This window comes from Archocentrus centrarchus, chromosome 15 (genome assembly GCF_007364275.1).
Source record: "Archocentrus centrarchus isolate MPI-CPG fArcCen1 chromosome 15, fArcCen1, whole genome shotgun sequence".
Taxonomy (NCBI): Eukaryota; Metazoa; Chordata; class Actinopteri; order Cichliformes; family Cichlidae; genus Archocentrus; species Archocentrus centrarchus.
In genome coordinates, this window is record NC_044360.1 from 2,487,039 (window position 1) to 2,540,018 (window position 52,980).

Below are 52,980 nucleotides of genomic sequence, written 5' to 3' on the forward strand. Positions count from 1 at the left end.
GGTGCATGCCCAGAGGTTGAAGGTTTATTTTTTTTTATTATTATTATTTCAGTAAGTAGTAAAGATTATTGCTTGTTAGCTTTATGAGTGGAAAAATAAATGTATACCAAACTGTCATAATATTACATATTCTGCATCAGTTCAGTTTAGCTCAGCATTGAAGTTTTTGATACTGGAACTCATAAAAGCCTCAGGTTTCATGGTTTTAATGGCTGTACTTTTCAGAGGCTTTTTATCTCATAATTATAATGCTGCTCTCTCCGATTCATCTTTTCTCACAAAGCCGAGGTTCATTACAGTGTTGGTGGGTCAGCAGCATCAATGTGAGTCATAAAAACCACAGGGCCCTCTGGCCTACATAACTCTGACCTGAAAAAACAACCGCAAGGGCAAAGAGAAACAGCTGAAAGACGTGTGTGTGCGTGAGGAAATGTTTCACTGTAGATGTGATCATGTGAGGGTGTGAGTGTATGTGCACATGAAAACTGCCCTGTTGATGTACACTATATTATATTCACTCACCCATCCAAATCATTGAATCCAGGTGTTCCAGTCACTTCCATGTCCACAGGTGTATAAACCAACCATCTCTGCATGCAGACTGCTTCTACAAACATCAGTGAAAGAATGGGTCGCTCTCAGGAGCTCAGTGAAGTCCAGCGTGGTACCGTGATAGGATGATACCTGTGCAACAAGTCCAGTCATAAAATTTCCTCACTAGTAAATATTCCACAGTCAGCTGTTAGTGGGATTATAAAAAAGTGGAAGCGACCGGGAACGACAGCAACTGTAGAGCAGTGAAGACGTGTTCTCCGGAGTGACCACTCCATCTGATATTCCACTGACCGAGTCTGGGTTTGCAGCTGCCAGGAGAATGGATGGATGAGTGGGTTTGATGTGGAAGAACTTGACCTGCCTGCACAAAGTCCTGACCTCAATCCGAATTAGAGCGGAGACTGCGAGCCAGGCCTTCTTGTCCAGCATCAGCATTGGACAACATATTATATGTTGTCCAATTATATCAACATTACTAATAGGTACAAATAATTCTAATATTTTTTTACTACTCAGCAGTGGGTTTTAAATAACTGTGGCACATTTTCATTACCTTAATACCATGTTTTTACTGCATTTATGAAATTATAGAACTAAAATTACAAAAACTCATCAAGATGAAAAAAAAAATATCCACCTGCATGTTTTTGGGCTCCCTTGAAAGAGATTGGCTGTACAGGACACTCTGACTCATACCTGTGTTCGTGCAAATGGACTGAACTAAAAGTGGCTTACTTTGATAACTATCAAAAATTCACAATATATTTATGATATAAAAATTCATATAATAAATTAGCAATAATAAATATTCAAAAGAGAAAAAACAGGTCTTTTAAAATGAACTGCTCATTGGTTTCCATTTTAGAAATTGTAATTGCAGTTTAACTGCATACATCTGTCAGAAAAATGAACCCTTTCATTGTATTTATGTGGCCTGTTTTCTTAAATGTAAAAATAAATGAATAATTTCAAGCACAGTAAAAGACACCGAGCTTTGATTCAACGTTTCCTGCTGCAGAAACCGATGTTCTGATGGTGTAGATGTTAAAAATTCATGTTAACAGTTAATGTTAATAATAATTTAGTGTCAAACCCACCAGCCCCAGGCCAGTGGCTCAGACTGGTTTGTGTATATTTTTCCTGGCCTACATAAAAAAACTTTTATTTTTATATTATTAATACAATTTGATTCAAATAATGTGTTTTATTTATTTTATATTAATCTAAATCTGCAAAATAATGTTTCTAAAGCCTTGAAATAAATGTAGTCTAGTACACCCCATGCCCCCCTTTAGGCTCCCCCCTGCTTGCTGAAGGTATCACTGCAGTGCGGCTGCTGACAGCCTTCAGTGAGCCGCTTAATTTAAACACTGTTTCAGACTAAGTTAAGAGTTCATCTGCATATTTGAACTTTTGTATCTTTACAGTAGATTTTTTCTCTGTGTAAAACAAACAGCAGTGGATGGAGCAGCTACAAAGTTCTCTTTTCTTCACGTTGGTCCTCGTTGATCAGGTGGATGATGAAGGACCTCCAGCTGTTTCCCAGTAAACGTTTTAATGGTGGTTACAGGAAAAAACGCTGCTGTTTCAGACACTAGAAAAAACATTTTCTTTCACTCCGCCTGAGCTCACCGCCTCGGTAATGGCTCCGCCTCTTTGCTCTTCGCCCTGTGTGTGTGTGTGTGTGTAGACAGACTCCGGCTCCACTTTAAACTGTGACAGCATCATCATCACTGCTGCTGCTGTGCGGCAAACTGATATACTTAATCACACTGAGGAAATGAGAAATGTTTATGCTAAAAATGGTTCATTTTGGCTTGTTGCTATGTGGTTGCTAGGCTTGTTTATAAAAAAAAAGGTCATTTTAGTTCATTGTTAGGCAGTTGCCAGGCAACCTGATAACATCATAATATATAATGCATTATTGGATGTAACTTAGGTGTAATTGTGGTGAAATAAAAATGATACAGTGCTTTTCTAAAGTGTTATAGATGCTAAAAACAGGTCATTTTCGCCTGTTGCTAGGTGATAGCTAGACAATATGATAACATCACAGTATCTGATACAGATAAGAACCTTCCAGGGCCAAAGATGCACCTGTGTGCCAAGTGTGCCTGATCACCTCCTGCCCATATAGGAGGAGTTTTTGTGTGTCACAGTAAGATAAAGAAAGCATATAGCAGCCTTATACAGCAGCTTTAAAAATAGTGATCGTAGTTTCAGTATGACTTAAATCCAACCGCAGATTAAGCATATCAATAAGCCAGCAATACTGAAGGCGAAAGCAAGCCAGCAATAAGTCCAGAAATGAGCTATGCAGATGCTTCTGTTCAAGCAGAGACCTTTTAGTGATACTCAGTATCAGATCCATATAAACCCCGCACACACACACACACACACACATGGCTGACTGTTCTTTAACCACAGGTTCAGATAGTGAGAGTGAACGTGAGCAAATCAAACCGCAGAGTCAGACAAACGCAGTCACCAACAGTAGAAAATCAACATTTAATCTACAGTTAGAGTTAGACAGGCAAAGAGGAGATATGGTCATACTTCATTTCTGATCCGAACAGCTCTTTTAGGCACAGGGACATACATTTAAAAATATCATATATTATAGCATATATTATTCTATGTAGCATAAAAGCTCTTTAACGTAACAACGTATTCACTTCATCATTGGCTGTACAAAAATACATTTAAATCTTTCTCTTTCTCTGCACATTGTTGACATATGTGTGTTGTGTCCAGTTTATTCTCAGAAATGCAGATGTTCTTAATATCTTGGTTACTATGTATGGATGAATTCATGTGTGTGTGTGTGTGTGTGTGTGTGTGTGTGTGTGTGTGTGTTTGTGGTCTTCTTCTTGCAGCCATGGTTCAGCCGAAGTCGATGCGCGGCCGGTACTCGAGAACCATGGGATATGTCTGAAGGAGACACAGAAACAAGAGAAAGTGTTTCAGAGAGACACGATCGATGGTTTGGTCTTTACACTGTAAACTTAAGCACACCTCAGAGGACACACCACACTGCTGCTGCCGCGGCGGGAACTCAGAGGAATGGAAGAAATGTAAAGTTTTTGTTCACACTTCTTAAAGCGATTAAATGGTGGTGTAGCCCCTTAACAGGCCAGGGCCCGGTGACGGGCCGTTTGTAGTCCCTTTTATATGGCAGGCTAAACCCTCCCATTTTTATTGACACGTCATTCAGCCAATCATGTAACTGGCTGCACCAAAGCACCTGACAAAGCTACGTGACGCCCTCTGAGTATTATTGGCTCTGGGAAACACATTTCTTTACACGATTGGCCGAAAATGGGCGGGTCTAGCCTGCCATATAAATGCACTTCATTTCATAGCTAATAGGCTATGAAATGGGTTGTTCAGAGTCAATAATAACCAGAGGGTGTTATGTAGTTGTTTCAGGTGATTTTTTTGCTGCCAGTTAAGGGGTTAAAGCACTCACACACAGAAATGCACATATGCACAGCCAAACTGTGGTGGTTTCTGCTGATCCAGAATCAGTTCTGTGACTCCCAGTTTAACTTAATTCAAACTGTATGTTGAATTAAACTGCTGGATCCACCTGGCTCTGCTCTGCAGGGATGGAGGCCAAATGTCTGATGCAGAAGAACCTGCTTACTCTGATGAACACCAGCAAAAATGCAGTGCGCGCCTTTGTATTGTTTCTCTCTTTCACAGAAAAATTAATGAATGTTGTTCAGGTTTCATAAAGAGTGAATTTAGTGTTCGTTCATTCTGACATTTTTCACATGCTTCACACTGATGATCAGATTTTTCTGTGATTTAAACTGTCCAAAGTTTTTCATTTCAAGGATGCCAATATGGCCTGTGGTCGAGCTGGTGAGCAAACACTAACTTTTCAAAGCTCTGTGAGCCAGAACACGATAGCACGCACTTCAAATCATCCCCTCTGAATCCCACCCTCGGGCACATCATGACGTCACAGCAGAACTCACACATTCACAGTCTAAAAAACTGATGGAAAACAATGGCAAGCGCAGCCACCTGATGTGTGGCCTTTAGGGATGCAAACTCTCGACTCTTCAGCTGAAAACTGTTAGGTCATCTCAGAGACCCAGCTTTCATCACCAGCCACGACCCTCCAATGGAAATTTGGGTCAGTCTGAAACAGAAGTTGATGTTTGCTTTCTGTAAAGAGACGTTCTTGCTGAAATCAGCAAGAGTTTTAAATTTAAGGATCTGTTCACAGAACCTTTCATCCCAAAGCTCCCAAACAGGACACTAACTGGCCGTGGCTTCGAAACAAACAAACTGCCCCCACTGCCCCCGCTTCCTTGTGTGACTACAACCAATCCAGCCACAACAAGGTGCAGCAAGGTGATGAGCCTAAAGGACAACTGGTGTGTAACTCTAACAGCTTCTGACAAACCTGCCACATTTGATATTCTCATAAAGAGAACAGTTCGGTCTGCTCAAAATGTCAACATTATACTAAAATACGCAACACTGCACTGAAGCACTGGAACCAGAAAAATACAACTTGTACCACCAGTGAAATATGGACATAAGATCCAAAGTGTTTGTGATGCTCCGGTTGTTTGGCCTGTTTTTTTTTTTGCTTTCTCTTTTTCAGGTGTTGGTTAAAGGTTAGCACTTCACTTTCTTTTGTTCTCTTTTTCTCAGTTGGATTAATACATGGGCTTGGTGAAAACTTGCTGTGTGACGCTCCCTTTTTTTTTGTCATGTCCTGAACAAGCCAGGCATGTTTTTTTCTTCTATGGGAAAAAATATCAAGAAGCAGCAGCTTTAATCACAGCTGCCTCTGGGAAGCTGGCCTCTCAGCCTCCTGCACGGGCTTGTGGCCCAGAGGCTCATTCAGTAATCCTTCCATCACTGAGGTTAAATAAGAGCGTTGTCACTGCTGACACATACATACATTCCTGCCTCTTTCAGATGATGTGAGCTGCCCTTTTCATAAAAAATTCACAAAGGAAAAAGTGTTTGTGTCTAAGCAGCTGAAAAGTGAAGAGGGCGCCTCCTGATTCTGGAGACTGTCTCCTATTTCTGGCAGCTCAAGGCTGCTGGTGAAGCAGAGTGCAGCTACTGTCATCTCCCTCTGCATTTTGCTGTATCATGCCTTGAAAAAAACACTGAATCCAATCTAACAGCTCTGTCAGTGGGCCTCTGTATCTGGATCTCTGACACTCTTTCACTCAGCAGTTCTGTCTCCATCCAATTTAATTACACTGTAGTAACATATACAATGTGCAGGCTGCTCCAGCCTGGTCTCAAGGCTAAATAATCAAAATGAATCCACAAATCTATAGATTGACTGCTGATAGATAATCTGCTGTCAGATGGTTCCTCCAGTGAAAAACTCCAGAGATTTGTGGGTTATAGGCTGCTCAAAGAAATTAAGAACACTTTGAAAACAGATCAGATCTCAATGGGGAAAAAAATAATGTGCTGATATCTATAACGACATGGACTGGGTAATGTGTTAGGAATGAAAGGACGCCACATTGACGGAAATGAAAATCGTCAACCTACAGAGGGTTGAATTCAAGGACACTGTCAGGGGATGGATGGTGTCCTAGGGGATCTCCCAGATCTGGACCAGGGTATCACTGAGCTCCTGGACAGTCTGAGGTGCAACATGGCAGGATCAGACAGACCAAAATATAATGTCCCAGAGGTGTATTCTATTGGATTTAGGTCAGGCAAATGTGGGGGCCATCCATCCATCCATTCATCCAGCCATCCATCCATCCATCCACTTCCACTTATCCTTTTCATGGTCGCGGGGGGCTGCAGTCTATCCCAGCTGCCATAGGGTGAGAGGCAGGGTCCACCCTGGACAGGTCATCAGACTGTTGCAGAGCTATGGGGGCCAGTCAATAGTACCAATTCCTTCATCCTCCAGGAACTGCCTGCATGCTCTCACCACATCACCGACCCACTAACAAACCGGTCATGCTAAACGATGTTACAGACAGCATAATGTTCTCCACGGCCTCTCCAAACTCTTCCACATATGTCACACTCTTATCTGTGATAAGCACAGGGCACCAGTGGTGGACCTGCCAGTTCTGGTATTCTGTGGTAAACACCAATCAGGCTCCACGGTGCCGGGCAGTGAGCACAGGACCCACTAGAGGACGTCGGGCCCTCGGGCCACCCTCATGAAGTCTGTTTCTGATTGTGTGGTCAGAGACATTCACACCAGCAGCTGCTGGAGGTCATGTTGTAGCTCTGCAGAGCTCATCCTGTTTCTCCTGCACAAAGGAGCAGATCCTGGTCCTGCTGATGGGTTAAGGACCTTTTACGGCCCTGTCCAGCTCTCCTAGAGTTCCTGTCTGTCTCCTGGAGTCTCCTCCATGCTCTGAGACTGTGCTGGGAGACACAGCAAACCTTCTGCCAATGGCACATATTGATGTTCCATCCTGGAGGATTTGGACTACCTGTGCAGCCTCTGTAGGGTCCAGGTATGACCTCATGCTACCAGCAGTGACTCGGACCCTAACCAAATGCAGAACTAGTGAAAACCAGTCAGAAAAGATGAGGAGGGAAAACTGTGAGTGTCCTCCACCTGTGAAACCATTCCTGTTTGGGGGGGGGGGGGTCTCATTGTTGCTCCTCTAGTGCACCTGTTGGTAATTTCATTACACCCAAAGCACCCAAACACCCCCCTCTGCTCCTTACCTGACCACATCAATATCACAGAAGGTTGACTGACTTGATGCTAAACTCTGATTAAAAAGTGTTCCTATAATTTTTTTTAACAATGCTTGATTCTAATATAGTGTATTTGAAGCTGATGGCATGTGTCTGAAGATTCTTAAAAGTTACAACACATTTTATCCAGATTCATCTAATCTGTGGACCAACGATAAGACTCTTTTACCCTAAAAATAGATGTTTTGAGACATTTTGTGTGATTGACTCTGACATTTACTGATGGTAAAGACTATAAATATAAAAACTGACACTCAGACCCAGGGTCAGTCAATGCCGAGTTCCACTGTACCATCCTGAAGCGTATGAAGGTCATTCAGTGGAAACAACTCAGCTTGCTAATCACCTGCCCTGCTGTTGTCACCTGCCCTCCTCATCAGATTTGCCCCCCGAGACTGAAATTCAAGCTAAAGGGCTGCGCTCTGACACACTGGAGGAGATATCATATCACAGCTCACAGAGGAAGGTGCTCAGAGGTGAAGTTCCAGGAAACAAAGGAAAAAATGCAGATGACCTTCAAATGAAGGTCAGTGGAATATATAACAATAATCATAATCATTCTTTTTCTCAGGTGGTCACAGGGCTTGTGTGGTAGGGAGCTGTAGTTATCAGCTGGAGCTGAACTAAACAGAGTTTTAGGACCGTGGGTGGAAAGTCTTTTATGGAGATGTGTGCACCGCTGTAAAAGAAAGGCTGGTTTATATGACAAGAAAAAAAAAGAGAACTGAATGCAAAAAAAGTAACTGTTTTATTGTATTTTCCTTTCCTTTCATAATCTTTGGTTTTTGTTTTTGGCTGGACTTCCTGAACTTCCTGATTGCATCTTATATGGATCCATTTGGGGCACAATAACAATTTTGTTTTCATTGTTTAAAAAACTCTCAAACTTAAAATCTGTCAGTCAGCCACGGCACTTATTTCCATTTCAGATTAGAATACGTTGCATTCAAAGGAACGGATACATTAAGTTCTATTTGCTGCTACAATCTAACAAAAATACACTGATACACTGAAATACACTATACTTTTTTCAATCAACAGTTTTTTCTCTTTATTTCTCCTTACTTTACTGTATGGACAGTATATTATAAAAACAACAAAGCTCTGTTTTTTTTTGTTTTTGTTTTTTTTTAGGAAAATTTAATGCCTTCTTGTAACTGAATATACCAGGAGATTTATTTCTGCACTACAGCCCTATCCAGTGAGGAGTCTTTGCTGGTTTATTTTAGGTCTAACAGACTTTTAAAGAGAGAAAATAACTTCTTCTCTTTGCTATTTCAGTATAGATGCCTTCTCTGAAGTTGAAATCAATGGGATTTTTTATGTGAAGTTTTTAATGTGTGACAGAATGATTATCTTCTTTGTTTCCTGATTGCCAGAGAACAATTTAATAATCCATCAATCCATCCATCCATCCATCCATCCTCTTCCACTTCTCCTGTTCAAGGTCGCGGGAGGCTGGAGTCTATCCCAGCTGTTATAGGGTGAGAGGCAGGGTACACCCTGAAAAGGTCGCCAGCCTGTCGCAGGGCCAACAACAACTTAATAAAACAGCAAAATTACATATTCTGGTTGCCTAGAGTCAGAGTTAGGGTAGGGTTGGGGTCATCACACCAACACAATGTCAAGGCAGTGAGATTTTGCTTTTACTGCAAACTTTCTTTAGCGTGTGAAGGGATGGACGTGCTGAATAAGTTCAGCTTTTGCTGACTGTGGGAAACACACATACAGATGTTTAGGGGAAAGTTTTGGATTTCACAGTTGAGTCCTGTTCCATCATTCAGGCCAAACACTTCTCTGCTTCTGTGCACGCCGTGCCAACACAGGAAACTGATATGCGCTGTAACAAAGGTGAACCAATCTCAGGAGAGATGGAACGACTGTGTCACGGCTGCAATTTGTGACTCGCGCTGACCCCAGAAACACATTTTGTGATTAAAAAAAAAAAAAAGCTTTCACTTTTCTAAATATGAGGGTTGAACTTTGAACAGAATAAACACGAACCAAAAATCAGATCTGGAGCAGCTCGGTTAGTCATCATGACTCAGAGATGGAGGTCTGTTGTTTGGATACTTTATCTGGACAATTCTTCTTTAGCACCATCTGCCTCTCCCTCTTAAGACTCTGATCATATGATACAACACATTGATTTTTTTGGCCATTTTCACACCACAGATGAGAATCTTGGCTGAATTCTAAGATTCTTAAAAAGGTTAAATACTTCAGATTAGTATGCTACTTCTCATAAATGTAAAATCATTTTTAACAGCCACTCTAATTCCTTGTAATGCATTGTGGATAAAGACTAGGGTGTGACTTCATATATTCTAATCTGATTAATCGAAGCAGAAATGAACCAAAGTAAGCAGACATTTTAGTGCTCAGCAATATAATTCATTAGCATTAATTAATAACAGATATCAGTGTGTGTGAGAACAGAGAAGAGTATTTCCCAGATACATTTTCAGTCCTGTGTTTATAAAAGTCACTATGGTGGCAGTCAGAAAGCAGTTTCCTGCTCTGACTTAATGACATCCCGGGAGGTTACAGATTGATTTTCTTTTGCTCCCGTACGAGCGGAGCCGTCCTGACCGGCCTCTGTGCGCCTCTAAATCGGAGGGAGAAAATGAAGCCGAGCTGTGGACGAGACTGATGAATGACTCGTATCTTTTTTCCCAAGTCCGACTTCTGTCTTCATTCCCGTATCTATCTTTCTCGCCCCCTCTGTCATCCCGCTCCTTAACCAGGCAGCGTTCAAGCAGGATTCAAAAATAATTTCTGGCTGTTTATCCTGGTGACTCACCACTGAGGGCATAAATAATTCTGATGGACAGACTTCTGTCTCTGGTTGTGGAGCATCAGGGTGGTGGGCAGAGAGGAGATTAAATTAAAGATTAAAGAAAATTTGAAATCATGATGTCATCTATGAGTTTTTCGCTCAACATGCATTTTCTTCAAATTTGGCTCGAATGTGTTCAAATCTGGAGTCAGTGTGACTTTGATTTGGACTTTGGGGATATTACAAAATAAGAAGTCTTATTTCATTATAGAATATTTTGAGCTTCTCATCTAATTTCTTCTCATCTCAGCCATTAATGAAAATATGAAATAAATGTAGAGGCCAGGATAACATTACAGCCCCGTTTCATATCAGTAACCCTATAGCAGACGCCTGAATACCTTCTAAACTGTTTTGCCCTCATTTGGAGGCCACGCCTTAAACTTTGATCCAAATACTTTCAGTCACCTGTGGATTAGTACACATACAATGCAGCTTCCAGCAAAAATATGTTTTCAATATTAATAAGATTCACTAAATCAAAACTATTTTAATCATGCTGTCAGAGATATTCTGTGATTAACATTTCAACAAATACTTTCTGGTAACCATCCCAGAACAGACACAAAAAAATTAAACGGTAAACAAATTAGAGAAAGTACTGCATATTGTTACTACATATTGTACCCATACTACACAATCTGCTGATGTCAAAGCATTATGTATAACATCACTATGATCATAAGGCAACCACGTTGTTTCCATGTGAGCAATATTGCTGAGCAGTAGGTATGGCTTTAATATTGCTCAGTGATGTGTCTATACTATTTATGGCCACGAGTCATCCCTGACCAACATGTTACACAATGCTCAGCCAATCAGAAGTCGGAATCACAGTCTAACCAATCAGGCTGCAGCCTGGAACTGATGCTCCTATAAACAGACTGGATCTTTACCTGGAAGGTTCTCACTATCAGCTGCTGCAGCTGTTCAGGGTCCGAGGTCAGCTGATAGATATGGGGAACCCCCACTTTCTCCATTTCAGTCAATAATGCTCAAGTAGGTATAGCCAATCACATAGCACAATACGATCACATGATTAGGTTGAGCCAATCAGGCATGAGAAAGAGGTTGCAGCTCATTAGCATATATAATCATAGCATCAGCAGCCTGAAATCCTCCATGTTGTTTACTTTCCACTTCAGCCAAAGTGCACAAAGGCTACTAACCATCAAGGAATATGAATATTGTGCTGCACATCTCTGAAGAGTAAAGAACACATACACATACTTGTGGTTTTGGAGTCAATAGACCAAAAAGATAAAACTCAAGGACAGACGTCCTGATGGACGGTATGATGACAACATCCTCCCGCGTGGGAGGATATTCCCAAAGGAAAACATTATTTCAGTTAAACTATGCTCAGTAACAACATCCTAACTAAGAACTGAAATGTAGCCTAGATGCTGAAATGTTGTTGTAAGACAACATTTCTGATTAGATGTATTTTCACAGTGCTTACTGGGATGGGATTCTGGGATAAACGCAACCCGTGCTATACTCTCCCTAGCTACTTCCCTCCAATATATATATATTTTTGTCCAATACATATATGTCCAATATATGATATTATAGACAGTAAGACTCTGGGAATCAGGACTGGCACAGTGTCCCCTTCCTTCCTCCCAGTTGCTGTGCCTTTCCTTGCTCTGTCTGTGTGTGCTGTTTTTACAGATCTTTAAAGCGTGGATCCCTTCTTCTTCTTTCTGGGCTGGCACACCTGGTTAGGCATCATCCAATCCCCACTGTGCAGTATATAAACTTCATCTGTACCCATTTAATCCATTTCTCTGTGTGCATTACTTCTGTCATGTGCCAACCAGCCTTTGTTCGACTCTGCCTCTCCTCTTGCGGTTCCTTCTGCCTGCCTGCTTGTCACTCTGGACCAGTTTTTCCAGCGTTTCTCTCCAGCTCTACAGATCCAGTGACCCTAGCAAATCCACAGTGTCCTTTATTCAGTACTCATGGGATGGGCTGCATTTATTTAGATCTTGACCCTCATTTCGATCTCACATACATACCTATAAGGTTTGATGACTGCATCTTGAACTGCTGAAATGCTCTGTGTTTAAAAAATTAACCTGTCACATGTCTGAAACTGTGGGCATTTGTGTGAGTGAGTGATTTACACCACCAGCAAACTCCTCCCGCCTCTACATCCAGACTTAATCACGCTTTAAAAGTGGAAAATCTGGACTTTGTGTATACAGACACACAGTAGCCATGAGACCAGCCTGTTCAGGTAAGTGACACCACAGAGCGGGAAATTTACGGCTGCTCCCTCTAAGTGTCACCAAACCAGGTTTGTCTATGTCATGAACTACCCTGAGAATGTAGTCCTGCCAAAGTACTTGAAACCACCTTTGTGTTTTGTATCACCAAGCCCAAATTTTACCACACACAGACTCACAAAGTGGAGACAGAGGGGAGAATACCAGTTGCTGTGTGATGACTGATAAATAAGCTCTTCAGTTCCAGGTACCTGAGCAGGACTGAGATGAATCGGACTGAACAGTCGCCGTGACAGAAATCTCTCTGGTACTACTTGCAGTCCTCTTTGAATGATCTGTTTTGTTATCTTAAATCCTGTAATAACATGTTCATAATCTGTGTCCACAGCTCGCCATATGGGAAAAAGGCCCAGATGGAAAAAGATGTGACCTACGAATCTGGCAATCTGTGCACAATAAAACAATCTGTATAGCATCACTGCAGAAGGAGGATGTAAAATCAAGCTGGATTAATTAAAAACAGCCTGTGATGCTGGGAAATAACGCAGCAGAGGTGGCACCTTATTCTGTGCTGTGCTGTTATGTCCTGAGTTTCAACTGTATCTGAATTCTACTGAGACTTTGGGCTGTGTAGATTTCAAGTCACAATGCAACATGATTATATAATAAGAAGGAAAAGTAATTATGCTTTATTTTCCATCCTCAGTGACTATATAATGACACAGATCCAAAACAGAGACTTTAGCTCAGTGAAAGATGGACTTTGTGGAGGACATGGCTCCACTGGAGCACAGCTGGAGCTGAAACGCTACAGACTTTAGAAGCTTGTCATTTTCATACTGACTTCCTTTCTACTGACCCACTGTCTGCAGCTGTGCCAGCTTCCTGCACTCCTCAGCCACCAACCACAAGTGGACGGGGTCTTTCAGTAGCTACCATGCAAATATAAACTTGTTATTAATCTCTGGCTCTCTTCCACAGTGTGTCTTTTGTCCTGTCTCTCTCCCCCCTCAGCAGATGACCCCCCCTCCCTGAGCCTGGTTCTGCTGCAGGTTTCTTCCTGTTAAAGGGAGTTTTTCCTTCCCACTGTCACCAAGTGCTGCTCATAGGGGGTCGTTTTGACTGTTGGGTTTTCTCTGTATTATTGTAGGGTCTTTACCTACAATACAAAGCGCCTTGAGGTGACTGTTGTTGTGAATTGGCGCTATATAAATAAGATGGAATTGAAATGAATTGAATTAAACTAATAGAAAAGTTGTCTACACAGCAGCATCTAGCAGAGCTTAGCACGTGTAATACGGTGTAAAGGGTTATACCATGTAAAGGGGTAGATGTGAACCAAACCCTGAGCCCTAACCGTAGAGAGGTCACTGGCATCCTGGTGGATGTTAAGACTGTGATCTAAAAAAAAAAAAAAATTAGTCTCCTCTTGTAGATAAAAAAGGTTTAAAATCTACTTTCTTATGCACAAAATAAATGTAGTAAACAAAAATGTATCAGCGCAAATGTGTCTTTGTTTTGTTTGACCAGCAGTCCAAAATCAGAAAGATTCACATTAATGTCACACGTGGCATTAAATACTGCGATAAAGGGATTCGTGCCCGCTGAACAGCTGAACACTCCTAACCTTAACCCTTGTTTATGAATACACAAATATATGTGTGACCTTATTATTATTTATTAGGTCTTATAAGCTTTCAAAGTTGTGCAGGAACACTTGTCAACTTTATCTTCTTTTATTATTGTCTTCTTTTTTCTCCTTTACCCTATTAGAGTTCGGTTTACAGTCTCATTCTCTGCACATGATTTCAAAACTGCTGCCTTTCTAAATCTCTTTAACATCAGCAATGCTTTTCCTGTTTTAACTCATTACTAAGCATCTGTTAAACAAGCGGATAAGGCTGACTTCACTTTGCAATGTGACCTTTGCAGAAACCAAACAGGATGTACAGTAAACCTCAGCCTCAAGAGGAAACGGACTTAGTTTAAACGAACGATTTCCTCCCTGAATGATTCTTAAACATTTCAACGTTTCCTCTTCACCTCAGTTCCTGAAACTTGAACTAAGTGGCTCTTGAGCATTTTGTACTAACACTGTAAAATTATGTTGTAAAAAGTCTATTGTCACCCCTCTGAAGTGTCCCTTTTCACAATCTGAGACATTCTTGGAATAGAAATGCTCCTCTAAAAAAGCATTTCACACTGAATAGAGAAGTCATTCAACCAGGACCACATGTACACACACACACACACACAAATCTTCATTCTTACCCTGACTTTGAGACTATCTTCATTTTTGCACACACACACACACACACACACACACACACACACACACACACACACACACACACACACATGCATGCATAAAAAAAAAAATTTTTAAAATCCTGCACCGATGCATCTACACACAAGCATGCAAAGACGCACACATAAACAGGAAGTGAACGTGCCAGCCTTACATTCTCTCCGTGTAGCCTCCATCGGGTCATATAGATGAACTCCAGGGTGTGATCTCTGCCCATGATTTCCCCATTACACAGAACATCCAGCTGCAAACAGAAGAATAAATATATAAGAAAAATACTTTCACAAGTTTAAATGAAACAAAAACAGTTTTTAATGAAGCGGTTTTGCCAGAGCCTGTCTCCCAGACAGAGAAGGTGACGAGTGAAAACAAAAGCTGAGCTAACACTTCTGAGAGAGCTGAGAGGAGAGGGGAAGTTCACTGTGATAGTGAGTAGGAGGCTGCTCTGAATATGTGAGTGTGTGAATGAGAGTGCTAAAACTGGCATCACTGTGTAATACCAGTTTTAGCACAGTCAGCCCCAAATGTAGAAGCTAACAGTTTTTTTAATCCTTTGACAAAGCTGGTGGCAATCACATGGACTATTAATGAGCATCTGGTACAAACTATTAACCTGCTCAGAGTTTGTCTTTTTTCTTTACACTGAATCACATGATTTTCTCTGTTTTTAATACATTATTCTGAGCCTGTTTTTACCAAGTCATTTATTGTACTTTTTTGCCATCTGTTCACGCTGACCAATGGACCGGACCTCCCCGTAAAATCCATTTAAACCTGGAAAATAATGAAAAATCTGACTGTATCTGTTCTGGTGAATTTTCATCATCTTACACTGAACTCACCAGCAATTTGCACTCAGTATGTATGTAAAAATGTACACTTATGCTACCATTTTTTAGACTAGTAATACCAACAACAGCTTTTATTACATTGTAGTAAACATGGTAAAATTGTGAAATGGGATTGTTGCTGAAAGCGGCCCCGAAGTGCACACGAAGATGACCTTGAAGGGGACATCAGTCAAACTGAAATCAGTTTTTGTCTCCTATGGGCAGAGCTGAGCACTCAGCATCCACCAATCAAACAACTGATCAGCATACATCAGAATAAGATGTGAATATGCCTTTAATTTGGGAAACACAGATTTTAATGAATGAAAAGTTGTTTCCTGTTAGGCAGGAGGACTGAGTACGTTCCATACCTCGTAGGAGCTCGGCAGCTTTAGTTTAAGACTCAGAAACTTCTTAATTGTTCCCACGGTGACTCTACTGGAGCAGCGGATGAACCTCTTCATCAAATCCTAATTGAATGAGAGACAAATTCTCTTACACACCGATTTAATGAGGCAGCTAAAGGATAACTGCAGGTTTTTAAAGGAAAAGACAAAGAAATTACATGTTTACAGGGGATTATACCCCCGCTCATCCATGAATTTTGGAAACAATTAACAACCCAAACAACAGCACAAAAAAAGAGAGAAAAAAACAAGGAAAAATTCATGTTTTAATGCTTGTAAAAGCATTTAATACCTCCTGATTAAAAAGTTATATGTAAAGCAACACACACCGTGACGGTGCTCTCCCCCGACTGTCCTGTGTTGCGTAAGCAGTCGAGGCAGATGGCGATCTGAGGGTCACTCCTGTGATAGTCATCCTCACCAGCACCGTCGGCCTCATTGCCTCCACAATCACCACCTTCGCCTCCAGCATCAGGCACGGCAAGCCTTGGACACCTCAGGCTTTCTACGAGTAAAACAAATGTTTGCACTCACAGTGTTACTGAGTCTGCTGTGGTTAAAGTGGACCTCTTTTGCTCACTTCCAGCTCCATATCTCTGTTTGTATTTCAGAGCTGCTTTGCATGATTTCACAGTTGAGAGGAATTACTCGTTCACTGACTTCACTGTTTGAAACTTCGGCTCTGTTTTCACCACAGAGGGTGATGAAGGGGGTTCAGTGTATGAGAAGAAAATTCCCCGCTGATGCATCAAAACTTAATAAAAAAAATCCCTCTTTTTTCATTGAGTTTCTTCTCTAATAATGAAAGCACGAGGACAGAAATTTTGAGTAAGAAGCAACAACCACGATCGCCCTCCTTCCTCCGCAGACAAGTCACGCTATTTTTCATTTGCCAGTTTAATAAAAAAAGGTGTCGGAGGCACCGAGGCAAAGCAGCCAGCGGTCCGTCCTACGTGGCATCGGCTCTACGCGGCATATCAGAGTCTTCCTTTCACTGATCCCCGTCCACTCGAACACATCAGGTGAAAAATCAACTATGTAAATATTTCACTTTAGGTTTGCTTGGATTTTTCTCCAAGATAAAGTTTGCTATTAAATATATAATTTTAGTCTTTACTTTATTTACCATATTCTTCAAGAAAAACGGGGGACAGTCATATTTCCTTTTAAATCGCAGCATGAGAGCGCCACCTGTGAGTCCCCATTTTCCTCACTGTGAAGAGATCGCCTTACATTACCAAGAGGTAATCATATATTTGCAGATCTTTTGGGTCAGCCTGTGTTTTTGGCCCTCTCTCTTCTCGAATGAATCCGCTGCCTCTGGTTTTAAACATGGTTTATTTACACGCGCAATCTCTGAACTTCAAGCGAGCTCCCAGAGCAAACACGCAAACTCCACAAAGAAGCTGGGGAGAGATTTCATGACATTAACAGCAGTCACGTTCAGTCACATCAACTCTGTATTTAACTGCCAGCTTACCTTGGCCATTTTCTTTGGGCTGGTTCTTCCTCCAGAACTCGAGTTCTTGCTGCTCTTCTTCTAATTCGCAGGGAAAAAAAGACCAAAGGAGAGGAAGTGTTGACGTGAAGCACACAGTGACACACGAGCATTCAGACCAAACCAGTCAGAGGAGGGTGGCTGATTCTCATACTGTGTTTGCTATTCCAGTTACTGAAATACGGCCCATTCTCAAGTATCTGTAATCAGAGAACTTCATTTCTCCTTTACTGCAGACTTTAAAACTAAACTGATTCATTCTACAAGCAGTCCTGAAGGAAGCACCATTGTGAGGAGTTTAACTAAGCTTAGCACAGTCTTCTTTATTCAGACAATAAAAGCTTTTCATAGCAGACAGTTTGGCCTTTAATAGCAGGAAATTCACGGGTATAATTAATAACATTCACAATGGCTTGGTCATTCCAGCTATTCCAGTGATACAAGGACCTCCTCCAAAAACAATGCGGCCTCTTTTCTTTGCATGCTTTGACATGTCAAAATGCCTGCTGTGAAAAAGGTCAATAACGCTGCTTTGCCATAACAGAAAATGAGCCACTTGGACCAATTTTACAGCTGCTAAAGAGAAGAAAGCAACTTTTTTTTTTTTTTTACTTGGACACATCAAACTGAGTCCTGCTGTGAGTCGCTCATAATGATGCTCATGAATAGGTTTACACGTCTCTAATTAAAATGAGTTTTTAGCCTCAAAGAGACATTTTATCAATGAATTAAAACCTAGCTTGACTTTAAAGTGCCAAACAACCCTTCCCAAAGGAGAGCTTAACTGATCCTGTATCAAGAACTAAACCCGGGACACCGGTGAAAACCAGGTACCTTAACCACGAGCCCATATGGGAACTACCAGAGGTAACGTTTAGTTCACTTTATTTCTACCAAATGCAGATTCATACCCAGATCATATTTCCTAGGCACACCAAAGGGGCAAGCGAAAATTTGAAGTCATCTCACATGCCCTAAGTCCTCCTCTAATTGCCTTTTTGACAGCCCATTAGTGGCATCTTGACCAAGCAGATCACCTTCATTTTTTTTATGCAAAAGTATTGGAACTAGTCTCCATCACCATATTAGACATTTTTTTAATAAAGCCCAACAAAGCAGTTTTGCTGCCTCTTGCTCAGATCCAGATCTGCTTTAAGTCTGTCATGTGTTCTCTCTGCAGGAACACGAGCCAGGTGATGCACTCGGGCCACCACGGTGAAAACCAGCTGCTGTAACTGGACCGCACCGGGCACCGGCAACCTTCACTTTTGTTTTACTTCCTATCACTTGTCTCTCCACTCTTTGACCCCGCTAGGATTTTTTCTTTTACTGGGTAGAGTTTCCACTGTGACTCTGGTTGCTCAGTATCCACGATTTAACCAGATAACTAGCAACACAAGTCCTGTCCTCTTCCTCTTCCTGTTGCGGTTGCATAACGGAGAGCTCATTGTGCCTGGAAAGTTCATACTCAGAATTTCCTAATGCCCCGACCACAGTTCACTATCCAGACAGAATTGCACTGTAAAAGTAAAGCTCATAAGTAACAAATCAATTTTTTTCTATTGCTATTTTCTACTGCTCATTAAATGTAGAATGCAACAAAATCATTTGCATGAATCTCTTCTCTCTGTACCGGAGAATTCACAGGAGGATGATTTTTACACCACTTGGCCGAGCGGCCCATGCGCCACAAAAATATATGACGTTTGTTCCATCTTTCTGCTGCCAAAGCGCCGCCGTCAGCTGAGGTGAAGTTATGGAGTAATAAAATTATAGTGCCATCACAGCTTTAGTTAGACATGTTGACTTGGCTTCCCGGTGGCCTCGCTGCAGAGAGAAGGCTGTACATCTTCATCTAGTTTTAAACACTTGAGCTTCCACCTCTCTAAACATAATGTGACACTGACAAATGAATCCTTCACTGATGTCAGCAGCAACATGCTCCAACCTGAAACAAAGGTTGGCTGAACCGCAGAGCAGTAATCAGGACACTCTTCTCTTCGTTAAGGTGTAAACTGATTGATTGTAAATCTCTTGAGTCTTAATGTGAATAAGAAGCAGGGTGTTGCTTGGCACACGCAGCACACCTTAGTGGAGTCCAGTGTGGGTCCTGGCTTTTATGGAAGGGCCCCAGCAACCATAAAGAAAGAATTTACATGGACGTGGTGACTGGATGCTTTTTTCACTTTTTTCATTTTTAGACTGTTATTGATTGGTTACTAAGTGTTCTGGAGCATTGATAGAGCATTGCTGGGGTTGCCGGCTAGGGTCTTGCAAACTGGCTGAGACATCACTGAGGACGGTATTGCCAACATGCGGCAACTTCCAAAAACTGCAGTTCTTTCAATGTCCACTTGCAAACACAACCAGAGAGATATGATCTGCCTAAGCAAGAACAGTGATAATTTACTGAAGAAATCTGCAACTTAAATGCTGAAATTTCATTTGTTTCATCATTTGTTCATGAAATTTCATTTGTTTTATTCATCCTTTTATTTTTCTCTGCACTGAGCTGCTGCAATGTGCAAATTTCCCTGTCGTGGGATCATTAAAGTTTTATCTTATCTTATCTTAAATGCTGTGGTTTTTATTCTTTCAGAGACCTTCTGATTAGGTCCTGTAATTCTTTTCTTTCTTTGTCCTGGTTAAACTGTATTTAATCCACCGAGAAGCAGCAACATGTTTTCTAGCGTGCATGCTGAAGGCACTGCGTGCATTTAAATAAGCAAGTCTTAGGCTTCCAATGAATTATGTGATTGGAGTGCTGTAAATTCTTTTCCCGACCTCCCATGAATAGTCACATAATTTAACACAGACTGAAAACTGAGGCGACAGATTGATGAAACCATCTGGCAAACTCACTTTCTCTGAGTCCGGGCACCAGCTTGAAAATGATCTCCTCCAGGGTGTTGTCTAACCTGAGAATATGACAGTGAGAAGGAGATGGAGGGGATGATGCATTGAGGGAAGAGAAGAAATTAAAGTGGGTAACAGTGATGGTGGTGTTGGTGTGGAGGTAGTGGGGGGGCAAGCAGGAATAAAAGTGGCCAAAAGGGAGAACGGAGGAGAGAAAATCAGTAGCTCAAGGTGTTGAAATAAACACAAAGACAAACAGAAGAAAAGGACAATCAAATAATGGAAACAACAACAACAACTTTGGAGACAAATGGAACTCTTAAAAATTTAATTTAGGAAACTTCTTTCAAGCTCAAATAAGGAGAAAAAAATACAGAGATATTCAAAAAGTGTCCAACACACCATTGATCAGGAACAATAACAGATCACGTGAGAGAAGAAAAACATGTTACACCACCAAAGTTACCTGAGCATCTCCAGTGGGTTGGTCTCGTGGACCTGAATGCCACATTTAGGACAGTCATTGCTCTCCTCGAAGTGCTGCACAATACAGCTCTTACAGACTGCAAAAGAAATATATTTGAAATAAGTTTCTCCACTATGTTACGGCAGTCAAACTCATCTTAAGTCATTTAGAATTAAAGAGTAAGTAGCTGTTCATCTGTGAAAAGATCAGTTTGCCCTTGATTTCGTTTTTTTCTTTGGCAGCATGAGTAGCTTGCTTTGTTTTGAGCTGGCAGATTAACTTGCTCAGCCACTGATGATTTCCAGGTTGCCAACACCTGCTGCACACTTACACACTGCCCAAACTAGTCCCAAACTGAAGCCTGGGAAAAAGTATAACTTTACTGCAACAAACACTATAACTATCATGAATTCTGAGTTTGAAAAACAGTAGCGGGAGCTGGCAGTTTGCTTGCATCTTCTAGCTGTCTGCAGGAGTCTTTGCTCTAAGTTTATTTACTGTAATACTTGCAGCTTCACACAGAAGTACAGAGCATTCACCGAGAATTTACTCACGAGGCACAACAGCAGTAACTTTATTAATTGTTAATTATGTCTGACACGAATACGACACCAAGCCTGATCTACGGTTCAAACTTAATCTGCACTTTTCTTCACTTCAGACAGCTGTGCTGACACAAAGAGAGTCAAGTGTCATACACAGCAGCTGTACTGAAGTCTATCACAGCTGCTGGGACATTTGGATTTGACTGTTCTCCAAAGCGTGGTTAGGGTTAGGCGTAATCTTAGACCTGTTTGGGTTCATTCCCAACTATCACAATGGACTTTTACCACATGATTTACAGGTACTGTCACCTGTGTGTGTGTGTGTGTGTGTTATTTCACTCACATGTGTGCAGGCACTCGGTGACCGTAGTTGGTTTAATCAGGTAACCTCGACACAGGTAGCAGGTGATGAAATGGTTGAAGTCTCTCACCAAGTGCTTCCTTCCTGTAGCGGACATGTTTGGAGGGTTTTCCTTTTTTCCCAGCAGTGCAGCAAAGATACTAAACAGGAGATGAAAAATATCACCTTCTAGCTTTAGGAGACTAAGATGTCCATTCACAGCAGTGAGAAAAGGAAGACAGATGCTGCCTGCTGGACTTCAGATTTATTAGTTGGATTATGTGTAAACAGTTGGAATATCCACCTTGTCCAGGATAGTACCCACAAGTCTTCACCATCCACAACTAATGAGTGCGATATGAGATCCTACTGTGTAAAGTCCTGCTCCATTCTTAAATTTTGCAGTCAGTTCTTCTTTAGGAATAACTCCCACTGTGATTTTATTGCATCTTCAACGAACCATATTAATCCAACTGAACAAAAAAGACATCGAGCGCTTCCAGATTACGCAATCCTGTTCCAGACAAACACAGAACTCCCAGAGAGAGTGGGCCGTCACGTCTTCCTCCCTGTCACAGTGATGCTTTTAATCCATGAAGGTTCACAGACGAGCTACAGCGAGTTCAGTCTTCTGCCTCATCAGCTCATTGCAGTGGTGCTGCTGTGGTCTCTACTCTTGACATGGGGACACAAAGATACCTAAAGAAAATCAAAAATTAAAATTAGTTTTGGGGAAAAGTATTTGTAGGATGATATTTGAAAACAGTGCTTTGCAAAAGTTTTAGGCACCATTTTTAAAAAAATCCATCAGGGGAGCATGCTCAGTCTGCAGAAGGACAGCAAGCTCAAATATGCAGTCAGAGTCATAGAGAAGGAGCTTTAGTGACTCGAACCAGCAGTCCTGCAACAGGTGGAACAGTGGAGCTCTGATTCAAGTCAAAGAACAACGATACGTTTAGTGTCTTAATCTTTTCCACAGTAGACGCAAACCTCCATCCATATGCATCGTATGCAGGAATACGAAGTGGGAGGAGGCAGATGGCTTTAACAGATATCTTCTAAAAATAAAAATAATAAAACAGATTACATACTTGCAGAGGGCTTCAAAAGCAAAAACCAGCTAACCAGAAATGATACATAAAACACAAGATAAAGATCTTAAGTACAGAAATGAAGGCAGCTGGGCTTCTTTTTGGCTCGTGAAAACGTCACAACTCTCATCCAAGAGGCTTTCCATCCTCATGAACCCAAAACAAGTCCAGCTAACTTTGCAGCAGATGACCCCCCCCCCTCCCTGAGCCTGGTTCTGCTGCAGGTTTCTTCCTGTTAAAGGGAGTTTTTCCTTCCCACTGTCACCAAGTGCTGCTCATAGGGGGCATTTAGACTGTTGGGTTTTCTCTGTAATTACTATAGGGTCTTTACCTACAATATGAAGTGCCTTGAGGTGACTGTTGTGATTTGGTGCTATATGAATAAAATTGAATTGAACTGAATTGAATTAAGACCTGGATGGCTGAGAACCTGCACAACCACAATAAAAGATCTCTGAACGGAATAATCTAAGTGCCCTGCAGAAGCTGGTTACAAGACCTTAAATCACAGTTATTTTAACTGGTAAATTTAACAACTTGAGGTCTAACCCATCACAGGGTTAAGGTTCAGTCTAACCTTTAAATCTATATGTTTCGAAGAATTATATATATATAAAACATTAAAAAAAACCCATATATATTTCTTCTTGTTCTTTTTGTTAAATGGTTAAGTTTGCTTGACAGCAGCTCGCCACAGAAATTCCCACCACATTAAATCCACAGCTGGAGCAGAGGGTTTGTATACCTGATTTGCACTCTTCTTTTTTGGTTTGCTCTGCCTACCTCACTTGTTATTTAGAATTTATGATGCTCGGTAACATCAGTTACTCAGTAACTATGACATATGGCATATATACAACACATGACCTTTGAAAAAACACATAATGAGGGCTGTTTTTCATCCAGCTCCTTGTCACTGGTTTTTAATTCCTTCCACAGGAGACGTGACTGTTGCGGAAATTATTCACAGACAGTTTTCTGATGTGCCACTCGTTTGTTAGTTATGTAGTTCCTCATTCAGCTAACTAACACCTTTATTAGGGCTGCCTATCGATCAGGGTGAACCTGTGTTGATTGCTGGATGTAATCAGAATGTGGTCTGAAGAGGAAAACCTCACCGGTGGGGAATGCTCTTAAATTGTTTTTGTGGCACTGACAGCGTCACCGTACTGATGTCTTTGTGAGTCATTTTTCACTGAACTTCAAGAGGGTACATGTCAGAAATACATGAGTAATTAATTTTTCTGGTAAGGTGATAAAATCTGTACTATGATTCTTGGACTTTAACATCTACTCCTACCTCTAACCCTAAACCTTCATATTTTTTCTTCGACTTTGCTTTAACCCTCTGAGGTTTAAGTCATCACTGATGATGATCCTAATGCCATGCTATTAGAATAGTATGTAACTGTTCTTAAACTGTTCTCAGGGCTTTACATCCAGTGGACAAATATAATGTCAGGGTTTGGGTTTGGGGGAAGGGTTGAGGTCCTTTAATGATAACTTGGACCTCACAGAGTGAAAATTATCCTAATGATCAGCCCTAACTCTAACCACTCATCTCCTCTGCCCTAACCGGTTTTTGATGAAGGCCAACCTGGAGAGGATCTCTTCTGTCTCGGCTGGATCTTTCATCCAGGTTTCCGGTTTTCTGTTCTTTCTCCTGTGCACAGCACACAATGGAGGGAGCCTTCAGTGATGTGTTGGCCTATACACAGCTGTTTATTTACTCCAAGCCATTTTAAGTCAGTGGACTGAACGAGGGAGAGTCAGCGATGTACTTTCATTTTTATGGTTAGGGTAAAGTGGACATACAGCCCGTTTGATGGATTTTTTTGCCAATTTGCATATGCAAATGAGTAAGTGTATGATAATTTTATCATTAGGGTAAAATGCATGTATGAGTCTTAAGCTATCTTGTGCCTCTACACTCAGTAATTAATGTGATTATTATTAACTAACAGTGGCATGATCGTTCACCCAGCAGGACAGTTCTGACCTACATGCATCCATTTCTACGTTACCCTGACTATGAATAGCTAACCTCTCCAACTTGCCCCGATTCCATCCCCACTTTGATGGATCTGAACGAATTTTGGCTTCCCTGCTTCAAATATAGACGCCAAGCTGTATATTAATCATCAGGGTGGCACCACCGAACCCATTCTGAGGTTTCATATTTACTGTGGAACCCCCTTTGTAAACCATTCATAGGACAGCGTCAGTGCTGCGGTTACAATAAATGGCCGGTAAATCTTTCTGGATGTGACATTAATCAGCATTTTCATGTCTGATTCATTCCCTTAATTAAACACACAGCAGCCTGTCCATTGCTTTGATAACAGGATATGATAAACAATAATTATCATACAAATTACTGCGTAAACTGTTTGCTTTGCGCAGGGAGGCTGTAGATATTTACCATATCCAACATCTCATTCATATTGACATTTCTTACTGTGATGTTTGCGATAAATTCACCTGATACATAATTACTGTCAGAGTCAAAATGATTTTTGGTGAGGTTACCTGCAACAACTTCATTACATGGAACCATAATTTACTCATATAACAACCCTTAGATCATAATGATTTTGGTTCAGACATAAACAACACAATGGTGCAGTAAAGAGTTTGTGTGAATTTAGATCTACTAAAGGAGGTATTAGAGTAGATTTGTGGTAGATGAATATGGATGCAAAGCAAATGAAAATAACATATTGATCAGCTACAACATTAAAACCACAGGCTGACCCTTGGATTCAACACTACAAGGCGAAACACTGCTGCACATCAATTGAACCCTAAACGTGGCATTGGCACTCCCCAAGAGGAAGTGCCCCCTTTAGCAGGTCAAGCACAGCCCCACTCTGCAAACAAAGGCTCGGGAGCAGCTCAAAGAATCCTCCTTATCCAATAGAGCAGCTCAGTGGAATGAACCCAACTACAAGCAGGTCCCACACCAGGACCCACATGTTCAACCCACTCCTGTAAGTTCCATGTCCTGAGAGGTCTGAGTTGTTGGGCAGTACTAGTGGGACCTACACAACATCAGACAGGTTTTAATATTGATCGCTCTAATTATACGATATGCATGTGCAACCATAGAGTTCATGGATGCAGCTTAATACTCCACACTCATTCAGCTCCGATCGCTTCCGGCTCAAACAACAAACACTGTAACAGTTAAATGCTAACTTTGAGACTTCAGACACTGGCTGATGTCTTGGTGCTATCGCCATACTGTATCAGTGTTACACAGAGGCTGTGCTGCAGGGCTGATGACTCCAAACAGAAATGATTTAACAGGAATGTTTAGGAAGATTGTTACTTTTCATGAAGTGTGCACTTTACTCTCCTGCGCCACTTCCTTCAGTTTGGAATCAGGACGCGCAGGCTGCGTGTTGAGGTGCTGCGTGTACGTCAGGTGTGCGAGCAGTGTTGGACTGAGGGAGCTCACTCACTGCAGGAACAAACTACACACAGAGGAAACAGTGTCTGCTTCACTCCACACTCCTGCCTCTGTCAGTGTGGGTCGCTTTTTGCTAGAAAAATCTCAAGTGCGCAGTTTAGAAATCCCCCTCAGTGTCCGTCAATGAGATTAGGAGCGCGCGCACACGCACAAAGCAGCGCGCGTTATTTATTCACACACACACACACACACACACACACACACACACACACACACACACACACACAGAGAGAGAGAGAGCAAGAATCTGCTTATCTCATCGTTAAGGCGCGTCACGGTCTACGTCACCTTTGTCAAAACAACATCAATGGACGACACGCGCACATTACAGCGACACACCGTGACATGTAACACACGTTCGAGCGCTCGTGCGAGCCTGTCGCAGCTTCTGTTCAGCAAATACACACCTATGGTGCGCACGCGGACGTACGAATCGTAGCGACAATAAAAGTTGCAGCGCGTCGTGTCATGGCCTTTAAACGAGGAGCGCAACGCACACGTTTGCGTGAACATACCGTAATCCCCGCATGTGTGCACGGCGACGCACTTTGCGTTTCTGGAGGGGGGGCCAGAGAGAGAGAGAGAGCGAGAGAGAAAGAGAGAGAGAGAGAGAGGAGGGACGGCCAGCAGCGTCAAAGTTTGGCTGAAACGTAACGCGACCGACGGCGGCTGATGAATTCTCCGTCCGCGCAGATATAATAAGAAATAATAACACATTCCTCACCTCCGTAGTCACTTTCCCTTCGCCTCGGAGTTACGGATGCCGCTGCTGGACAGGAATGTCCACCATGACACTGTCCGGTCCTCCCGTACAGTCTGCTCCGTGTACTGGGAGAGGAGAGAAACACGGAACTGGTCGGCTCGGATCTGCCCCAGTCCGCCCAGCAGAGAGACAGGCAGGCAGGCAGGCAGGCACCAGAGAGCAGCGGTGGGCGGGGAGCCACCAGGCAAGCAGGCAGGGCTCGGAAACTGAAAGCAGTTGTGTAACTGAGTGACTATTGGCCCACAACACACACATGCAACCACGGAGCGCCGTGTCTGCGGTGTGTAGTGATGAACACCGCAACTCACTTTATTCAATTGGTCAGGCTGAGTGACTGATGTGACTGCAGAGTTCAGCTCGTTTTCTTTCATTTCAAGCTACATTAAAATATAAAACTGCCTAAAAACGGTTTATTTAGCGTGGGCTGCAACACTCAGCGCTCCCAAATATAAAACGTAGTTATTTCTGCTTTAAAAAAGCTGTTAACGTTTCCTCATTTTTATGACAAAATGTCTTTGTTGTACACTGACAACTCATGAGTAAGTAGAGACATGTAATTCTAATTTATTAATTAGAGCTACAAAAACTCTGCATCCTGTCTCAACCAGGTTATACTATAGACTGTATATAAGTGAGGGACATACCCATTGTGACGTCACCTATCTGTTTTTGGAGTTTGAATCCTCAACCAGTTTGTAATAACTTACATTTTGAATTTTAAGTTTCAGTGACTGCTTTGTTATATTTAGGCTCCATTAGTACTCAGCTGGGTTCAGGAAAACATGACAGTTTGAGCAAAAATATATCCAGCAACATATTAGACGGCGCATCTCTCACCTGAAACAAGCGTCTCCAGAGCGACAGGGCTGACCTTAGCAGGGAATATTTTTTACATGTTAAAATTTTCACATTTTGGCCATGTCCATCTTGTTTTGTTTTGTTTTTGTTTGTTTGTTCGTTTGTTTGTTTGTTTTTGGGGGGGGGGGGGGGGGGGGGTAAAGCAACCATATATGGACAAGAGGAGTGCATGCTATGCTATCACCCAACACTAGCTTGGTTAGCCATGCTGCATCCACAGACTGTGCCAGAGACATAAAATGCTACATGTAATTCAAAGGATTCTGAATTGAAATCTATGGGAGAATTAATCATTATGCAACAGTGAAGATGGAGAAAGAATTGCAACTCCAGAAGGCGGGGTGGGGTGGGGTGGAGGGGGCTTTTTAAAACCATTTTTTGAGGCAAAGTAATATTTTATAAGAAATATACAAAAAAGATATGGTCTTGTGTTATTTCAAAAAGGCTTCCAGGTGGCAACACGTGCTTCTCAAAGAAGTTTGAATGTACAGATTTGCCAGATAATTACATTAAAAATAATGCAAATGGTACCAGCACCCCAAACCTGACCGAGAGGTCCATTTCAGTGAATCAGACATGGAGATGTTCAGCCTCAGGCTACAGGAGAAATTAGCTTGCAAATGTCAATCAAACACTGTTACTTACTTTGGTCAACCAAAATAATTGTTTGCCAACCAAAGCAAAAATATTTGACTACCAAAGATTGACAAGGAGTGTTAGTTGTAGTTGTAATAGTGGATTTCCTTGTATTTAACAGATTTATCAGTTATGCTTGAATAATGATTAGTCATATGGAAAGCAGCCAACACAATAAGCAAGGTGTTGTCAGTGTTGGTGCAGCTCAACTCATCAGGTTTAGAGGGAATGAGGCTTTAATTCCAGATTATGGATGTCTCCCAGTCTAATGAAGAAAAATAAATATTTCAGTTCTAGAAATAAATAAAAAAAAAAAACAAGCCCTAAATTATGGATTCACCTGCTGAAAGTCAGATTGGCCTGAAAATGGCATTAAAGAGAAAAGTCTTCCCTTCAGGTCATCTTCCTGTCCTCTCTCCTCCACCTGAGGTAAGGGGAAAACAGGACATGGATGTGGCAGGAAACTAAGACTCTGCACATAGGAGAGATGCAATTTGAAGTTCAGTTTAATTTTCAACACCCTCAACAAATAAACATTTAAAAACCAGTAACAAAATAAGAAATGTGCAGAAGATGGATTTAAACAATCCCTCAGTCTGTTTTGTACCACTTAGCTGTGTCCAGCTCAGGGGGCAGCAGTTAAAGTGTAGCTTTGTGCCCTCATCCTAGCTATTTCCTCCAGCTCTTCTGGGGGGATACTGAGGTGTTCCCAACATAAGCACAGAGACATAATCACTCCATTATGTTCTGGGTCTGCACACCAGCTGAACATCCCCCAAGCAGCTCACCTAAGAGGTGTTAATTAGGCGTCCTGGTCAGATGCCCGAACCACCTGAACTGGCACCTTTGGATGCACCGAAAGCTATTCTGACCCCTCCGGGATGACTGAGCTTCTCACCCTGTACCTAAGGCTGACCCCAGTCACCCTGTGGAGGAAGCTCATTTCTGCCACTTGTATCCCAGATGTGATTTTTTTTAATTTAACTTTTGGTCACTGTCTGCGGCTCTTGGTCAGGTTTGGAACACTTAAGTTTATTTAACACTTATAAAAGTGGAAACTTGTTTTTCTCCAGTCAAACAGTTTTAAATTACTGTTAGCCTTTTAACTGTTTCTCTCTTCTGTTAACTAACCATTGGAACTGCTTAGATTTTAGCTATACTAATACAGTTTAATTATATAGATACATGCACAATATAGAATAATAATTTTTATACATTCAATTTCATTTTTACTGCTAATCTGTTTTTATTGCTGATGTATGAGTTCAAATATTTTTAGAAGAGTTGAGCTAGTACCTCCTGAGAACTCCTGTGTACCTGAGGACCTTGTTAGCTTGTTTGGCACCTGTGCTATCATTAGCTAGCTGATCTTGACAGATGACACTTGCTGCTGACATCCTGGTCCAGCTGGAATAATGAGACAAACAGTAATCGTTTCGTTTGCCTCTCTTTATTTAGCAGCGTCAGCGCGCAGCGCAGGTACTACACCACGTATAGCTATTAGCTCATGTAGTTCCTGGGCAGATGCACCCAATGGTGGAGAAACAACAATCAAAATAAGCAGATAGCGGTTTGTCAGCACTGGTTGTTATTTGTGGTTTGCTCCCCACTAGAAAGTGATCAGCTTTCTCCCTTTTTAACCTCCTCACTGTCAGTCACAGCCTGTGATCTGTCACGCTCCCATAATTCTCATCATCCGGCGACTCCACAAACTGGCTGGGATCAACTGGACTTCCCTTTCACAGAAGGGTTTTTAAAGGAGGGGGAATTATGTGTAGGTGTCATGGTGCTGTGTGGCTGGAGTGAGTAGACCCCAAAATGCAGGACTCAGGAGCCAAAACTGAACTGAAAGGGTGTTTATTGAATACTGACAAAAATAAGAAAGCTACACTGGGGTGGACAGGTCCAAACTAAATACAAAAGTGCGGAGAACACACAGCAAAGGAGCACTGAAGACAACGCAACAAAGGACAGATGAAAACTGAGGGCTTAAATACACAATAGGTAATCAGGGCAAGAGGAAACAGCAGGACACAGCAGGTGAAGCAAATGAGACTAACAACATAGGGGAAGCAAAACTAAACACAAAGCACAGGGAACACAAGACTGGCAAAATAAAACAGGAAGTGACTAAACAAGGTACACGCAGACACGGGGGGACTGGCACACAGACACGGGTCAGAGACGTAGACCAGTCACAACACTAGGAATAAAACTCAATATGAAAACACAGGAGGTCAGGGTCAAGACAAAATGACAAAACAGACACAAGACCATAGATGCAGGGGAGACAGGGACGAAGGGGACAAGAACATCAAAACAAACTAGGAAATAAAAACTCAGGGAAAATAAAACTAAACACAAAACGCTGGGCAGACGGCCCAGGACCATGACAGCAGGGCCTGCATCCAGCTTGGTCCAGTTACAGCTGAGAAGAAGACATCCTGTTTGTGGTATTGCTCATATCATCATCAGCTAGTTACACTGATTGTTGTTGTTTCCCTATTTGTAAATATTGATGTGCCTATAAATAAGCCATAGAAGTCATAAGCCTAAATAGGTTCATTACTACTAAATATGATTTTGTGTTTTGTTTAAAACTGTATGTTTACACAGTCATTGAAAGAGGAAAGGGCACAACTTTCTACATTTTGCTATAAAGTCATAAACTTTAACCGTGACATTAATAATAGGAGCTTTTAATTGTAAACATAGAAAATAAGATGGAAATGACTGAAAAGGCAAGGCAGTACTTTACCTCAGAGGAATGAATGGCCACACCTGCTGGTCCTTTGGACGTGGCATGTCCAGAAAGATTCGCCTCTGCCGTCTGCTGTGGCGTCTTTCACACTCACTAGAGAGGAAATAAAAACTTGTGACTTGTTAAAAGTGAAACCCTCTGGTGTAACAGGCATATGAACATGCAAATGTTACTGCTAAAAATGGCTTACGTTCACAAACCAGCCTCGATCATATTTTCTATATATAAATATACAGAAAAAAACAGTACTTTTTATTTGAAGTGAATATTTTAATCATACACCATACATAGTATGGTACATAGTATGTACATAGTACCCAGATTATAGGCTAAGTTTCAGTCATGTAGGAGGACATACAGACATGCATGCTGTGTGATCATGGCAGCATGGTGATACAAAGTAGTGATATAATAACTCAGTTCTTTTGTGCAGTCATAACATGTGGTTAACACAAACTCCCCCAGCACACCTGGATTCACTTTGAGGAACCACTCTGGGAACCAGTGCCCTTGGATACCTGTACCCTGACTTATGAATAAAGAATTTAGTGGACAGATGAAAATTTCAGTGTTTGGTTTATGGCTGCATACCTGCATAATTAGTCTTAAAAGCAGACAATATCTTAGATTTTCCCACACTGGCCTTTAGCACACTTGTTGGTCCAGCACTGACTCACATAAGGGGCCACTGGAGGGGGATACAGAAAGTCTTCAGTGACATCACACTGTGGGATATGACCTTCTGTTTTGGGAAGTGGAATGCAGCACCATGGAAACAAAGTTCCCAGTCCTGCTGAGGGAGAGATGGTAAAATTCCAAAAATGAAAATGCCGCCCTTGAACAATTCCAGTTATTTATTCATTTTTAAGCGTCTTTAATTTTCATTCGGTGAGTGTTGTCCCAGAGGTGCTCTTATTAAAGTGTGCCCAGACTTCACGCATTAGTTCCTGCCAGGACAGGCCTGACAAAATGAAAACGACACCTGAACAGTGAAGGCTTTCCAGCCTCTTGTTACTATAATGAGGCAACAGTAAACCCAGCACCCCCATTAATGATGATCATGATTCTGGCTCCCAGTAGGCCAGTCCGTTACAAGCCCCATAATGAAACTTGAGACGAGCAGTGCTCCAGTTTGTGGGATGTTAAAGTTTGAAATGTTGACTCTTAATTGTAGTGCTTCCATTAGGCTGGAGTGTACTTTAGCTTTGGGATTTTGGGGGATGAAGATGAATAAATATTTAGGGATTATATTTACATGTTAATTTTTTTTCCTTCCCACTCGAGCCACGTGCTTGCTCATAGGGGGTCATTTTCTCTATATCACTGTGGGGTCTTTACCCTAAAATATAAAAGGCCTTGAGGTGACAGATGATGTGATTTGGTGCTATATATATATATATATAAATGAGATTGAATTAAAAGCTGTTCTTGTGTTTTATGTTTCCTAAAAGTTTCAACATGTGAAGTAAACCTAAACATAATAATGAAATAGTAATACTACAAATATATCAAAAGTATGTAATGCCCATAGTCAGGTGTTTAGGAACTGCAACTGATGGTAAAAATTTCATGTTCTCATTAGACCAATTAGTGCCAGCTGTAAGAATATGTGTGTTGAAGTGTATGTCAGTCCAAATTAGGGCAAAATCTAGAACATAATAATGAGAGAGTGAAAAAGGAGACACTTAAGTAGAAAAAGGGGAGGCTGACAGGTCAGGAGAATAAGTTATAGATGGAAGAAAGAGATATAGAGTCAAGAGACAGAAATGCAGATTAACTGATGAGACAAACCTGCACAAGAATAAACGAGTTGGAGAAGATGCAAAATGAAGGCGATGGAAGAGAAAGGTCCTGCTGTAAGTTTAAGATAACAAGACAACAGAATGAGAACAAGGAGGAGAAACGTGGTTGAAGAATTGAGGGCACATCTTAAATTGGGAGGGCTGAATACAGAACGATAAGAGCGGATAAAGGAGCAGATGGATGTGATTGCGGGGAAAAAGAAGAGGGATTAAAAAGAACTGAGAAACAACACCGAGCAGGAGTGTATGTGGGAGAGAAAGAGAAGAAGCTGCTCTTAGGTTGGCAACAGTTTCACCACTTTGTATTTTTATCTGTTTATTTAAATCCCACAAAGTATCACACTTAATCCATTGTGTAACACTCACACTAGTCTACACAGAGACATGAGCTATATTTGCATGCATATTTATATAGATCTTTAAGCCGTGTATAATTTTATAGCTCTGTGTATGTGAATGTGAGAGTGTGTTTTATTAACTATAAAGATATTTTCTGACTCTTTTTTTAAATTGCTCATAATAAGTGCTTCCCAAGGGGACTGACTACCATTTAGCAGGCTGCTTTTGGCTAAATCCAGAGATCCTAACAATAAACGCATTACGATGCAGAGGTGTAATCCTGAGTTCTTCCTTTTTCTCCTCCAGTCCAGTCTTCCCGCCTTTCTGTCTGCTTGGATTCTTCGACACTCTTTTTGTTACTGTTTTATTTTGAAGGTTATTTTCTCATGCAGTTTCCTTTGTTTTTCCTTCCTGCTTTGGTTCTCTTCCCACTGTTCCTAAATTCACCTGTGCTTATCATGCTTGTCGCCCTGGTATGTATGACTCTTTATTTTGACTGCATATAGGTGCGTTAAAAATGAAGCACAGTTACAGTCATGTGAAAAAGGAGTCTCTGCAGCCCTGTGAAAACCTACGCCCGCCCTTAATGCTTCCATAGGAATTAAGAGGGTAAGTAGCAGCCAGGTGCTGTTAATCAGATACATTTGATTAATTGATCATCAGCAGTGTGAGCACCTCTATAAAAGCAGATGTTTTGGCAGTTTGTTGGTCAGGTGTGTGTTAATACCACAAGCAAATTCATCCCAAGGTCAGACTGTACACTGCAATGCTCAGAGAAACTGCCAAAAACCAGCAGGCCTCAGTCAACATGCTAAAAGTTAGTCACAAATCTGTGCATAACACAAGCATATGAACAGACACTCACAGGTCTGTGATTCATCCATGTTTTTGTACCTGAATTTGTTCATTTAGAAGTGCCTCAGACCACACGTACAAACAAATGACGAAGGCCTGGCTGTCTTCGAAAATTTAGAAAGTCATCTTGAATCTTAGTACTACTACTACAACTACTCATTATAATAATCAGAATTATTATTATTACTATATTTATTATTATTTCCTTCTGGTTAATACTTACATTTATTTACAAAACACCATAAGTGAATAAATACAATTAATTGAATAAAAATAAATAAAGAATAGCATATGAAGAAAACACAACACTAAATGAAAAGGTGTTGGCTTTTGAAATTTAAACATTTTCCTCATCTTATCTTATTTTAAAGAACTTCTATTATTGCTGGATGTCATCACTTAAAGTATAATTCATCTGCACTATCCCATGAATGCTGGAGAATTTTATTTTTTTCAATTTCAGGGAGTTTCTCATGTTGAACTGACAGTTCAGGTGCTCCTTGTCCTCCACCTGTTTTCTTCTTTTTCTTATAGCCTGTTAGTCTTTTTTTAAATACAAACTCTGATGTCCAAACTTCCTTTCTGAAATTCAGAACCTCTGTTGTGTCAGCCTGCACTTCACTTTTTTATTTTTTATTTTTTTAAACCATCATCACTCCCCCTGGAAACACCTTTTCCGGTTTCCTCCTTGGACACAATTGTTTTAGTTTCTTCAGTCGGGCTTTCCCCTGCTTTGTTGCCTAAGCACTGCAGGCCTGCCTCTTATAACATAGTCACCACTTTCTCGAAATTGAAAGTAAAAGGTTTCCTTATATACAGAAATGGCGGTGCGGCGGTATGCGGATAGTAGACAGATTGTATCCAAGCCTGTCAGTTTAGATTAATTCACTAACTTGCACAGTGCTAAGAACAAAATAGGTTGGTGCACACATTTCACTGAGCCAGTGGGAAATTTGCATTTGCTTTTTGTTTGTTTGTTTGTGCTCAGGGTAAAAACATTTCTGTGCAAATATTAGTGAATGAGGCCCAAGGTCCTCTGGACAGACAAGGCCACAGTGGAGATGTTTGGCCATAATGCACAGCATCACGTTTGGAGAAAACCAAACACAGGTTATCAGCACAACAACCTCATACCAAGTGTCAGCATGGCGGTGGAGGGGTGATGGCTTGTTTTGCAGCTACAGGACCCGAGCACCTTGCAGTCATTGAGCCGACCACGAACTCTTCTGTTTACCAAAGTATTCTCTGGAGCTTGAAAAAGGCGACTGGACTTCTTTTTGTTTCTTGAAGACGTTTCACCTCTCATCCGAAAGGCTTCTTCAGTTCTCAACCAAAAGGTGGAGAGACCCAGGTATTTAAACCCCTGTGGGCGTAGTCCCCTGGAGGTGGTTATGACCCTCTATTGATCATGTGCGTGAACACATGTGCCCAGGTGTGAAGAGGGCGTGGGTCATATTTAATCAGTGGTTTCAGTTGAAACCAATTTAGGACTCCGCTCCATTGTTTCCTGTGGCCTATTGAGGTCACTGGAACAAAGGTGTGAATGGGGGTTGAGACGTCTGGGAAGGGAGCTCAGGACAGCACTGTAAGCGGGGGAAAGTTGGTGACGTAATCCACCTCCTCTGTTCAATGATGGTTGTTCACAGTGGACATAGATGGCTTCTTTCACTCCTCTTTCAAACCATCTGTTTTCCCTGTCCAAAATGTGAACATTGGCATCCTCAAAAGAGTGCCCTTTTTCCTTCAGATGCAGATGTACTGCTGAATCTTGTCCTGTCGAGGTGGCTCTTCTATGTTGTGCCATTCGTTTGTGAAGAGGCTGTTTGGTTTCACCAATGTAGAGGTCCGAGCACTCTTCACTGCACTGAACAGCATACACTACATCGCTGATCTTGTGTTTGGCGGGTTTGTCCTGGGTCTCTCCACCTTTTGGTTGAGAACTGAAGAAGCCTTTCGGATGAGAGGTGAAACGTCTTCAAGAAACAAAAAGAAGTCCAGTCGCCTTTTTCAAGCTCCAGAGACTACTATGACCTGGATGACTGAGAATCTACACAGACATATTACCAAAGTATTCTAGAGACAAATGTGAGGCCGTCTGTCCAGCAGCTAAATCTTGGCTGAAACTGGGTCGTACAACCGCACAATGATCCCAAGCACAGCAGCAAATCTGCAACAGAATGGCTGAAAAAGAAAAGAATCGAGGTGCTGCAAGGGTCCAGTCAGAGTCCAACCTGACTGAAACGCTCCTCATCTACAGGATCCTGTAGGCATTCCAGCTTAAATGAATGTTTTCAATAAACACGGGAAGTCAGGGATAATCAAAGTAAGGGCAAATCATTCTGGGATGGACTGAATGTGTGGACCAAATTACATGTCAGTTCAGCCTATTGTTGCATTATTATCCTGAAAGCAGAAAAAATGTCAAACACAGCTTGTTAGATCCTGAATGCTGTTATAATTCATCTTCTGGGGATCACAGATATCTTTACAGAACATTTTGCAGTCCATCAAGTAGTGACTAATAGATATGAAAAACTGGTGTGCAGAAAAAGCAACATTCTTATTGAGCCAAGCTACTGAAAATATGATGCAATTTAACTATTTGTGAAGAGTTAATATTAGAGGAGACTCCCTTGGTGCAAATGCTGTTAAAGGAGATACAAGGAGTAGCATCTGTCCTCCTCATCTCTCTCTGTTTTCAGACAATCTCTGGATGTTTCTGTGGCCTACAGACATTTCTTGCCACAATTGTTTTATATCCTCATTCTACAGGAATGTGGACTGACTTCTGAATCCCCAATTACTGACCACTGCCTCATGAATTCTTCTCTCCAAACTCTCTTTTCTCCAGTATGATCCACTCTGTTCTTCTCATTTTCACTGTCATTTTTTCCTTTCTTGTCCTTCAATGCTTTTGATTTCTTTTGTATTTTTCCACTTCCAAAAGTCTCATTCTGGCAATTTCTTCACTTCTCCTGCACCCTCCTCTCTATGAGTCTGTTCCTCTCCCCTTATCTTTATTTCATGTCTCAGAGGCTCTTTCAGTAGTTTCCCTGCTGACTGACTCATCCAGTTATCATTTCACTTTGAATGACTCATTATTCTCTAGCCATGATTTACATCAGTCACATTCACAGAGACACTTTCATACTTGCAAGTAATGCTATGGATGGTTGGCTGTGTGAGCAAAGTTGGTTTTAGCCACATTCAAATTTTGTGTCAGAGAGCTGAAGAGAAACAGGAATAAGGCTGCAGTCTATAGCTTCAAACAGCACTTTGCCATGTGACAGTCTGGCCAGTCATCTAGAGAGGAGCCTACTTCCTGCCCAGTATATGCTGCGATGGATGGCATCCACAAGATGCTCTTTCCTTTCACATTCAACAAATGAAGAGGCATTCTGTGGTACAAGAAACTCTCCAAATCTCCTAATGTCCTAATCCTAATAAAAAGGAGTTCTTCCTCCCCACAATCACCATGTACTTGTTCATCAGGGATCTTTGTAGGTTTTGTAGGTCCCTTACCTGCCAGGTACCACACATTACAAACGCTCATTGTAAAAAAAAAGAAAATTATATATATATATATATATATATATATATATATAATTCAGAAAACTGGATTTGTTTAATTAATCTTTTACAGTTTTTAAGTTTGTAGTTTTTGCCCAAATAATCATTTTCATGCTCAGCATGTCCCTTTGCTCCAGCACAACCAATCTACTGTGGCCAGCCAAATGTTTGGGGTCAAGTGCCCATCCCTGTTGATGAAGTGTGCAGCAGCTGAACAGCAGCTGAGTCACAAAATACCAAACTGGGATTGTTTTCAGGATGTGATGGGTACCAATGCATGAAAATCCCTCAGCACTGCAGCTCTGACCACAGGTATTCTCCTGGCAGCAGGGCGGCAGTAAAAGAGGATCATGATGAATTGGTTTTGAGCAATCAGTAAAAGTTTACCAGCTCACTTCTGGTACTCCTAAAATGCGGTCCTACAATTCCAGTAAGTTTGTAAGAAAATAAAAGTTTCCTCTACGGACAAAAGTCGACTTAAGTGTTAAAACACAGCTCAGCTGTTTTGCTGCTATAAGTCTCACACAGTCTGGTGCAGGCTTATCAGGTCTAATGTTAGCTTTAGTCAGGCAATTGAACTTTGGAGTTTTCCTACTTTATAATGATATAGCAATACAAAACTTTATATACCTGTTTTAAAAAAAAAAACCCAATGCAAAGCAGCATTTGAAACTAATTCCATCACTATTAAAAACAAACAAACAAACAAAACAGAGAGACAGTTTTCCATAACTAGTTTATGCAACTGGCAACTGGACTGCTGCCTGATCCACCAAGCACCAGAATGCTACAGCTATTTCTGCAGGTACTGGGCTTCAGCAGGGCAAGTCCATGTGGGTTTTTAGGGCTGGGCCCAGCCACCAGGTGATCGCCCAAGAGCTGCTCCCCCAGGCATGGCTCCAGGGTTGGGCTCCAATAACCCTGTCCTGGCAAGATATTCCTGTCCACTGATTTTGTCTTCACAGCACTCAGGTTGCCTTGGGCACAACTGTACACTGACAAATAAAGGTATTCTATTCTATTCTATTCTAAATTGCCCCCAACAACCATCATAAGGTATCCATTCATCTGGAAGATCTGGGGATAAGGGCATCTCTACTTGCATATACACTTTGTGGTAGACACTGATGGATGGATGGATGGATGGATGGATGGATGGATGGATAAAAATAAAATAAAATACATAACATATAATGATTTTTTTATGTATTTTACCAGTTTTGAGAGTTGTTATATTCATGTTTGCAAGTTCACCATCTTCCTCTTTTCTGTCTTTTGAGAGCGGTGTAATATTTGCACACAAACAAACAAAATAACAACACTTCTCTGATGTGTTTTCTGGTCTCATGTCTGAGAGAAGGATTATGGCAATTTGATGAACAGAGAGGCTACACAGAGACAAGACAATAGTGAGCAGCCCACTGAGTACTGTGATTGTTGATTGGTTGAAAGGTTGGCTAGAAGTGGAAAGTTAACTACATAGCCAGGTTCCCCACAAAGAGGAAGGACTGCAGGAAACAACAGAGAACAAGGAAGCACAAATGAGAAGCACAAATGATGGCTGCAGCCGAGTTTTCATTGTTATTAAAGACTCTAATTGGGTATCATGACTTCTGTTTTTCACCATGATATTATGCACTGGGTTTTATACTGACTTTATGCTGAAGCCTCAATATTAGCCTCAGTATTAGGGGGAAACTATTCAGAGTTTTAAAAAAAAATGTGGCAGGCTGTAGACGTAATTAATTCTGATGAAAATTTGAACATGGGAGTCTATGGGGACTGACGGGTCCCAGCAGATGACCCCCCCTCCCTGAGCCTGGTTCTGCTGCAGGTTTCTTCCTGTTAAAGCGAGTTTTTCCTCCCCACTGTCACCAAGTGCTGCTTATAGGGGGTCGTTTGGCTGTTGGGTTTTCTCTGTATTATTGTAGGGTCTTTACCTACAATACAAAGTGCCTTGAGGTGACTGTTTGTTGTGATTTGGCGCTATATAAATAAAATTGAATTGAATTGAATTGACTCACTTTCTCTGGTGGCCATAAGGGGAACTGCAGTTTTGCAATTTGACACGGCTTCAGTGATCTACTTTTTTGTGGCACACACTTAAAACACGCAGTCGTGTGACTGAAAGGGCCTGTGTAGCACCAATGCAGAACATCACAGTATCATTTCAAATACTCCACAGGGCTCATTTGATGGAAAAAAAGAGAGAAAAAGTACTTGCCAATTATTCTGAAAAAGTTAAACAAGCTTTTAAATATAATGCAGCATTTTAATACTGTCATCTCAAGACTGTGTGTGCGTGTGTGTGTGTGTGTGTGTGTGTGTGTGTGTGTGTGTGTGTGTGTGTGTGTGTGTGTGTGTGTGTGTGTGTGTGTGTGTGTTTTCAGTCTGGTTTGTTTGTACCAATCCATAAGCATTTTTTTTGGTCTAAACACCTTTAAAAAAAATTAGCTTTGCTGGACTTCTCACTGCGTCAGACTTCTTTATGAAATGGCTGAAAAAAACCACAATCATTGCTTAACCTGTAATGGGTGTAAGCACACTGCAGACTGTCACACAAGAAGCATTTTATTATTCTAATGATTAGCTCCCCTCTCCCTCCTCCCTGTCTTTAACCTTGACTCCGAAGACCAGCTCGGATTCCTCTGGAGCTGCTGTTTGCCGCCGGCCAGCCTTTCCTCACTGCACGGCCCCTAATGACCCATTCCACCTGTTCATGGTGAGCAGTTGGCATTCTTCGGGATACATATTCATGAAAACACACACCACGAGACTCAGACACTATACATGTCACAGGGCTGTAGACTCACTGTCTGGTTTAGCTTCTGTGTCTGCATGTAGAGCAGAAATCTTAACATAGAAAAATCGATTATATCTGAAATGATTCTTGAAGCTTTAAAAGGAAAAAAGTTTGTGTTATGTTGATGTGAATCTTTACTTAAGGACTGGATATTTACCATGGTCATTATTATTCATCAGGCTTTTCTTATTTAGCAAAAGTTTAATCTTGCAGTTGTGCCTCTCTGCACCATCACATTGTCAAGATGCGACTGAAGTGCAGACTTTAACATTTAATTTAAGGGGTTTTAAAAAAGTGCTGCATCCACTGTTCAGGAATTACAGCCGTTTTTATACTGTGTCCCTCATTTTCATAAAAAGTAACTGAATAAACTGTTCCATGGCAGGGTGAGGCCTGTTCCAGGTTATTCCATGACAAATTCAACAGGTCAAAGATCTGGAGTGCATTCCAAGTGGTGAGCTTGTATGTGGTAGAGGAACTCTCAAGCTCCACGGATCTCCTGAACAGAGTTCAATCTGTCTGAGTAAAGGTGAAAGGTGACTTTAACAGTCATATTTTATAAAAGTGAAGGCCATTTCTTCTGCATTTCTAGACCCAAGCCCATAAATCTCCTACACCATCCCAGGCCGTGACAAGTGTAACTCCATGTGTTGTCATCCTTGCAGCTAGTGAAGTGTCTGATATAAGGGGGCACAAATACTGTGTCAAGCTTTAGGACTTCCTCAGCTTTCTTCCACCAGAACAGAAGCTGCTGCTCAGCATCTGTGGCAAAGAAAACCTCCGTCAGATAGATGTATGATCAAATCCAACAATTCCAATTGTCTCATAGCTGTTTAATCGGCTTGAGATAATCATTCCGGCTAATCCGAGAGTTTCCTCCTTATTGAAAACAAAATGGGTGCTGCACCTTTGTGGAGTGTGGTTAGTAGCAGGGAAGTAACGGGGCAGACTCGATGCTGCAGAGCTGGGAACAGTACTTGTGGTGAAGTGTGTAGGTGAGGGTGTTGGTGCTCAGTTGGAAACGGTCCTCATCCTGATGATCAACAGAACAAAAAGATCTTGTTGTTTCTAGAACGAACGCTTAGCTGCAGCGCGCTGACTGTGACGTCTGCTCCAAATGTCTACAATAACTACTACAAATGGAATTTGAGTGTAATTCATAATAAACATACATGAAAATCAAAAATAGAGACCTTTAGATTCAGAATTCATCTTCTTATTTGATACTTTCATGAAGTTGCGAGTGTGATTTTTGTTATTCGCCCTCCTTTGTGTCAGACTCTGAGGCATGAAGGAGATTAGAGGGGAATTATGGATTGTCTACCATCAGAGGTGTCACACAGAAATAGCTTGTATAGGGTGTTATGTGTCAGCATGTGTACGTTTGGTTACAGCAGGTGCTGGCTTACTGAACTTGACCTTTGCCCCTGATTTTATGAGGATGATCACATGTGTGCACTTGAAACCAAAGACACACATGCACACAGTCACCCCTCTGACCTGAGCAGTGAATCTCTCTGATTTGCAGCTTTACTGTTTGCCCATATATGCCCTTAAACACGGCTGTGCATGTTTGTGCAAGCGTGACACCTGTGGTTAATCTCCACACATCTCCACTCTCTTAAAGACCCTCATTACTGCCATCAGCCCCCCCCCATGTCTAATAATACACACAAAGATGTTTTTCTTTTTAGCTCTCACAGGAAGTGTTTATGTGTGTCACTGTGTGGTGGGAGTTATGGGGGGGCAGGGGGGGGGGGGGGGGGGTGACAGAGTCTCACATCACTTCAGACTCAGACAGCAACATCCAAGCTGACCTCACTTTGTAATTCACCAATACACTCACGTTATGGTTATGTGGTTATGTGTATTTGTAGGTGTTTTGCAGTGCAACAGATAACTTAATATTTCAGGGAAATTGTTCATAAGTGGATACATGTGCCAAAACGGGTTTCCACTTTTTTCGGTAAAGCTCATTACCTTTTTTAAAAATGCGAGATGGTCATCGACTCTGTCAAAGTACCATCAAATATCAAAAATGCAACTAAACTAGAACTTTTAAAAAAATGTTATCTTACTGTTTAATCGTATATATAAATGGTGAGTTTAGAAGTCACGCCTCACTGCTTGCCTAGCTTTGTAGAAGCTGATCGACGGGAGTGGACAGAGTGTCGGTGGTTCAATCCCCACTTCCACATGGACATGATACTGAACCCCACTTTTCCCCCGTGCACATCAAGGCTGAGAGATCAGATCATCAGCAGTGCCTGTAAATCAGACACATACTGTATATGATTCAGTAAATTTGATCAGGCAAAATTAATGCATAAGAATGGGAATGATTATCAATATCAGCTCTGAAGAAGTTGTTGTAAAATTATAGTGAAAAACAGTAATCAGAGTAAAACCCTGGAGATGGATCTGATGGCTGAAGTTCTGTGGTAATGGAAATGGAGGCCATCTTGAAAATTCACATCTGTCATAGTGTGCATGGTTGCTGATCCTCTTTCCTCCAAGCCTGTTGGGTTGGGCAAGCCGTCTTCTGGTCTTCAGCCGGACCACCTGTGTGCCTTTAGCCTCATCAGTCACCATATAAAGAGACCAGCTCCTGCAGCCACTCTCCACCAGCTTGTCTGCCTCCCAAACGTGGTAATCAGGCTCACACTTGGCTCCTTGTGAGTCCCCAGTGTTAATTGCTGTTTCCTGTGTTCCCAGAAATTCCTCGCTGTCTGAAGAGCTCTCTGCCACTCTCGCTAATCTCCTGTAAGCTGGATCTCCATCTCCGGACCCTTGCTGAAAGCCTTTCCTTACCTGCCGCTTGTCTGCTCACCCTGTCACGGTACATCTCTCCTGGACACCTCCCCGGACTGCTTTTCATGGAACACAAATAAGCTTACCTGCATAAGACTGCATAAGAAAGGAAACTGGACTACTGGACTAACCTCTCTCATTTCCTTCTCAGTGGACACCTGCTACCTGGCCTAAAGAACCCCTCTATTTCTCCCCCATGGTTGCCCCCTGAACCCTTTGAGTAGAATAAAACTACTTAAAACAACCTGTTGTGTTTGTGGTGGTGCTGCATTTGGGTCCAAAAGAGTAACTTCCAGCCATGACAATAGCAAAGCTCACTATTACTGTAATTTGTTTGAAGCATTAAAAATAAATGTAGAGTGAATAACAGACAGTAAGGTGCATAACTTATGAAACAGGCAATAATAATCTGACAATACAGAGAAGAAGCTGATTGTATTTCTGTGTCAGCGTACTTCAGAGAGCAGTATAAGAGAACAGTGAAAGCTATGTTTACATTCTGAATCTCTAGACAGGTGCTGTGAACCTTAACCAAACCCTCCTGTGACGAGAATAAGGTGTGACAGGAAATTTGTTGCACACCTTGGGAGAGTTTCCCCTTAGAAACACTCAAAGTGTTTCACTGAAAGAGTTTCACAAACAGAAGGTTTGGACGACAGGAGGGTGGGGCTTCTGTACTCTCAGTCAGGCTCTTTGTCTTAGATGATGAAAGAACAGTAAAAACTCAGTGACCCTTCAAGCAGTCTGAAGCCAGAGTTTACTTACTTAATACAGAGGATGACCTCGTTATTGGAAACCTTGTTTAACTGGAGCATCTGCCACTGTAGATGTAGTTATATATGACAGAAAATAAGGAAAATCCAGCTTCTATGTGGAGTTTGCATGTTCTCCCTGTGTCCGCGTGGGTTTTCTCCTTTCCTTCCACAGTCATTGGACTGTGGAAAATCCAGAGGTTAATTGGTGATTCCAAATCGTCCACAGGTGTGAATGTGAGTGTGAATGGTTGTCTCTCTGTGTTGACCCTGTGACAGGCTGGCAACCTGTCCAGAGCGTACCCTGCCTCTCACCCTATGACAGCTGGGATAGGCTCCAGCCCCCTCATAACTCTGAACATGATAAGTGGAAGAGGATGGATGGATGGATGGATGGATGGATAGAAAATCCAGCTCAATAATAAATATGAACCACTGAGAATACTGACACTTTCTGTGACTGGCATTATTATGGTAAGAACTATAGCTGGACATTCCTTTATGACCACAGGGGTTTTCGACTAATATTCTACTCAGCTCGATAACATGTCAGCTTTTTTTTGTTATATGCCATGGACATAACCCTAAAAGCTGAGTTACTAGAATGGTTAATAAGATGAGTTATTACATATACATCCAGCAAATTCTTAGACCCATTTTATCCATCCTGAAAGGCCTGGCTGAAACACCTCTTGGTGCTATTTGTGCTGTGTGGTCATAAAAAATGAAAAAAAAAATTACTAGTATCAATCTGTATAGTAATAATTTGAAAATCCTGGGTTGCCTCATTCTTGAGTTATTATATTAACAAAGTAAAGAGACTGAAGGAGTATGGCTTGTATGGAAGGGCTCTCTCTAAAAAGAACCTGGCAGCATGGATTAGGTTTTTCCAAAATTACACCTGGAATCTGGGACAACGTCCTTTGGACAGATGACACCAAAGTGGAGATGTTTGGCCATAATGCAAAGCACCATGTTTGGAGAAAACCAAACACAGAATTTCACCACAAACATCTCACACCAGTTGTTATCATGGTGGTTAGCATGGTGGGGTGGTGATTTGGGCTTATTTTGCAGCTACAGGACCTGGAAGCATGCAGTCATTGAGTCCATCATGAACTCCTCTGTATACCAAAGCGTTCTAGAGTCAAATGTGAGGCCATCTGTCCGAGTCATGCAACAGGACAATGATCCTAAGCACAGCCACAATTCTCCAGCTAAACTGCAGAAAAAGAGTCAAGATGCTGGAACGGCCCAGAGTCCAGACCTCCACCTGACTGAATGCCATGGCGGGACCTTCAGAGCATGTACAGAGTTTGTGAAAACTTTCTTTTTCACATGACTGTACAAACCCATAGTTGTCATTGTTGTCGAGCAGCAGTCACCTGTGGACACGTCTTATCCTGCAATAGGCTAAAAATACACTGCTAACTTAACTTTCTAGGCCAGATAGCTAATACGTCCATCAGCTGCTGCGTGTTGGACAGCTAAGACAATAATCACCTGCAAATTTAACCATCATAGTCAGTGGGACAGGCTGATGGAGAAGTTACTGGCCTTCACTGAGATAAAAATGTTCTAAAAGGATATCTCTCTGTTTTCTTTCTGCTCATGTTTCTGTGAGGCTGCAGCTTCTCTGTGTCCTATCGACCTGATGATGAACATGTTAATAAGCATGAATCATGAATTGAAACACTTTATTCCACTCACTGTGGACCTCTCAGTATTTCTCACCGCCTCCCAGCACAGCCAATAAGACAATGTTGCTGGGCAACTAATAAGTCATTTTGCAGGAAACCACATTTTGGTCGACGCTGCTTAGCAACAAACTTTATTTCCATAAGTAATTTCCTGGAGGGAACACCTGAACCAGTAGGCTGAGGAGCATCAGTGCTGTAGGTGAACAAGCTCTCACTGCAGCTCTCACAGCGTTATGAGTCTTTATTAGCTTAATGGCAGGACTGAAAAGTGAAGCCATCCCAGTCCAAAAAAAAATGACCACACCTTAGAGGGCAGAGTTTTATGCCGGATGCCCTTCCTGACACAAACCCAAAGGGAATTAGTGCGTCTGGTTGGAAACAAAAAGCTAACTGAATGAAACATGATGTGTATTTTGTAAATTATGGTCCCATTAGAGTCGTAAAGGAGAGCTGTTCCAGTTCCATTTGTTGGCCTTTGATTATGATGATGTTTTCTACTGCTTCTGAGTTTATCCTGGTTCTTTGTTTTATGATGGTTCCTTTCCTGGTCCAGTCTGTCTTGGCCTCGCCTCCGTCTCCATCCGTGAGGATTTGTTCTTGTCTCTGTGTTTGTTTGCCTTCCTGCCCTTGTGTCGAGTTCAGATGTGTGAGTCTGTGTCTCAGGGATAGTCACTTCCTGCCTTATTCTAATAGTGTATCGTGTGCTTTGCCTTCTTTGGTCTTATTTTCCCTAGTTAGGATCACCTGTGTTCCCCGGTGTGGTCCAGCTCCCTAATTACGTACCTTGTGTGTACATATTTCTGTTTTTCTCTGCTTCTTGTTGTGTTGTCGTCAATGGCTTTCATGCTTCCTGTGTGCGCTCCTCTCTGTGTGTATTTCTGATTTAGTGAAATTCCTAGTTTGTTCAGCTGGGTCCTGCTCAGTGCTGTTAGTCCTGTGATTCCAGCGATAAAGCTAAAGGGCCAAGTTAAAGTCCTGCGTTGGGGTCCAAAAGCTGCGTGCCACAGGACTACTTGGCTTGTGGCTTCAACAGGACTTCACTACCCAATGGGTGACATCGTAGTGCTACCTCCATCTTCTCCATTCAGTTCGCAGTGACAGTCCTTGCTTTACCTTTTTTAAGGTAAAGAAAATATTAAGGAGGCAACCTGGATAATCAGATGATCCACTATGAGCAGCACCTAGCTTTTTTTTTTTTGGGGGGGGGGACATGAAACAACAGAATGATCACGATCAACAATCTGCAGAGTTGACAGAAATCAATGACATGCAAATATGAGACATAAATGCATGTGGAGGGAAGTGAAGAAGAAGTGCTCAGTGTTTCAGCAGCCTGAGCTCAGAGCAGCATGACCATCATTCTGAGTTTAATGATTAGAATACTACGACTAAAATCGATGTTACTGAGCACCACGGTCACGCTCGGATCTCCTGCTGAATTTTAAACCATCGTGAGGAATGTGGTGAAGCAGACATGGATGTCTTTCTTGAGAGGCCACAAGTGTTTTGTTTTTCTAGTGGGTATTTATGTATATTGTACATCTTGTTGTGCATCTTATATTTTGTGCTGCATTTGTTTCATTTTTTAATGTGTTTTGAGTTTGTATGGCTGCGTCCTCGGCCAGGTGACCCTCGTGAAAGCGATTTGATCTCAGGGGGCCTTCCTGGGTAAATAAAGGTTAAATAAATCAAATCAAATGTCTGCTGTGGAAAAAAAACAAAAAAACAAGACAATTTCAGATAGTTTATTGCAGCAGTTTCTAAGCTGATAACAGTACTTTGAGGGGCTTTTTCACAGCTGTTTCAGTGTATTTGAGGGAAACCTCGATTACCCTTATGAGTCCTTTCCTGGTTATTAACGATGTCATATCTGTGGGGGAAAGCTTATGATATTTTTATATCTTACATCTGGTGTTCGGCTGTTACCTGCGCGCACCTTTACAGTCCACCCTGTGAAGAAGCCACACTGCTGAGTGATTGCTGTATTTTCTGGGTCATTTAATGCAAAATGGTGTTTAACACAAGTTCTTTGCATATTAACAGCATAAATGAGAATGTTTACAGCAATAATCGTTCCATGTGACATTTTATTGTTTCATCTCTTTGTTTCTATTCTGGAAAAACGTGACAGCATAGCGACAAATTACCTTTAAACTGCATCCCTGTCAGAGTCACGGCTCTGTGGGGCCGACGGAGGACAGTCGGGGGGGGCTGTGGAGCCTGCAGGCGCTTGTCAGAAGGCAAACAGCTCTGTGAATTACAGCCGGACGGTTTGTCTCTCTGACTGAAGGATTATCTTCATAAGATGACACACTCGTAAACAGCGCTGAGGCGATGCAATCGATCTCACAGATGCATCGCCCACTCCCCCTCGTATGAGGATACCAGGTGAGGTGAGGATTTACGTGGCTAATAATAGAGTAAACTAGATATATTTCCAGAGAAGGAATTCTGTACAGGGGCTATTTATAATTACAGAATCCTATGAAGGGGCTTCAACGCTCAACCAGTCTTAGACCCCCGCACGCCGCTGATCAGGCTGCACGGGAACTGACACAGATAAAGAAAGTGATCTTCACACTCTCCTTTAGACTGCTGACAAATATCAGAGGAGGATATGAAGTGTGTGTTTTAGAAGAGGGACTGGCAGCTTAAATGGGGCACATGGGACTTTATTTTGGTGGACGGCTCCTTATTTATTTAATCTCAGTGCTGGTGTTGAAACAGAAAGATATTTCTATTCCTGATCAGGCTGCAGAGCTGTCAGCAAGGCAGCGGCAGACTTCATCACAGAACAAAAATAACTGAATGAGAGGCTGTTGCTCGTGCCTGTTCACAGCTTCTGGCCAGAGCTGCTGCTCCTAGAAAAGGATCCTCAGGACATCCATGAGACGGCTGAGATTTTGTGGTTGAACCAAGTAAAAGTCCATTAAAGGATATACATAATACAGGCTAAAGTATTGGGCCAACTATTTACGTATTACACCCATTTTTATTCACAGTCAACCATTTTTGTAGGCTGAAAAGTACAAATGTACATAACTGTAAATATAAAGACTGTTTTTAATTCTTGGATGAAAATCCTGCTTGAAGTCTAACACCCACCACCAGCGCTGAGTCTCCTCCCTCCAGGTGCTCTAACAGGCCTTCAGCTGCAGCTTGTTGGTGGGAATGCTGAACCTTCACAGGCAGCAGTTCTCTTTAAAGAGCGCTAAAGGCTGGGCGGCGGTGGATGGAATAAGTGAGAGTGGGAGCTCTGTGTGTGTTTGCCTTGGTTTTCACTCCATTTGTATTGACCTTCAGTTTTCCTCACTGGTCTCAACAACAAAAATATATATCAGCAGCAAACCTACCTGCTTAGGTTTAGGAAAAGGCTGCAGGTTAACATTTCGAGTATTTAATTATGACACTAAAGGATCCCTAACAGGTATTTGTATGCAGTTGTAATTGGATACATAAGTTAACAGTTGAACTGTCATCAGAAACAAAGTACTGAGACTCATTAATAATTATTGATGAGCTTTTACTGCACTCACCTGCTCTGTACCTCTTCTACCCTGACCAGCGAGGATGCAGGCAGACGGTGAAACAGAGAGCACAGGAGAGCAGAAAAGACTGAGCTGAAAGAGTGTGCACAGATAACATGAGCCCAGGTCCTGCTAACATTATCAGTTAATATTATCAGATGAACCTGATGTTGTTAATTATGGAGTTCCACAGGGTTCTGTGCTAGGACCAATTTTATTTACATTATACATGCTTCCCTTAGGCAGTATTATTAGAAAGCACTGCATCAATTTTCATTGTTATGCAGATGATACTCAGCTTTACCTATCAATGAAGCCAGATGACACACATCAATTAGTTAAACTGCAGGAATGTCTTAAAGATATTAAGGCCTGGATGACCTCTAATTTCCTGCTTCTAAATTCAGATAAAACTGAAATTCTTGTTCTCTGCCCCACAAATCTTAGAAACATGGTGTCAAACCAGATACTTACTCTGGATGGCATTACTTTGGCCTCCAGTAACACTGTGAGAAATCTTGGAGTCATTTTTGACCAGGATATGTCCTTCAATGCACATATTAAACAAATATGTAGGACCGCTTTTTTGCATTTGTGCAATATTTCTAAAATTAGAAACATCCTTTCTCAGAGTGATGCTGAAAAGCTCATTCATGCATTTATTACTTCTAGGGTGGACTATTGTAATTCATTATTATCAGGCTGTCCTAAAAGCTTCCTGAAAAGCCTTCAGCTGATCCAAAATGCTGCAGCTAGAGTACTGACAGAGACTAGAAAGAGAGAGCATATTTCTCCCATATTGGCTTCTCTTCATTGGCTCCCTGTTAAATCTAGAATAGAATTTAAAATTCTTCTCCTCACATACAAGGTCTTGAATAATCAGGCACCATCTTATCTCAAAGACCTCATAGTACCATATCACCCCAACAGAGCACTTCGCTCTCAGACTGCTGGCTTACTTGTGGTTCCTCGGATACTTAAGAGTAGAATGGGAGGCAGAGCCTTCAGCTTTCAGGCGCCTCTTCTGTGGAACCAGCTCCCAGTTTGGATTCGGGAGACAGACACCCTCTCTATTTTTAAGATTAGGCTTAAAACTTTCCTTTATGATAAAGCTTATAGTTAGGGCTGGATCAGGTGACCCTGAACCATCCCTTAGTTATGCTGCTATAGGCCTAGTCTGCTGGGGGGTTCACATAATGCACTGTTTCTCATTCACCTTATTTACTTTGTTTATACTCCACTCTGCATTTAATCATTAATTGATATTAATCTCTGGCTCTCTTCCACAGCATGTCTTTCTCTCCCCTCAGCCCAACCGGTCGCGGCAGATGACCCCCCCTCCCTGAGCCTGGTTCTGCTGGAGGTTTCTTCCTGTTAAAAGGGAGTTTTTCCTTTCCACTGTCAACAAGTGCTGCTCATAGGGGGTCGTTTTGACTGTTGGGTTTTCTCTGTATTATTGTAGGGTCTTTACCCACAATACAAAGCACCTTGAGGCAACTGTTTGTTGTGATTTGGCGCTATATAAATAAAATTGAATTGAATTGAACTGAACCTTGATCCCATTTAGCAGGCTGCTGGTACATAACAGTCTCACTTCACGAGAGGATCGGTTCTTTAGGTTTGTTGCATTTGAAACTTGGCTGCTGATCCATAGACAACTTTGACTCCACCAGAACTCAGCGGAAGCTTGGTCAGCTTCTGGTCAGCTTCTGGTCAGCTTCTGGTCAGCCTTAGCTGGTTAGCCCATCCTGCTCTTCAATCAGGAGTGGGAGCTTTGACCAACCTTAACTTAACACTGAATGTATGACTTAAAGTTCACACTGCAGAGTTTGAAAATGATATATAGATGCAATATTCCCTGATGAGCATTATCCAATTCACAGAACACCTCAGCTGTGATGTTTTTACTGCTTTCATTGCTGTTCCAGGAGCTGCTTATCCAGCATTCATCTTCTGCTCTTTATCCTTTCACTCACCCGGCCTCTCTGCACCACAGCAACACACTGCAATTCTGTCTGTAATCTGTAGGTGGTGCGTAGTAACTGTGAAGGTCTCCATTCAAAACAATTTCCCCCTATTGCCGTCTATTTCAGTCACAAGGTCAGTTTCAGAAATAGCCTGCAGCTATGATTTCCACTTTCAGAGGAACTGAGTGACAGCACAGTTTGATGTGAAAGGTCTAAAGAAGAGCCAGAAGAAATGCGGCTCTCTTATTGTTTGTCTTTCTAACTTTCACATTAATACTTGATGATATACAGTACCAGTTTATCAAAATGTGGTCCCAAAAATCCCACACATGCCTGCTAATTTATGCTGATTATCAACAGAGAAATATGATTTCAGAATTTTACCCACCAGGACTGAAACACAGAGCAAGTCACAATATTTATCACATAATTTCATTAAAAATTCTCCAAAAAGCGCCAACATCACAAACGCGGTTCAGTGACTCGCGGAGGCCGAGCAACACCTACCAGCTGCAGCCAGAGGTGGAGGAATGATTGTGTGCAGCGTGGAGCAAGAGAAAAACTTGTAGCTATAATTCATATTTGAAGCTCAGATGGTTATTTGATTATTTTTCTTTGTTTACAGGCTGCGTTCAGCTGGTCTGTCTGAGGTTCACTGTAACACCTACAAGCTGTTATTAAAGGGTCAGATTTAACGAGCCTAACGAAGTAACACGAGGACCGCGGCCGCTGAGCTAACCCCGTGATTTTATTTTAGGGAAAATAACCTAGTACACATTTGCTGATAATATTGATCTAATGAAGCGCAAATTTATTCATGTAACATTCAGCCAGATCTCTCTTTCTGACCCCACCAGTGGGGCCCACCCTGCAGTTTGAGACCCAATGATCTACTTTAGAGTGACCATGAATACCACAGCTCTCACTGTACCAGTCCAACACAGTGCATCACTGCAATCTTCACCACGGCACTGCAGATCATCCCGTTTATCCTGCACTAAATTGCACTAAACTGCCAGCATTTTCATAACATTTTCATAACACAACATGTTTAAAATTCAGTTTGTTTTTCACAACATGAAAAAACCAGATTACTTCAGCAACACATCTATAAATCCACTGTCTGATGAACAAATCTAGAATCAGGTTGTTGCATGAAAGCTTTACATTTCTAAATTATCAAATGTCACTCACTGAGCAGCTCTTACCTCTGAAAACAATCTCACCTTCCTTTCTCACATCTTTCTCCATCTCTGACTCAACTTTATTCCATCTTTATGTCTTTATTTTCCAGAAACACTGCAAGGAAACAGTTTGCGTGCTTGCTGATCTTTTCTCAGCCGTCTGAAGTAGAACATTTGAAATTTCCTGCCACTTCAATCAAAGTCACTCCGTTTACTCTTCCTCCCAGTTGACGGCTGTTTGCTTAAAGTCTGTGACCTAAAGTCCATCGACATCGACACCCTGACCGCATCACGAGGAGGGAAAATGAGAGTGCAGACAGGACTGTGGGACGACATTACTCTCTAGCTTGTTGGGCCGCAACTCAGAAAGTAATGTTTTATAAATACAAGTTTTTCAGGCAGAAAAATGAACTCATTTTCTATTATTATGTCTTAAACTGTAAAATTAACAATGGTGAAGAAACAAACAAACAAAACAACGAATACAAGCA

The 52,980-nt window shown here is 41.7% G+C and overlaps 2 protein-coding genes across 5 annotated transcripts in view; one reads left to right on the top strand and one right to left on the bottom strand.

Moving 5' to 3' along the window:
* Positions 1-3,085: 3,085 nt before the first annotated feature.
* On the bottom strand, positions 3,086-27,095 carry pcgf5b (polycomb group ring finger 5b). Of its 4 annotated transcripts, none has more exons than XM_030748726.1 (10): positions 26,886-27,095; positions 21,903-22,297; positions 21,602-21,759; positions 20,714-20,810; positions 20,254-20,309; positions 17,374-17,433; positions 16,223-16,398; positions 15,858-15,956; positions 14,811-14,900; positions 3,086-3,486 (listed from the first exon to the last, which is right to left on the bottom strand). In XM_030748726.1, exons 3-10 carry the CDS (start codon positions 21,714-21,716, stop codon positions 3,439-3,441), a joined length of 741 nt encoding a protein of 246 aa, XP_030604586.1. In that variant the 5' UTR covers positions 21,717-21,759; positions 21,903-22,297; positions 26,886-27,095; the 3' UTR covers positions 3,086-3,438. The 4 variants fall into 4 exon arrangements, with proteins under 4 accessions (XP_030604586.1, XP_030604587.1, XP_030604584.1 ...); XM_030748727.1 differs by lacking the exon at positions 26,886-27,095 and adding exons at positions 22,388-22,499; positions 26,677-26,724 and having other exon boundaries at positions 21,602-22,297; XM_030748724.1 differs by having other exon boundaries at positions 21,602-22,297.
* Positions 27,096-52,773: 25,678 nt separating this feature from the next.
* The window catches only part of LOC115793323 (ankyrin repeat domain-containing protein 1), an 8,786-nt gene continuing 8,579 nt past the window's right edge, over positions 52,774-52,980 (top strand). Inside the window, 1 exon segment of the mRNA XM_030748251.1 lies at positions 52,774-52,858. The gene's annotated coding sequence lies outside the window, so the exon portion shown is untranslated.

Excerpts from the sequence above, each read along its gene's own strand:
- pcgf5b (XM_030748726.1), bottom strand. The coding sequence starts at position 21,716 with ATGTCCGCTACAGGAAGGAAGCACTTGGTGAGAGACTTCAACCATTTC. Across the intron at positions 20,811-21,601 it reads CACCGAGTGCCTGCACACAT|TCTGTAAGAGCTGTATTGTG; the intron begins GTGAGTGAAATA and ends TTTCTTTTGCAG. Across the intron at positions 15,957-16,222 it reads CGGGGGAGAGCACCGTCACG|GATTTGATGAAGAGGTTCAT; the intron begins GTGTGTGTTGCT and ends TCATTCAATTAG.